At 35.4% G+C, this 72089-nt stretch overlaps 3 protein-coding genes, 1 long non-coding RNA gene and 2 pseudogenes across 6 annotated transcripts; 4 read left to right on the top strand and 2 right to left on the bottom strand.

The window, feature by feature from the left end:
• The first annotated feature begins 6309 nt into the window (after positions 1-6309).
• Positions 6310-11136, top strand: LOC143529125 (phosphatidylinositol 3,4,5-trisphosphate 3-phosphatase and protein-tyrosine-phosphatase PTEN2A-like). The gene is made up of 12 exons (XM_077024987.1): positions 6310-7099; positions 7901-8002; positions 8094-8150; positions 8237-8302; positions 8418-8594; positions 8664-8750; positions 8837-8901; positions 9022-9098; positions 9202-9248; positions 10232-10362; positions 10453-10522; positions 10615-11136. Exons 1-12 carry the CDS (start codon positions 6623-6625, stop codon positions 11056-11058), a joined length of 1800 nt encoding a protein of 599 aa, XP_076881102.1. The 5' UTR covers positions 6310-6622; the 3' UTR covers positions 11059-11136.
• Positions 11137-11212: 76 nt separating this feature from the next.
• On the top strand, positions 11213-12827 carry LOC143529115 (elicitor-responsive protein 3-like). The gene is made up of 5 exons (XM_077024981.1): positions 11213-11731; positions 11812-12043; positions 12115-12186; positions 12294-12562; positions 12730-12827. The coding sequence occupies exons 1-5, from the start codon at positions 11653-11655 to the stop codon at positions 12756-12758; spliced, it is 681 nt and encodes a 226-aa protein (XP_076881096.1). The 5' UTR covers positions 11213-11652; the 3' UTR covers positions 12759-12827.
• Positions 12828-31465: 18638 nt separating this feature from the next.
• On the top strand, positions 31466-33466 carry LOC143529116 (elicitor-responsive protein 3-like). The gene is made up of 5 exons (XM_077024982.1): positions 31466-32023; positions 32122-32226; positions 32594-32720; positions 32819-32890; positions 33000-33466. The coding sequence occupies exons 1-4, from the start codon at positions 31933-31935 to the stop codon at positions 32856-32858; spliced, it is 363 nt and encodes a 120-aa protein (XP_076881097.1). The 5' UTR covers positions 31466-31932; the 3' UTR covers positions 32859-32890; positions 33000-33466.
• On the top strand, positions 33085-40708 carry LOC143529122 (uroporphyrinogen decarboxylase pseudogene; annotated as a pseudogene).
• Positions 40709-57332: 16624 nt separating this feature from the next.
• On the bottom strand, positions 57333-61487 carry LOC143529121 (DNA-directed RNA polymerases II, IV and V subunit 3-like; annotated as a pseudogene). The gene is made up of 4 exons (XR_013134597.1): positions 61389-61487; positions 60033-60388; positions 58612-58849; positions 57333-57798 (listed from the first exon to the last, which is right to left on the bottom strand). The product of XR_013134597.1 is annotated as a DNA-directed RNA polymerases II, IV and V subunit 3-like (transcript).
• An 856-nt stretch (positions 61488-62343) lies between these two features.
• Positions 62344-66713, bottom strand: LOC143529114 (uncharacterized). Of its 2 annotated transcripts, XR_013134594.1 has the most exons (5): positions 64605-66713; positions 63400-63468; positions 63236-63304; positions 63082-63141; positions 62344-62990 (listed from the first exon to the last, which is right to left on the bottom strand). It is a non-coding gene; the product is annotated as an uncharacterized LOC143529114 (long non-coding RNA). The 2 variants fall into 2 exon arrangements; XR_013134595.1 differs by having other exon boundaries at positions 62895-62926; positions 63082-63155; positions 63236-63468.
• Between the last annotated feature and the right edge of the window lie 5376 nt (positions 66714-72089).

The following is a 72089-nucleotide window of genomic DNA, read 5'->3' as shown; positions in this document are numbered from 1 at the left end:
CATCCTACTTGGAGATAAATTTCGGGACGAAATTTCTTAAAGTAGGGGAGACTGTAACGTCTGCCCGAATCCGACCCGACCCAGATACCCGTTTTCTGATCCGATTCTTTTTATGATTTAAAAATTAATTATAATCTTTATAAATCTAACCTTTATGTATATATATATTTTTTTAAAATGTTCCTTCCGCCTCTCCTTCCTCTTCTTCTCTTTTCTTTCCGCCGTCCCGCCTCCTTTTCTCTTGCCATCCCCCCCCCCTTTTGTTTAACCCTTGAGCCTTGAACCCCTTTTTCTCTTAACTCCTTGCTTGTCTTTTGGCTCTTCCCGCCTAAGGATGTCTGCGCAGCCCCACGCGCTAAACTCCTTACAAGGAAGCCTGCGTGAAGATTGACTGTTCCGGCGCTACGCGCTAGGAACTATAGTTCTTCCCGCGGCGCGCTAAGAATGATACTTCTCCGCGCGACGCGCTAAGAATTATAGATCCCCCCGCGACACGCTGTAAATTTGTAGTTCTCGCAGCACGCTAAGAATTGTTGTTCGTTCCGTAACGCGCTAAGGATTTATGTTCTTCCCGCGACGCGCTAAGGATTTCAGTTCGTCCCGCGACGCGCTAAGGATTTGTGGTTCTTCCCGCGACGCGCTAAGGATTTCAGTTCGTTCCGCGACGCGCTAAGGATTTGTGGTTCTTCCCGCAGCACGCTAAGGTTTGTCCGTGACAGCCTTCTGTGTGTGCCTTCGCGCTCACGCACTCAGCTTTCTCGCGCTAAGTCTTGTGTCTTTTATCTTGATTTATCCAGCCGTTTACCTTTGGTGATATCGTATCTTTTGTGCTGTTGACCTAACTTGCTTTGTCTGAAAAGTTACTTTCGGCGCAGCATGCGCGTCAATCCTATTGGTTGACAGAAAAAGGTGACTGACAATATCTTTTGAGATCTTCTTTTCCTTACCTTGAACAGTGTTTGCCTGACATATCCCATGTGCTGTGAACAGTAACCTGACAGCTTTTTCCCCCTTTTCCTGCTGCCATATCTTTTGCTTAGATTTGGTGTGATATCTTCCCCTTTTTCCAGGATTGTGTTCCCTAGGGTTTGCCTATTTATACCCAGCCATTTTCTTTAACATTTCACACACAGACACTTAATCTCTTCTCCTTCTCCCTGCTGAAGACCTTCGCAGCGTAGCCATCAACATAACTCCAGCTCTCCTTGCCTCTGTTTTTCTCTCTTCTTTTCTGCCCAGATCTCGGTTAGTAAATGTTTATAATTTGTTTAAGTAACTCGATGCATATTACCTATGGTTAGTTATAATCTAGACACTAAAACCAATCGTTAAACCGATAATCTTTACTTATAGGTTAACTTGCTTGTTTGGTTCTTGCTTTATTTATCTTCATCGTACCGTTTATCATGTGAGTTATCTCGTACCTAATCCCTTTTTATTTTTAATGTTTTGGGATGTTCATGTGTTTATACATACTTAGTCTTAAACTGTTTATGAACTTTAGTCGCGCAGTGTCCCATGTGTTGAGGATGTTTACTTGGCTGTTATTTGTATGTGTGTATCATTAACCGCTTTGTTCGGCCTATTCCGAAGTTTTCATGGATCCATTGGATGAACACGGGAGACCAATCGTTTACGGTTTTCTTTGTTTACACTTGCACAGTATGTTTTCTCGTTTTTGTGCTCAATTGGGAGCACGGATTGAACTATGAGCTATGATCTATCTTAGGCTTGATCACAATCTGATTACACCCTTGTTAAACTCTAGACATACACGTGTTGCGCGCAGATTTACTGTATTGCATTAAACTTGATTTCTCACCAACACGCAAGTGTTTGACGTTTATTTTAACACATGTTCAGGTTTGCAGTAGCTGTTTTGGAGCTTGTGGACACGTAGGAAGTTTTCTTTTATTTTGGACCTAGATTAAAATGTATCAAGACAAGTTTATGTTGATCGAATACTTTGCTTTATTATATAATGATTTTTGTTGATTTATGTTATCTTGTGTTGCGTTGCGCGCGCGATAAATGTGTATTAATAAATATTGACACCCAATAGTGTCACGGGTAATGAAACAAAATGTGGCGCCCCGATGTATAATCCGCCTTTGGTCGGGGTGTGACACCGACCACCACTATTGGTTCATTGTTGACCACCAGGCTCTTCTGCAGTTGACCAATCCAGCCACCAATGGCGAAGCTTGGATATACACGTCTAGGGAGCCAGACTCAATTATGTATAAAAAAATTAACTAGAGGGGGGGGGGCGAGCTTAAAATTTCGTTTAGAAACGGGTAACTTTACACTATGTATACAAATTTTTGGCCGAAAAATGATACATTTATGCTACCGAGCGAAAAAACGGAGGGTCTGGGCTCAAAATTTCAGCCAGAAATGGGTAAATTTACACTATATATAAAAATTTTAGGCCGAAAAAGGATAAATTTACACTACCGAGCAAAAAACGGAGGGGGTCGGGCTCAAAATTTCGGTCGAAAACCGGTAAATTTACACTATGTATAAAGATTTTAGACCGAAAAAGGATAGATTTACACCACCGAGCGACAAAAGAAAGGGGGCCAGGGCCACCCCTGGACCAACTAAACTACGCCACTGCGAGCCACCAGGGACAAATCTATTTTTTTTTATCCAATGTTAGTAGAGTTTCACAAATCATTACTTATTACTGTATTTGGTTTTAATAATATATTATTCTATGTTTATTGTTATAACATTAAGCGTCATTTAAAAAAAATTAACTTATATAGTTCGTTGTTAAGGTATGGGCCTTTTTAGCTCGAGGTATATAAATCCTTGTAGACGGTCCTGCTCATAAGTGCGTCTAGATCTTTCCGCGTATAGACTCTAGGACATATCATCGTTCTTCCTTTATTGAGTTATGCGGGTGATCTATTTATTCCGCGGGTGGTATATGAGGTGTTGCCTTCTGACCCGCGGGTGATACTTAAGAGTATTTGGTTTTTTTGTTACTTAAGTACAACAAGACTTAAATTAAAGCATCATTTTATAAAGTTATGGTGCTTTTAATTAAAAATTTAAGAGAATATTCCAATTTGCCTCCTTGTGATATATCGGCGGGTGATAAATTAGCCCCTCAAAACTAATTTGCGCATGTTGTGCACCGGTGATATTTTGGCGCGTTAGTCTATGCCCTTCCTGTTAGTTGATTGACAAAAATGGTTGAAATGACCATTTTACCCCTGAGCCTATAATTAATTCTAAAACTAATATTTCAAAATCATGTAGTGGCCGGGGTTCGAACCCCCGACCTCCGGTTCAATAACAAACAAAACTTACCATTTGAATTAAACTAATATTTGTTAAATATATATAATATGAAATATATATTCCTTCTTTTCATTAAATATTTATCATCATCATCTCCCTATCTTCATTATTCCATTATTCCATATATTTATCATTATAATCATCATATCTTTATCATCATAATCATCATATTTTTAAACTTTTCACCCGAACCGAACCCGAAAACAACCAAAATGAACGTTTTTTAGTAAACTTTTAACCCGAAAACAACCAAACGAACCGTTTTTAGTAAACTTTTAACCCGAAAACAACCAAACGAACCGTTTTTGATAAACTTTTAACCCGAAAACAACCAAACGAACCGTTTTTGGTAAACTTTTAACCCGAAAACAACCAAACGAACCGTTTTTAGTAAACTTTTAACTCGAAAACAACTAAACGAACCGTTTTTTAGTAAACTTTTCACCCGAAAACAAAAAACGAACCGTTTTTTAATAAACTTTTAACCCGAAAACAATCAAAACTAACCGTTTTTTTAGTAATTTTTCACCCGAAAACAACCAAAACGAATCGTTTTTTAGTAAACTTTTAACCCGAAAACAATCAAAACTAACCGTTTTTTTAGTAATTTTTCATTCGAAAAAAACAAAACGAATCGTTTTTTTAGTAAACTTTTAACCCGAAAACAACCAAAATGAACCGTTTTTTAGTAAACTTTTCACCCGAAAACAACCAAAACAAACCGTTTTTTAGTAAACTTTTCACCCGAAAACAACCAAAACGAACCGTTTTTAGTAAACTTTTAACCCGAAAACAATCAAAACTAACCGTTTTTTTAGTAATTTTTCACCCGAAAACAACCAAAACGAACCGTTTTTTTAATAAACTTTTCACCCGAAAACAACCAAACGAACCGTTTTTTAGTAAACTTTTTACCTGAAAACAACCAAAACGAACCGTTTTTTAGTAAACTTTTCACCCGAAAACAACCAAAACGAACCGTTTTTCGTAAACTTTTCACCCGAAAACAACCAAACGAACCGTTTTTAGTAAACTTTTAACCCGAAAACAACCAAATGAACCGTTTTTTAGTAAATTTTTCAACCGAAAACAACCAAAACGAACCGTTTTTTAGTAAACTTTTCACCCGAAAACAACCAAACGAACCGTTTTTTTGTAAACTTTTAACTCGAAAACAACCAAAACTAACCGTTTTTTAGTAAACCTTTAACCCGAAAAAAACTAAACGAACTGTTTTTTAGTAAACTTTTCACCCGAAAACAACCAAAACGAACCGTTTTTTAGTAAATTTTTCACCCGAAAACAACCAAACGAACCGTTTGTTAGTAATCTTTTCACCCGAAAACAACCAAACGAACCGTTTTCAGTAAACTTTTAACCCGAAAACAACCAAACGAACCGTTTTTTAGTAAACTTTTTACCCGAAAACAACCAAAACGAACCGTTTTTTAGTAAACGTTTCACCCGAAAACAACCAAACGAACCGTTTTTTAGTAAACCTTTCACCCGAAAACAACCAAACGAACCGTTTTTAGTAAACTTTTAACCCGAAAACAACCAAAACGAGATGACCGGAAAAACAAGAAGGCCGGAAAAACGAGATGGCTAGAAAAACGAGATGGCCGGAATCCATGGCGGCGGTGGTTGCCGTGGCGGTGACGTGGTGTCGGAGGTTAGGGGTTTTGGTCGGAATGATTTATGGGTTGAGGATTTGAGATTACGATGATGAGATTAAGAGGGATTAATTGGTGGTGGGTTTGAGGATTTTAGGTTGATGATGATGAAGATGAGATGATGTTATGAAGATGAAGGATATGATTATTATGAAGATGAAGGTTATGAAGATGAAGGATGAAGATGATTTTACGATGATTATTATTATTATTATTATTATTTATTAGAAGATTACTAAAATACCCTTAATATGTTGGTATTATTACTAAAAAACCACCAGTCAACGGTAAGTCAACTGACGGCAGGAGTCAGAGGAACCCGTCGGAGAAATACAGGTGCACAACATGCGCAAATTAGTTTTCAAGGGCTAATCCATCTCCCGCCGATATATCACAGGGAGGCAAATTCTCAAAATTTAATAAACAAATAAAATTATACATGTGTAATATTTGTTGATTAGGGATGGAGATTTGGTGAATTGAGTTTTAGCATTTGTGTAACGATGCTACTCATATTAAAGCGTGATGTTGCACGAGTATGACGCTCTATAAAGTATTATTCACTACTACATAGTACATACCGTCTACGCCCTAAGATTCAAGTGTGTCTAAAAATGTAAAAAAAGGACTTTATAGCAAACACACAGATTTTATCAGACTCATCCATCCTCGTTCAATCATCACATATAAAACGCAAATTAAGAAGACGACTGTTACTGCCACCGTAACCGCCGTTAACTGGTCATCTTATTCATTCCGGTAAGATATGAGCTAATTGCTTAAACTACCACCCACTCGATCGATATATAACTGACTGTTATACAAGTAAAAATGTATTATCACAAGTATGCGTGTTTTATCATTGGTGATGCTTTCAGATCACAAGTAATTGATTTGTAGAATCTGCAAATTTAATATTGTGTTATGTTGCCCTAGTTTATGAATTAAATATATAACTTGCTCATTGTTCAAATTCATCTGCTCTATTTTATTATTTTGTAATCAATTTAGGGTTTAATCTGCAAATACATCCATATTTGATTATGTTCTATCATTTTCATATCAAGTAATGGTCAGTACTGATCAATCCATTTTTACATGTTCATTTTTATTTTTATAACTTGGCTGTTTAATTAGATGTGGTTTAATCATAGATGATTTCTAGGGTTGAAGATTGTTAGATTGTTTATTTCTAGACGCTAGTCGTCGGTGGGGTACTGACTAGCGATTAATCGGAATGGAATTTTTTATATCAAGTTTTCAGTTATATGCACACTGACAGTCATTTTTATATGTAATTTACAGTTTTATATATGTATATATGCACACATTCTTAAATGTTAAATTTTGAAGTAGACGGTTCTTAAACCCTACTCTGCCCGTTCGGGACTAAAATCGCCGGGATTAGGGTCGGTTAGGACCGGTTAGCATTTAATGTCACTGACTAATTACTGATTTTTTCTGATTTTTACAACCATGATTACTGATTCGTTGTCTGTTTAGGGTTTGTTAATCATATACCCTTACAATAATGTTTAATAGGACAATTGATGTTTTAAACAGCTTCTTATTACATGTGCCATCTTCTTGTTTTTATTTTTTTTGTAGATTTGTGTTAAAGAGATACAATACACAACATGGATCCAGAATCTGCTATGACAACATCGCCACCTGTAAAAGACTCAGACCCACAAACAGTTTCAGTGGATACTGTGCCTGAAAAAGACGCGAGCCCTCATACAGTTTTAGTGGATAGTGTGCCTGATTCTGCACAAGATTCACAACCAAAGTCATCAGCATTTGGCTTAACCACATGGGCCAAGAGTCTAAAACTTCCACAACCAATAGGAGGCACACAAGATGAATCTTCATCTGAAAATACAAGTGGTGCCAGGTCACCTTTTGCTCGGTTGACTAGTGGTCTCGGGTTGCGGTTGTCTCCAAAGGCTAACCAGCAAGATGATATTAATAGTCCTGATGGAGCTCCATCAATACCGACAGCTGGCATTATTGGAACACTCACTAAAGGTTTTGTAGACACGTCTAAAAATGCGGTCAAGGCTGTGCAGGTCAAGGCTCGTCATGTTGTATCACAAAATAAACGAAGATATCAGGTAGACTTGTTTGTTTATCTTTCACTGTATTGCCTTTAGAAATTTTGAATCTAGGTCTATAAACGAACCGACCGTTCAGTAAACCTTTCAGTGGGAAGGTCGTTTATGTTTGTTTTTCTAATAAACAAATGAACATGAACACAGTTATTTTATTCATTTAGTTAAAAGAATAAATATGAACACATGTTCCGTTCGTTCATTTAAATTTGTTTATGTTCGTCCGTTTGCATTCATTCATGTTCACGTTTGTTTAAGTTCATTATTTATTTAATATTCGGCCCATAAAATTATAGTTTAGTTTAATAACTTTTAGGCCCATTAAATTTTAGTCTAGTTTAATAACTTTTAGGCCCTAACACACTTTTGTTCACATTTACTATTAATTGGTTTTTACTTTTGACTATATTATGGCCGATTGGCCGTTCATGTATGTTCAATTATATTGTGAACAAACAAACATAAACTAACACAAGCACACTCATTTTCTTAATAAAAGATCACGAACAAGAAAACCCCATACCTTTAGTTGTTCGTGTTAGATCGGTTTTTCCACATCTTTTCTAGTTCCATATAGGGTTGAATAGTCAAACTAAGGAAAAAGAAAGAAATGCACATTGATTGGTAACATGTGCCTGACTAATAAATAATATTATTGTACATGTATAAATTTTTTTCTAAATGCTTCTTTTTTATGATTATTTTTATTTAATTTGATTTGTATTATAGGGTTGAATAGTCAAACTAAGGTTTGATTTGAATTTTTTTGATACATCATTTATTCTTACTTTATGCTGGTTTCAGGAAGGAGGATTTGATTTGGATATGACATATATAACTGAGAATATCATTGCAATGGGATTCCCTGCTGGTGATATGAGCTCTGGTTTCTTCGGATATGTTGAGGTCTAAAGCAGTAATTTTATCGTTCAGTTAACAGAATTCTTCTACCATATTTGATGAAAACAATTTAGTTGATAAATTTAAATACTTGTAGGGATTTTATCGTAACCACATGGAGGAAGTTATCAGGTTCTTTGAAACATATCACAAAGTAAAAAAACTTTCTATCTTTTGCACATCTAATCTAAAATCATGTTATTTATCTTCGATTTCATTTTTTATGTTTGTATATATCAGGATAAGTACAAGGTGTACAATCTTTGCTCTGAGAGGCTGTATGATGCATCATTGTTTGAAGGGAAGGTTTGTAAACAACTCAACCTACTTTCGATATTCATGACCTCATGCAACCTATATCTATTTATTAATTAGCTAAATTGATCTTTCGTCTCACTAAATACCTTTTAACTATATGCAGGTTGCTAGTTTCCCATTTGATGATCATAATTGTCCTCCAATTCGGCTCATAATATCATTTTGCCAAAGTGCATACGCATGGTTGAAAGAGGACATTGAGAATGTTGTGGTTGTGCATTGTAAGGCAGGAATGGCTAGAACGGGATTGATGATTTCGAGTCTTCTTTTATATCTGAAGGTGACATCAAGTGTTCATTTTACTTGAATAGAATTCAAATGTATATTAATATTCTATTTCTGCTTGCAGTTTTTCCCTACAGCTGAGGAGTCTATATCATACTATAACCAAAAAAGATGTGTTGATGGAAAAGGACTTGTTCTCCCAAGTCAAATAGTAAGTTGACCTTTATTTACATGTTATATCCGTTTTTAAGTTGACATATATATGATATGCTCGTCTGGTGTTTCTCATTATAATAGAGGTATGTCAAATATTTTGAACGTGTTCTGACATATTTTAACGGAGAAGATCAGCCGGGGCACAGGTACATGTTATTCTTCATTTATAATCTCTCTTGATACCATATGCTTACTTTTGAAGCTTGTAATGCTAATCATAATTCATATCTATCTTCTTTTTGAGCGGTTCGAATTTGATATTGCAGGTGTATGCTTAGAGGATTGCGCTTTCATAGGTGTCCATATTGGATCAGGCCCTCTATTACCATCTCAGATCATAACGGTAAACACTTAAAACATGTAAAATTTTAAATATATATAGTATTATTCTGTTTTTAAACTTCTCCATTGTGCCTTCTTTTTATATGATCTCTATTAATCTGCAGGTGTTCTCTTTTCAACCAAGAAGCACCCTAGAACCAAGGATCTATCGGTACATCTCTTTTACCAAGTTTCATGACACATCAGCAACTAGCCAGTAACAACTAACAAGTTAAACAATTAATTACTCTTGACTCAATAAAACATTTTTGTCCTTGGTGTCCTATTAATTGTTTTTGTTTCTTTCTCTCTCATTCCCTATTAACAAACTGGAGTTTATATATTTAGCTTGAGAGTTGAGATTAAAAGAAGCGAATGGAAAGAATTGGAGAATATGCAGTTAGTACTAATAGTTAATATAATAAAACTGTTGGAAGTGGATAATTGATAAATAAACAGTTTACAAAGGAAAATTTTATTTTACTTTTAGAAGTTAATTGTTAGAGAAAAAATTAAAATCAAAATATTAATGCAGCAATCTTTAGCACTGCTCGTCTTTAAAATCTAGAGAGTAAACTACAGATTTCTTCCTTTATGTAGATACTCCATTGCACGTTGGGTCCTTAATGTTTATGGACTACATTAGCCATCCTTAATGTAATCGGTCTGTTACAAATTTCGTCCTATACATCAACTGGCGTTAATATTGATTTAACTGAATATTTTAGCTTCGGACGTAATTTGTAACAGACAGATTAGATTAAGGATGTCTAGTGTGGTTAATAAACACTAAGACGACTGTAATTGACTAAATATAGGCTTTTTAAACCTTAAACGGGCTATAACAGGTCAACCCATTTTTTAAACAGGCATGCTTGGGTTAAAATGTTTAATAAACTGGTTGAATCTAGCCGACCCAAAACATGTTCTTTTTTGCTTTTTCGTGTCATGTCAGCAATCACCGCGAATGACAAATAAGTTTTGGATAAAAATCATGTTTTCTGGACAATCAAGATAATGTTTTAGAAGTAATAGATGCACAGGAGGTTGAAATCTATAGTCTTGTTGACTAATATACCTCTAAATAAGCATCCTAACAATGACAAAATGTTCAATGACCATTAGAGTTTATCAAGATTATGTTCTGCTTTGCAGCCTGAAGACTTTTGGTTCTCTGCGCCACGAAAGGGTATAATGGTCTTTGCGCTGCCTGGTGAGCCTGGTTTGGCCGAGTTATCTGGTGATTTCAAAATCCATTTTCATGACCGTCAAGGCGACTTTTACTGGTACACATCAAATCAATATGCTAATCCTTACATGGCATTTTCTTTATCTATAATGTTTTCTTTATAGTTTTCGTTTTTCTATATTTCTAGCTGGCTGAACACAACAATGATTGAAAATCGAAAGATTCTAACGACCAATGATCTTGATGGATTTGACAAGGTAACTTTCCAATTTTATAATGTTTTTTTTTTGTTAATTTTAATTTTTTTTAATTAAAATGTTCATGAAAATTACAAATTTATTATTTGCAGAGGAAATTACCATCCCCTGGGTTTCAAGTGGAGGTTGTGGTGGTGGACTATGACAGTGCTGTTCAACCCAAACCCGAAACCGAAAGTACAACCAAACCAGCAGAAGGTACAAGTGCAGATCCTCCACCACCTAGCGCATCTGAACCCACCGCCGCAAAACCTAAAGACTCCAAAAACAGTGAAAAAGAAGATGAGGTGTTTTCGGACACCGAGTCTGAAGCAAAAACCGACACTGCATCCGAAACCAGTTTGACTTCCGGGAAAATTGGGAATATGACTAACGACAGGAAGAATCTCTCTCTAGGAAGTTCGGGCCTGGCCCAGATAAGTTCTGCTAGTGTGCCCAAGAATGACTCGGTTGGAGAGGTGAGTGATTTTAAGGCGATGGCAGCTGATGCATCTGTGTTCACATTCGGAGATGACGAAGACTATGAAAGTGATTGAGCAAGTTGCAATAAATACATTTGTTGGTTGTACATATCAAAACAACTTAAAAACTTATTTGATTCATTCAGTAGTTTCGCTCTTCCCTGCTTATAGCTTTGCTGTTGGTGGGATTTTACTTGGTATGATTGATTGATTGATTGATTGATCAGTAATTTCGTTCTTGAGTGTTACATAACATCGGTCGTTGGGAAATTGTTGATGACGTGTTCTTGGGGCTCGAAATTTCTTTTAATTTATTTATTTTTATTTTTATTTTACCAGGAAATGATCAGGACAGTTTGGTGATAAAGTCGGTAAAATGGGTTTCCTAAATACAAGTATACAAGTTCAAATTATGTATTGTTTGACCTAAAAATAATATATAGTTTTTAATATGAATAATAATAAGATTTTTTTATATATAAACACAAAAGTTAACAACTTGGATATTGGTTTGACTATTCAACAAATGAGTTCTTTAAAGCGGCAACACGTCTCAAGTTTCTTTGCCATGAAGTTTCTGAACACGTTAAGTTGGGATGCTATAAATGTAGGACACACAATTGTGTTTTATCATCTTTATATTCAATTAATAATAATAATTGTATTCCCATGTATCATCAACAACCAGTTTCCATTTCATTAGTAACACCAACTTATCATAATCATAGCAGTGTTCTTGAAGTCACAGGTACCTGCATTGTGTTTTTTAATACATCGATATCCGCATGTTTACTCATTAATATCGGTTTTGTTTTCATGGAAATTTAGTGATAGGCTGCCATAAACTTGAAGACACCGAGTGGATTTCAAGACAAGATCCTTATGTTTGTCTTGAATACGGCAATACCAGAAACCGCACTCGTGTTTGTACAGATGGAGGCAAGAACCCTACATTCCAAGAGAAGTTCGTATACAATGTGGTTGAAGGATTAAGAGAGTTAAACATGAATGTTTGGAACAGCAATACCATCTCACGTGATGACTTTATTGGAAGTGGAAAGTGAGTGCATATAATCTTTGATCACATCGTTCGGTTTGATTATTATTTATTCTTCCATGGATGATTTTCAGGGTGCATTTAGGTAAGGTGCTTTCTCAAGGATATGATGATAGTTCATGGCCATTGCACACTAAACATGGCAGGTAATTAATTCATTTCATCACTTGTAAATTCGTCATCATTTTTATATATTTGAGTGTTTTTAAATTTTAGTAAGATATATAACTCGTTTTATAAACTATATATACAGGCATGGTGGCGAGGTACGATTGATAATGCACTATTCCGGTGCCAACGCAATCACTAATTATCATCATGTTACACCCCAAGTACCGTCTATGTACTATGCACCGCCACAGCCACCTTCCTCCATGGCTTATCCACCAGATGCCGCCACCGGAGCTTATCATATGCCTTCGTCCATATACCCACCTCAGCTGGCCACTAATTATCCGCCTCAGCCATACCCTCCTAATTCAGTTTATCCTCCTCAGCCATATGGCTCTCACTATACTCATGGTAACTCCTCTTAAATCCATATATTCCATCACATATTAGATGTGACATACTTAGTGTTATATATATATATATATATAAGGTTTGTTTATACAATTAATGTGAAAACAAGTATATACTATGCCTCCATACTTTACTAATCTAAGATGTTTGTGTCATTATATTAATAGGTTCTCCATATCCAGGATATAGTCTATAACTCTATATTGATCAGGCAGGCACGATTCCTACTAAAGCTGATTAGAAGGCCAATTTGGTTATGACAACTATTGGCATCTAATTTTAGTAATTTTACCAGTAAATACACTTGTATATAAGAAACATTGTTTTATTTGTTGGTTGGGTGATATTCATGTATATTTTAACTTCCAATTTTTTACATTTTTTATTGTGAATATATCTAAGGAGTATAAAAGAAATTCATATTATATTGTGTCGGATAAAACCATATATAAGTTTATCGTACATTGAGTGATCATAATTTCAACAAAATTAAAATGCCTGTGGTTAAAGTTGAGATAACTCCATTGTTGTGTAAATTGAAAATTAATTATGAACATGGGTGTGTGTTTGTTGTAGCTAGTAGGTAAAATCAGCACCTACGATTTTGACCTAGTGATGTCTGCCAAGATATTTCTATCACTTGCCAATGAGGCTAGTTATCGAATTAGCCGTTCTGTTTGTTATATGCTAGTGTTAATAAACTTGTTAGCTCCCCGGTTTATACGATGTAAACGGTAGAAAATCGAAGAACCTAGTCTTGTACTCTGTCATCTAAAGCATACGTAATATGACATGTTACAAGATGTGGACGTGCCTTTGTGAGATGGTTATGAAAACTACTCAAAACATGAAACCGTGATAAATTGTTGAATTGGAAAATATTGTGTAATAATGTACCATGTCAACTTATAAAATGAACTTGGCCTGTCATGTTAACAAGCATACAAAAACCATTGCATGCTATTTTAAAAGGATCAATATCAGAGTTGTCCAATTGTTGAGTATGCGGTGAATAATTCACCAGTCAGGATTGGTGAAGCCTTTGGGCTTTGGTTTATTTTAGATCGCATGAGAATTTATTGGGCATGGAAGTCATAATCCTAGTCTTTTTTATCCCGTATTGTAATTGTAATATTTGCACTTAATCAAATGAAATAATCTAGTCGCAGTCCGTGGATTAGGGATGAGCTTGGGAAGGTACCGGTACCGGTACCGATCCTAAAAATCTCGATCCCGGTATTTGGAAATATTTGGTACCGGTATTTCATGCAAAATTCGAGTAATATTGGTACCGTACCGGTACCGAAAACTCAAAACTTGATACCAATTCAGTAAGTACCTGTTTTGCTCATCCCACCGTGGATGTAAGCCCCCCGCTGGGACCGAACCACACAAACTTCTTGTGTCATTTATTGTTTATATTTTCTCTCACTGCATGATAATCATGTGTGCTCGTGTATGTGCTCTCATGCGCCGCTTTGTTCCTAACAATATCGTTACGCCGCTTTGTTACTAACAATATCGTTACAAGATAAACGGTAGAACACGTAATTTGGTCCTGACTTGCATGCCAATTAGTCCGAGTAATGTCATGCTTTGAAGCATTTTGACTAGTGGTTGAAGGGTCTGAAAGTTTTATAAAAACAACAATAGTAAACTACGGATTTTGTTCCTTGGGTTTGTTCAAATATACGGTTTTAGTCCAACAATTTTAAATTTGCGACTTTCGCCCCTGTGGTTTCATTTCACTTGCAATTAAACCCGAATTCATTAAACTCGTAAGTCTGGTCGTTAAACCCATCAGTGTACCCCTCACTTGTGGGCAGTTTTATCCTTTTTTTTTTTTTTTTTTCTGAAATACACACCAGTATTTCTTGTGAGAGGGCTTACGAATTAGGACTAATTGATAGGTTGATATAAGCAACCTTACATTTATCTATAAAAATCTTGATTTCAGGGAAACCCTCCACGCTATTCATACTTCTGACTAGATGATGAATATTAAATTGATCATAGAGAATACATTTAACCTTTTCCCATAAAAAAAACTACAATTATCATTGCATGACATACAAATATACGCATAATTGCATAAAAAGTATTTGACTAATACTAATAAAATGATGGTGCAACTATTAGTAAGAAAATAATTATCGGATAGCAAACTGACTTAAAGACTAGAAATATCAAATAGTAGCCAGATAAATAACTGCGTTAAAAAAGGGAAAATTCTCAAAATAAACGTTTATGAAAACGTTTATCAGGTTTTAGGCGCCATTTGAAATAAATTCCCACAATAGGTATTATAAACTAGTCGTGACGAGTAGTTTATGATTACACACGGATAGTTTGTAAAACCAGTTAAAACTTGGGGAAAATTCCCAAAATAAGCATATATAAAAATGTTTTTCAGGTTTTAGATGTCATTTTCAAGAAATTCCCAAAATAGGTATTATCATCTAGTCGTGACGAGTAGTTTGTATAATCAATTAAAACTTGACACGTGTCTTTAAACTAACTGTAACGAGCAGATTTACTAACCATTTACTCGTTACGGTTAAATAAGTTTTATGACTCGTAATCAACGCCCACGGATAATTCATAAGTTCTTTAGTCGTGACGAGTAGATTGTAATGTTAAACTAGTCGCGGCGATCTAACTACTAATAAACTACTCGTGTAGGGAATGTAAACCAGGTAAACTAGTCGTCGCGAGTTAACTACTAATACACTACTCGTGTAGGGAATGTAAACTAGGTAAACTAGTCGTCGCGACTAAAGAGCTTATGAATTACTCGTGGGCGTTTATTACGAGGCATGAAACTTATTTAGTTGTGACGAGTAAATGATTAGTGAATTTGCTATTTACTGTTAGTTTAAGGGCACGTGGCGAGTTTTAACTGGTTCTACAAACTACTCTTGTGTAATCATAAACTGCTCGTGACGACTAGTTTATAATACCTATTTTGGGAATTTCTTTTAAATGGCACCTAAAACCTGAAAAACGTTTTCATAAACACTTATTTTGGGAATTTTCCCTAAAATTTGCCACGTGCCTTTAAACTAACCGTAATGAACAAATCACTAATCATTTACTCGTTACGACTAAATAAGTTTCATGCATCGTAATCAATGCCCACGAGTAATTAATAAGTCATTTAGTCGCGACGACTAGTTTACCTGGTTTACCTTCCCTACACGAGTAGTTTATTAGTAGTTAGCCCGCCGCAACTAGTTTAACCTTACAATCTACTCGTCGCGACTAAAGAACTTATGAATTACTCGTAAGCGTTGATTACGAGGCATAAAACTTATTTAGTCATGACGGGTAAATGGTTAGTAAATCTCCTCGTTATGGTTAGTTTAAAGACACGTGTCAAATTTTAATTGGTTATACAAACTACTCGTCACGACTAGATTATAATACTTAGTTTAGAAATTTCATACAAATGACACTTAAAACCTGAAAAACGTTTTCATAAATGCTTATTATAAGAATTTCCCAATTAAAATATCATAAGATAATCATCTCCACTCAACTTTATCCTTAAACAAATACTTAATAATAACAAGTTCAACCGTAAAAAGGGACCTCAAAGAAATACATTACCCGAGACAATGTAACTCTCACTCACCAACACTATATCGAGCAGCCTCAATACTATAAACATTATATTTAGACATGTAAAAATTTCTTTTTAAAAATAGTAACATATGGGAATTGAATCTGGGACCTAACATTTACGTTTTGTAAAAATGACATGGGAAGAGATACGATACGTTTAGCAAAACTAGGCTTCCCACTTTAAAGTTATAACTTAATTTCAATATTTTATTCTTTTAATTAATTTTACCCCCATATATGGTGTTTGTTTTATAACTTTCGAAGTATGAAGTTTTACAGAATTGCAAATATATCTTTAAAATGCGTGTAGTTTTATTTACGGTCTGATATAAATTTTACTTAAAGTCGAGTCAGGTCAAATTTAAATTGAAACGTTTCATATAAATTTGACCTAACTCGGTTTAAAGTAAATTTGTGTCGGCTCGTTGATAAAAATACGTACGTCGCAATGGTATATTTGAAATTTTGTAAAACTTTTTATATATTTAAAGCTACAAATGAAAAAAAATAAATATTAGTTAAATAAAATTACAATAATAAAATATTAAATTAATTCTTCAAAGAAATAGGAACGCTGCTTTTGGAAAATAAAAGTGACGATAAAATTAACAGCAGATTATTAAGAGACGAATAATTTGAGATCCAAAACAAGACTTCACGCATAATTTGATTTCACATGTCAGTTTTTGAAAAGTTGTTGAATCTCATTGTCCACTCTTTGAATCTAAGTGACAATGAAATAGCGTCTCTACGAAATTTTTAATATGACTTTGGGGTCATGGGGCTAGATACACATAATGTAGGGTCCGCCCTTGCCCTCAAGGGGTATTGCTAGGGCCCGCGTTAAGTGTGTGCGAGTCGCATCCTCGGTCGAGACATATTTTTCTTGGGTGCCAAAATATTATATACATACATATATATATATATATATATATATATATATATATATATATATATATATATATATATATATATGATGAGTATCATTACAGAACTGTTAAATTATTTAAGTTTTTGAAGGAACCCTTGAAAACTAACGTTTTTTATAAAATATTTTGTATGTCAATGTTAATTGAGTGTAGTTTTATCATTTTTCTATATCTATATTTACAATTACAATTTTGAAAATTAGTTTTTATACATAGCTATTCTTTTTTTTACATCTATGTAAATTTGTTAGTTATAAATTTTACACATATGTAAACTTGTGATTAAACATATGTAATCAAAACTTTTTATATAAAATATGATAAAACTACTATTAAATAATGTTAATACATAAAAAATTTTTTAAAAACGTTTGGTTGTTTAGAGTTTCTAAGAGTTCTTAATTTTTTTAGAGTTCTTAAATGACACCAACCCATATATATATATATATATATATATATATATATATATATATATATATATATATATATATATAGTTTGGATCAAATACAAATGAAATTAACGTGAGAATCAAATAGAGTAATTATATACAAGTAGAGTAATTATGTAATTACATCATAGATTAATTACATAATTACTTGTATATATATATATATATATATATATATATTTAAAATAATAATTTTTATGTATTATAAATTAGATTTTCTCACTCTTAAAATTATCGGTTTAAATTTTTTTTATTCATAATCAATTAGATAAAATTTAGGTTATTGGGTCCAAACTAAAATAGTTGAGTCAGTAAAAACAAATAACAATAATTAGTTAAAAAAACAAAGAAAATGTCAATCAAAATAAAGCCCTCCGGGCTATCTGGTGACGCTTCGTCACCTCCTTCCTCATTTCTCTGCCACCATCTCCAGCGGTCTACCGCTGCAGACGCTGCCAAACAGAACACCGGTCACCTCTACATTAACTTAGAGACTCATCAACAGGGGCGTCTCCGAGAATATGAAAAAAAGAGTGGGCTTGGGACATACAAAACAAAATGCCCTAAAATACAAATTTAAACTATTATATAATTTAGACAAATGTGATAACAATACAAAAGTTTTTCCTTTTCCTTTTTATCAAAGTGATCTAACTAAAATATTTAAACGACTTGTGATGCTTTTCTAGTGTTTCAGAGGACATTGTCTAGATAGATGGCTTACGATAAAAATAAAATAGTTTGTAAACCACTTTTGAATACACTAGTCATGTTCAACCAGATAAATGTTTAGGCTTAGGAGACAAAATATAAAAATTGATTCAATAATTCGTTAACATAAAAATTGATTTATTCATACATCATTCAATCATTAATTAACTAATCAAATACAAAATTTCAGAATTTATTAATAAACTTTAAATGTCTAAATTCTAAAACATAAAAATAGTAATAAAAAAGTCATCAAAACAGAAACTGCATTTATATATATAATACTTATAGAAATTCATGGGTCTTTTAAATTGATTGAACAAAAACTGGATTAATTTATAATAAACTTAAAACATAAAAATAGTAAACCAAAAAGTCAAAACAGAAACTACATGGCTACATTAATATATAACATACTTATAGAAATTGGTGGGCCAAAAACTGGATTAATATATAAAAACTTTTAGAAGTCCATGGACTCTGAAGCGGGAGTAGGCCTGGGACTTGAGTCCTCCCTGCCCTCCCTCAAAGCCGGGCTTGCTCATCAAGGTATGACTTTAAGTTATAACTATTTGATATTTGAATAATTGCTTGAGTGATTGTAGGTTCCTAGCCGGATCTACACAGGAGTATCTCGTAGTATGAGGGTGCAGAATCCCCACGTATACGATACGAGTGTTGAGATGATTAATACGTTGAATATGTATGTAAACACACGAGATTATACTGTAAAACTTGATATATTGTAATAGCCAACACGTGATACTAAAGATCACCAAAACAACTCGTTCCCCAAAAAACAACTGAACAAAATACCCGAAGTTGAGGTATTTATAAACCTCGACAAGTTCGCCTAACATACTAGCGAAGTTGTCATAACTTCGCAAATCCCCAAGTTCGCCTATAACATCAGCGAACATACACTAGATAGTATTCAACACGAAACAAACAAACTAAATGATTACAGACACATACAAACATAAGATACTGAACTACTGACATCATGCACCAACAGACTCCCCCTTGGCAGTAGCTTCATATCTCTATCTTCTTTCTCGTGTCTTGTAATCCCAAAAATCTCGTACCACTCGTCTTCAAGCATGGACGCCCTTCCTTACACAGACAGAGACCACCCTCTGGTACTTCTTGGCTTCATCCTTCCACGCAGGAATGCAGAATATCTTCTTATCATTTAGTACCTGCAAATCAGCTTGAGACAAATTAACCAAGTGCATGGGATCATACACTCTCAGGATCTCCTGTTCGTCCTCATCTTCCATAACAGCTTCAGCAGTCTGGCAGTCAACATACCACCACTTGAGATCCTTTAATACGTCCTTGGGCATCATCTTCATCGGTACCTCTTTCAAACAACGAATCGGCTTATACTTCATCACCATCCAGGGCTTACCATCAGCCCTCATTCCTCTTTCATTGTCTTCAAATAACTTTCCTTTCTGTGGCTTTAGCAACTCAAACTTCTTCTCTTTCACACTTTCTTTCCACACAATCCTTCCAACCCATCTTGCAAAATTGTCATCACTTCGATTAATCAATCTCAAATGAGCTAAATCTTTCACCTCACACTCAGGCAAAGTGTTAAGCGATCTCAAGGCCTTCTTAAAATACTGAATCCCATCATAACGCTTAATCACAAACAATTTTAATTGCTCGTCATACAGCCAGCAAATGATACCTTTCTTTGACTCAGCGTACCCCTTGATGTTGTAACTCTTCTTAAACATTGTTGGTACCGCGGGCTTCTTTGTGTTGAAGAACCACTGAGCACAACCTTCTTTCCATCTCGGTTGTTCTTCCCACTCAGACTCATCTGACACATTTGCATCCTGACTCAAGTTCACCTTATCAACATTCGGAATATCATGCTCTACACCATCATCAACAATCTCCCCTTCTTCTAACTCACTATCAATCTCTATCTGTTCCCCAATCTTTTCAATCTCATCAATTGCTAACACATCATCGACTAACTCATCATCGTTTCCTAACACTTCCTCATCATCCACAACCACCACATTCTCACCACCTGTACTGCCTGACGGACCAACAGACTCCCCCTGAGATGTGGAAGTCCCAAGAGTTTGTTCAGTTCTTGTCAACTCACCACCTGCACCTTTCGATGCATTGGGATCATCGTCTCTGTCTTGCTTCTTCTTGGTTCTCAACTCATCACCCTTGCAACTCGTCTCCCCCTGAGATGCTAAGAACTGTTTAAGAGCATCAAAGAGTTTACCGTGTTCAACGATGAGGGACGATTGTATCTGATTCTCTGCCACAAGCCTCTGGATAGCTTGAGTCTGGATGAGATTGATTCTTGACCGTTCAGCAACTACCCGTTCAAGAGCCGCTATCCTTTCAGAGTCAGACAAAGTAGCATCAAAATCAAACTGCATGTGAGAAATATCTTAAGCATACGGTGGAGGAATTCCCAAACTAGCTGGTATGTCTGAGGTATGCTGAATAGTAACCGCGGGTGGTATTGAGACAGGTAACCCCGCAGTAGCAACCAACGTTGAGTCAACAAATCTAGCAACAACCTCCGATGGGGTAAGAGTGGGAGGTGGCAAGGAAACTATCTCCGGAGCAGTAAACTGAAACGTGGTTGGAGGAGTACCAAACCATGACGACGTGGTTACCAAAGAAACACTTGAGGATATCGGCAGTGTGACAGTTGAAGTAACATGTAACATAGTCATACCTGACAACGAAGGTGGGGTAAAACGAACAACCCTTGAACTTTCACCAACTTTAGAACTTTCACCAACCCTTTCCTTCTTTGATCGTCGTACCAGATGATATAAATCCTCCTCATAACCTGATTCACTGTCATCTGAGTCTCTCTTTCGCTTGCCATGAATCTTTTCTTGTCTGGAAAGAATTTGCTGTGCTTCAACTATATTGTCCGTAGAGGAGTCAGAGTCAGTTCTCTCAGAATCCGCCACAGATGTAGCGACCATGGAAACATTTACCCCAGACGCCTCAGCTACCGAGACTTGAACTTCAGCAGCTGGATGAATATGTTCCATGTCAAAGAACCCTTGCCCTCCAAAGGCAACTTCAAGGTCAATCTGTTCTTCCGGAGCAGCAACAGGATCAGCAGGCGGTGCTTGATGTACCACGGGTGGTGGTTGAACCACAGGAGGTGGTTGAGGAACATTGGCCTGTTGCGGTGCCGGGTCAAGATATTCATCCCCTGGAGGAGCAACATAATCCGGATTCACTAAGTAACCAAACAAGGCCGTGTGCCTCGGGCGTAATGCTTCTCTGCTACGTGCACTCGAAGATTTACATTGAGCAAAAATTCGCTTGGAAACACTTTCTACATAAGAAATGGGACGTCGTTGTGGCAAATTTGGAGCTACATGATTGAGTATCATCTGTAAGAATCTCGGATACATCAAAAACCTTTCCCGAGCAACTGCACGCCTCTAACGATCAATCTCATAAAATATCATCTGGCTGAAACTATAGGACTTATTGTAGGCTAACGCAGTCATAGCCGATTGCATCGTCACACCCATACCATCTGTACCAGCTTTACGACCAGACATGCACACTATCATTACGTGCATTAGAAACCTCCATTGGTCTACCAAAAATCCCTTCATTCTCTGAGAATCCGCCAAAGGTCCTGAATACCCCATACGAATGAACGCACCATTACGGAAAGTGGCCGAAAATTCAGTAGGATCGTTAGTAGTTTCAACCTCAAACTGTAAAGCTACCCTTATCTGTTCGGCTGAGAACTGTACCACTTGATTTTTAACTGTAGCGCGAATAACCGGAGGATCAACCCTATAGTCATATTCAATAGTTCTCCAAAAGTCTTCAATATTTGGTAGTGAAATCGGAAGAGTAGTCGTGATGGCGTGAAATATACGTGAGCGAACGAGAAATGAAATGATCTCACGATAGTCGTCAATACCACGAGCATCCGGATCCAAAGTGATATACATGTTGTGACCCGGAAAGAACTGTCTGTTATTATCTCCACCTTTATCACCACCATCGCCACCAGCACCTGCCACAGCAGCCATATCTGCAAAACAAACGATCCAAGTTAGATCAGTACCTCAACAGGTCATAACTTCGTTGTTACCAGGAGCAAAGTTATGATGTGGCGAAGTTGTATACTTAGCAAAATATTTAACTTCGCCGGATCAGGGGAAACCAGGTTCAGAAGGTAGTAAGATCATAGTTACACGGGCGAAGTTAAGTTCAACTTTGTTTAGTTCTAACTTCGCTTAGTGCTAACTTCGCCCTAACCTAAACTTCGCCTAACCCTAACTTCTCCTAATCCTAACTTCGCCTAACTTCGCCTCTGTTCATCACGTAAATCAACAATTCGATTTGACACCAAAAAGGAGCAATCAGAGGCTAGGCGAAGATGGGTATATAGGCGATTAAGGTAAAGAATGAATCTATTATACATAAAACAACCTTAATCGAACGAAACATGGATATATAGGGTTTGATTAAGAACAAGAGCAAAAACATACATTGTAGACCCGATTAGCAACCAGATAATAAGAATTATGGGACACTATGATACAACGAATCTTTAATCACTGACGAAAACTGATTATAATGAGGGTGATTTGAGTGTATAAGTTTGCCGAGGGTTAGAGGTTGAAAATAATTTGACTAGTTTGACCACCGAGTCCCTTTAAATAGTTTAGAGAAGCCCCAGAGGCGAAGTTGTGTTAACTTCGCCCAATATCAACTTCGCTCATTCAATGCGAGGTCAACTTCGCCTACTTGGATACCTTCTCCACAGAAAACATCGCTCACTAATTAACTTCGCCATTAAGTTAAATTTGCCCGTTGTAACTTAAAACCAGAAACACATTTTAAAATTCTCCGAAAAAGATTTAAACTTAACGATCAAAGAACCAAGTAACCTAGGTTTAGAAATTTAAACCATAATACGAAATACATAGTGAAAAATTGATTAATAGAATAAACGGGATCAAATTTCAGTCTTGACGAGAACCTGCATGTTTTAGAAAAGATCCGAACAGGAATCATACTAATTAAGTGGCTGTCACTCAGATCCATGTTCAGCGGTATTGTGACATAAAGAAGCAGTTTGTAGGCAGGTATAAAACTTAGTATGGTTTTCATCGCTTCTGTGATACGGATTAGGTTCAGTTGAGCTCAAAATTTAGATGGACATCACATAAGAGATTGTGATGCTTCCTATCTATTCTCAAAGCGTATTTGGCTTTCCCCAAGTCACCCCGAGTTGACTTCGACCCGTAGTGTCTGATTAATCAATAAGCACACGTCGATCTTCAGAGTCCCGTTCTTTCTCATACTTTGAAATATTCGTTCTTGCCTCTTATTAGATATTTATAATAAAATAAGCTTCAGAAGGCTTAATAGTAATAACTAGAGTTTTTTTTTTTGTTACAAATAAAGACATTAATACATCTTCAAATTGAAGACAACTGCAAGTCCCGAATCTGGATCACTGCAGGTACTTGACACTATCTTTGCGGGAATTAGAACACTCACGGGCTCGTGTATGACTGGGTAATCAGTTTTCTGCCTATCATTCGGAAAGATGTACATGGATACATGCACAACTCAGAATGAATCTCCACATTAAATCGAGAAGATTTAGTTTGTATCACTTCTACTTTTACGCACCATATAAAGCTACCATAACATACAATGACTGTTCTAGAGTCTTTTAGGCCTTATAACTTCACCAGTTAAGCACACAAAATCAGTTTATCTATCACTTTCCAAGGTTGGATCAATTTTCATTTAACACCGTATAGAAACTTCTTACGAAGTTATAGACTTGAAAAATTATATCATCTCAAAAAAAAAAATTTTTAAATTCCATCGCCCCGATCAAGTCAAAGTCTTTAGGTAAACGGTTATCCTGAAGATCCAATGGATCAGTTGGACCGACCCCATACGAGTATGTGTCATTCGAACTCAGTATGAGCGACTAATTTTAAGCGAAAGAATAAAACCCATCATAAACCGCCCCGGTCAATTTCAGTTATCTGGTTAATGGCTATCCTTATAATCTACACGTAGAAGTAAGGACCATACATATCCTAGGATAGGTCCTTCAAACTTGAGCAACCGACATAATTTTAAGCGATAGTGATGTTTTTTTTAACTGAAAACAAAGAAAACAGGGTTACTCGGGATTGATCATCCCATTAAGCTCAACAAGATTTTGAAAACGGGTTCGGTCAAAAGCTTTAGTAAAAAGATCGACAAAATTATCCAGTGAATCAACCTTTTCAAGCACAATTAATTTCTTCTCAGCACAATCCCGTATAAAATGATGACGAATGTCAATATGTTTAGTTTTACTATGTTTAACGGGATTGTTAGTTACTGAGATAGCAGCAGTGTTATCAATGCAAATAGGAGTATGAGTGAAATTCAGACCATAATCGCGAATTTGTTGTTGTATCCATAAAACCTGGGAGCAGCAGTTTGATGCTGCCATGTACTCTGCTTCGCAGGTGGAAATGGCTACAGAGGTCTGCTTTTTGCACTGCCACGACACCAATCTTCCTCCGAGAAACTGACATCCACCGGTGGTTGACTTCCTATTCTGATTACAACCTTCATAGTCCGAATCGGTGTAAGCTACCAAGTCCAGTTCTCCCCCTTTCATGTACCATAGTCCCAACTTAGGCTTTCCTTTGAGATATCGCAAGATTCGTTTCACTCCCTTCATGTGTGATTCCTTCGGATTTGCCTGAAAACGAGCACAAAGACAAACTGCAAACATAATGTCAGGTCTAGAAGCAGTTAGATACATTGAAGAACCTATGATTGCCCGATATTGAGTGGGATCCACATCTTCATCACTGTCGGAATCAGCACCCTGTTTGTGATTGACGCAGATTGGAGTGTCAAATGGGGTACTATCATCCATCTTGAAGCGTTTGAGCACATCATGGACATATTTCATTTGATGAATAAACATGCCATCTTTCTTCTAATTTACCTGCAATCCCAAAAAGAAAGTTAATTCTCCCATGGAGCTTATCTCAAACCTCTTCTTCATGACCGCTTCAAACTCCTAACACATAGTAACCCTTGATGCAGCAAAAATGATGTCGTCCACATAAACCTGAACGAGTAGAAAATCCCCCCCTTTTCTCTTGACGAACAACGTACTATCAATCTTTCCTCTCTCGAACCCATTCTCTAGCAAGTAATCTGACAGTGTTGCGTACCATGCACGAGGGGCCTGATGTAACTCATATAAAGCTTTGCTTAGTTTGTACACATGATCAGGAAAATTTGGGTCAGGGAAACCTGGAGGTTTTTCAACATACACCACCTCATCGACTTTACCATTAAGGAAGACACTTTTTACATCTAACTGAAACACCTTCATCTCTTTGTGTGCAGCAAATGCCAAAAACAGTCGGATTGCCTCCAATCTCGCCACAGGAGCAAATACTTCATTGTAGTCGATTCCTTCCTGCTGATTAAACCCTTTCACTACCAATCTTGCCTTGTTGCGTATGATTATTCCCTTTTCATCTCTCTTACATTTAAAAACCCACTTTGTACCGATTGCATTCACTTCTGGCGGTTTTTCAACCAATTGCCATACTTCCATCTTCTCAAACTGTGCCAGTTCTTCCTGCATGGCTTCAACCCACGAGCTATCCTTCAAGGCCATTTGATAATTCTTTGGTTCAATCTGGCTGATGAAGCAGGTGTACAGGCATTCATTTATAATACCCGTGTCTTTAATGCCTGCATAAACACACGTGTGTTCATCCAAACTTCTTCTAGTTCGTACACCATCAGAAGGATTACCGATCACATTCTCCAAAGGATGATTCTTGTGAATTTTGGTGGACTGTACCGGACCGACTTCTAGATCATTCTCAAGATTTGACGAAACTTCATCAGAGTGAGGCTGAGGTTGAGTGTAAAATGGATTGTAGAATTCGTCTTCATTCAAATCAGCTGGAGTTTCAACCGCACTTGACGAGGTTGGTTGATTTTCATTGTATTGTGGACGTTGCACAATAGTCTCCTCGTCATCATACAGTATCTGTGAGGCCATTTTCTCATCAATGTCTGCAAAATCCAAGTAGGGAACATTAAAAGATTTGAATAGCTTATCATAGTCGAAAGCCTCTGCCGGTCCCATGCTAGGCCTTGGTGATTTGTAACTAGTAATGTCAGTGTTATAGACCACCTCAACCTTGCTATTCGATAGATTAAAGACTCTCCTGTTGGGTGTCCCAACAACATAGCCAACTAAGATACCTTCGTCAGCTTTCTCACCAAATTTAGAGTTAGTCTTTAATATCGAACAAGGGGACCCGAAAGGTTCAAGACCCTTCAAGTTTGGCTTTCTACCATGCATAAGTTCATAACATGTTTTATTTAATCTTTTAACAGTTAAAACACGATTAAGGATATAACAAGCTGTAGCAACAGCCTCAGCCCAGAACACCACGGGAAGTTTAGCGTGTGCCAGCATGGTCCTGGCGCCTTCGATCAGCGTTCTATTCTTCCTCTTAGCTACTCCATTTTTTTGCGGAGTATATGGGGCGCTGTACAGATACTCTATCCCTTTCTGTAAGCAGAACATCTCCATCTGATAGTTCTTGAACTCTGTACCATTATCACTCCTGATGTACTTAACCTTTCTCCCAACAATATTTTCCACCTTGGTAATCAAGTTAAATACCAACTGAACTGTCTCATCTTTTGCCTTCAGAAAATAGACCCAAGAGTATCGAGAGTAATCATCGGTGACCACCAAAAAATATGAAGTTCCTCCTAGACTCTTTACATTCACAGGACCAAAAAGATCCATGTGAAGTAGGTCCAAGGTTTTGACAATTGAGTTAACCTTCTTGGAGTGATGAGGTTTCTTGTGCTGTTTTCCTTTCTTGCATGATACACATTGGTCTTCAAAATTGAAATTCTTCAAAGGAACCCCTAGTACCAACCCATTCTTAACTATGTAGTTCATTGTACGAAGATGTATATGACCCATTCTTCGGTGCCACAGTTCTGACTCAGATTCTGTTGCTTTTGACAGGAGACATGATTCTTCTGTTGCTATCTCGGTTGATCTCATATCCATCACATACGTGTTCTTCTCTCTTGGAGCTCTCATTACAACCCACGTCTCGGGTATCTTGAAACCAGGATAAAGTGCGAGTGCCTCATCTTTAGTAAAATGAACAGTGTATTCTTTATCACAAATCTGAGATACACTTAACAAGTTATGCCTCAACTCTTCCACAAAATTCACCTTTTCCAACTTTATTCTTCCATTCGTCACAGTCCCAATACCCCTAATTCTTCCTCCACTTTCCCCTGCGAAAATAACCCTTCCTCATTAAACAGATTTCCAGTCACGTAACATTTTCTTGTTACCAGTCATGTGCCGGGAACAGCCACTGTCAACAACCCACATATTGTTTACAGACCTGTTTGACTGTTCATAATTAAGGAAATAGATTAAAATATGGGGACCCAAGACCTTCTGGTCTTGGGTTGATTAAATCTGTTATCCGGCATCCAGTATCTTGGTTGCCCAAGGTTAGTTTGAGGAGAGTTTCTATAAGTTCTGTAAGAAAAACTTCTAGATGACTGGCTATGAGGCCACCCAAACCTTCGTGAGTTAATTAAACTATAATTATTGGTTTGGTAATTTACTGGGAAAAAACGAGACTGGTTTCTTTGAAATTTTGGATTTGACCAATGATTGTAATTTGGTGTGTTAGAGTTCTTACCAACATCATAATTAGTACTCATTTTATACTCAGTTTTAGTAGGCCTCATATTTCTAGGTTTTCTTTGTTTCAGAGGGCAATCAGCGACAAGATGTCCTATCCTGTTGCATCTAAAACAACTTATGTTCGAACTATTCTGGTTGTTTTGAACTTTCGTCTCAAAAGTTGTTGCAGATGTCGAGGTTGCATTACTATCCGTTTATCTCACATACGGTGGGACGAACGGATTTAGGGAAGATTTCTTTTCATCAAACTTATAGTCCTCCCCTCGTTTTAGTAACACAACCTCTTCTTTTATCTCATCCGATTCGGATGACTTGTCCGAATTTGACGAGACAGAGCTAGAGACAGAACTTGTGACATTAGAACTTGGCTTACTTGTTTCACTCTTATTAACTTTAGTTTCTTTAGCAGATATTTTGATTGGAACTGTCTGACTAATCTCAACATTTGCAGATTGCTGATTACTAGGATCATAGGTATAGTTATTGTTGTATGGTGGTGGAACTTCAGAAAATCCAATTCCCCCTTTGTTAACCGGGGAACGTTGAACACTTATGATGTGATCTAACATTGCCGAAGAATTTCTAAATTATTCAATTTTTCTGTTCAGTTCCACCACTTTTACCTGGTAATCAGCTATCTGTTTATCTTTTTCAGCTATTAGTTTGGTCTTTTCTTCTAACACTTCATAACTAAGATCAATCGCTTGTATTTTTTCAGCTAGAGTGGCTTTAAGACTTCTGATATCCTTTTCACTAACTTTTATTTTTACCGAGTAACTATTTTCTTTAGTTTTAGAATAATGATGTTCTTCTTTTAAGTTTTTAAATTGAGTATCCAAACTAACAAACTGATCAGTTAATGTTTTCAATTGATCAGACAGGTTATCACATTGTTCACAATGAAATTCAGAACTTACCTCAGAGAGCTGATCGTTCACTTCTGCCATGTATGCTTGATCTTCCCCCGTCTCTCTCTCACTTCCTCCAGTTTCAATGTTTACCAGATTTTCCTATTCGAACACCTCCTCAACTTGTATATTCCAGTTGTATCCACCGTTCTGTTGAGATACCATAGCCCTATTTTCACTACCACCCCCATTTTGTTGAGCAGGCCTGTTCTGACTTCGTTCGACTCTTTCATTTGTACATTCCTTAGCAAAGTGACCATTTTGTTGACAGTTATAACAGCGAACCTTTGATTTATCAAACCCTGGTCTTTCACCAACGAACTTTCTACCCGTTTTCTTCATGAATCTCTTTACCCTTCTTACTATCATAGCCATCTGCCACTGCAGATCCATCTCTTCCAAATCATCAGCATCGAATGGATCATAGTCTTCATCCAAAGTTGCAGGGTCGACTATTTTACCTTTGATGTAATTCTCATAAGATGCAATGAAGGATGCATAGAGAGCAAACTGCTGTTCAGCTGATTTTACACTCATGGGCATCTGTGAGTAGTTATTGCTTGGAGCATTGGATGAGAAATTTCCAGTTGTAGTTTGAGGTTTTGAGGAATTACTACCTCCTGCTACGAAACATACGTCTCCATCCATATTGAGTATCACATGACCATCTGGAATGGAGTTTGATTCCCCCTTTGAGTAGTAGGCAGTGGATTCTGATTTTGAACTTGAGTTTGGAGTAACTTTCGCACCATACATTCCTGGATCCTGAACCTGATCAGTCGGTGTCTCCTTTCGAACCATGTTGAGTTCAAAATTTCGTAACTTATTGACCACTGTTTCCAAATCAATCTTTTCAAAGTCCTTATCTTCTCTCATCAGAACAGTGTACATCTCCCATTTTGGTGGGAGAGCATCAAGAAGTTTCTCTACTATCTCTTCTTCATTGTATTCAATGGAGTAATTATTTAGTTCGGTCATCAAATGATAATATCGTGTGATGATATCATCAAGTGATTCGTTTTTCAGATACTTGAATACGGAGAATTGGGTTTTTAGCAGCTTTGTCTTGGAGGTACGTATCCCGACATTTCCATCATATATATTCTCTAGTGCTTCCCATAGCTCTCTAGCAGTTTTGTATTTTTTGAAGGTATGGAGAATCTTTTGTGGAAGTTCCATTGTAATAGCTGCATGCGCTTTACTCTCTGCCTCATACATTTTCTTTTCATCATCTTCCATCTTACTGTACTTCTTAATCTGTTCACGACCTTCAAACATGGACGTTGGTGGAATGTACCCGTCTTGAATGCAAACCCACATCTTCGCGTCTTGATACTTCACATATTGTTCAAATCTATCTTTCCATGCAACGAAATCGGTACCCTTAAGCAGTTTCGGAGCTTTAGTTGCTGAACCGGCTTCAACCTCCATCTTTACCAGTTCTGTGATGTTTATCAAAGTCATACTTGACTGAAACAAGACTCAAACCTTAAAAATAGACTTCTGTGAACTGTGTGCAATAGCGAAGTTAATACAACTTTGCTTGCTTCCTAAGTTCGCTGAACAACTACGCTGGCCTGGCAACTTCGCCTGCTTCTTAAGTTCGCTAGTAACACAACTTCGCCAAAACCTATATCTTCGCTTAAACCCTACTTTTTGTGACGGCAAGTTCGCCAGAAGAACAAAGATTTTTGCAGGTTTAGTTAGGTCGATTGCGAGGGACGCGAGGGTGATTTGAAGGTATATTTGATGAGGGAAGATGGGCAAAAGACAAAAACGAGGTAGTTCAACGTAAACTCGTTCCGCGAGTAGTCAAACGGAACGATCTTAACACCCGTGTGAGAATCCCGAACCACACAATCACGAGCAAATTGCTCTGATACCAATTGTAGGTTCCCAGCCGGATCTACACAGGAGTATCTCGTAGTACAAGGGTGCGGAATCCCCACTTATACGATACGAGTGTTGAGACGATTAATACATTGAATATGTATGTAAACACACGAGATTATACTGTAAAACTTGATATATTGCAATAGCCAACACGTGATACTAAAGATCACCAAAACAACTCGTTCCCAAAAAAACAACTGAACAAAATACCCGAAGTTGAGGTATTTATAAACCTCGACAAGTTCGCCTAACATACTAGCGAAGTTGTCATAACTTCGCTAATCCCCAAGTTCGCCTATAACATCAGCGAACATACACTAGACAGTATTCAACACGAAACAAACAAACTAAACGATTACAGACACAGACAAACATAAGATACTGAACTACTGACATCATGCACAAACAGTGATAACTATTCTTTATTAAGTCGAACAATTTTAACTATACAGAAGTTACGAATCATCGATTACCCATTAGCTATTATATTTGATTTGATTTTATTGCTATATTTTTGATATTTTTATTTTTATAGCGTTAATGCCGTTTAAAAAAACCGGTTTATATATTTCGTCACTCGTTAGTGCTTACGGACCTTTTTATTTCAACTCGAATGAGGTATATAAATTCGTGGAGACTGCCTGACACTGCTGCTTAATAACTTAAAAGTTTAACTGCTTTTAAACAAACTAATAGCGTACTCTTGTGTGAATTTAACTCTGTCAACATATCATGTCACTGGATAAACATTGTGGTATAAAAAGAAAAAAAAATATTTTCTAAGCAACACGGTAATATTTGTGATTTACCAAGAAAATTTCACTGAATGACATATATAGAATGAAGCTAGTTTTCAGCATCAAATATAAGACTTTTTATATAAAACGCGGCGACTTGTGCAACGTAGAACCAACCCATAGAATCTTCTCTACAAATTAACACCAAGATAGATTTATTCTTAACGCGTTAAACTTTACGACGAGATTCTGATGCTATAAATATAAGAAACACAATTGTATATGTTCGTTCTATCATCAATAACATTATACAATCGTCAAATATTATTATATCCTCCATGTATCATCATCATCAGCCTTCCATTCCATCTGTAACACCAAATCATCAACATCATCATCCCATGGCCAATCACCTTCTTGAAATCACTGGTACGTGCAACGTGTTTTCCATCAATATTAATTATTATCACTAAAAATTGTAATCTAATTAATGTCTTTATAAATAAGTATTCATGGCGGATATTTAGTGGTTGGCTGCAATAAACTGAAAGACACAGAATGGATTGCTAGACAAGATCCTTATGTTTGCCTTGAATACGGCAGTAGCAGAAATCGCACTCGTGTTTGTACAGGTCCTCTCTTTCACTCTATCGAGCTCTCTATATAGATTTACGTATATATATGCAGTGTTGTAAAAATCAATATTAATTAGTCAGAGATTAATCTAATCGGACCCAATAATTAGTAGTCGTCCAAACTCCAAAGCCAGCCCAAATTGTTCAAATTTTGGTCGAAGTCTTTGATCACTGTTGATTCAATCTGACTAATAAGTTGAAAAATTAATGATAAAAGTTTGAAAAATTATATAGCATTCAAATTCGATTAATCCATGTAAATTGCTAGCAAGTTGTACAACACTGCGTATATGTATATGAATATACATAAGTGTAAATGCAAGGTTGTGAACTAATTATTGGGATATATATATGTGTGTAACAGATGGAGGCAAGAATCCTACATTCCAAGAGAAATTCATGTACAACGTGGTTGAAGGTTTAAGAGAGTTAAACATTAATGTTTGGAACAGCAATACTATCTCGCGTGATGACTTCATTGGCAGTGGAAAGTAAGTATATTCAGTTTTTCTTTTTAATCAGAATGATTAATATTACTATATATATTAATATTAATGATGATTTGTTCATGTGGTCTTAATTTACTCAGGGTGCATTTAGGTAAGGTGCTTTCTCAAGGATATGATTAGAGTTCATGGCCATTGCACACTAAACATGGAAGGTAATTAATTAATTTAATTTCATCACTTGTGAATTAATTAATTTAATTTTAAAAAGATATATATATATATATATATATATATAACTCGTTTTATAAATTATATATACAGGCATGGTGGCGAGGTACGATTGATAATGCACTATTCCGGTGCCAATGCAAACACTAATTATCATGTTACACCCTAAGTACTGTCTATGTACTCTGCACCGCCCCAGCCACCTTCCTCCATGCTTTATCCACCAGCCACCGCTGGAGCTTACCCTATGCCGTCGTCTACATACCAGCCGCAGCTAGCCACTTATCCGCCTCAGCCATACCCTCCTCAACCATATGGCTCCCACTCTCATGGTATCTCCATCATATATTAGATGTGACATATATTAGCTATATTGGTTTGTTTATACAATATAATATAATATATACTATACCAGTTTTAGCTTTAAACTGTTTTTGTTTGTCTTAAACTAGTAATGTTGATATCTTTATTTAGGTTCTCCATATCCAGGAGGGTATAGTTTATATTGAGATACAATTCCTACTAAAGGTGATCAGAAGACCAATTTGCATGGTTATGGCGACTTTTATAGTGTGATGGATTAATACAATTGGCATTTGATTTTAGTATTTGTAGTAAATAAGAAACATTCTTTTATTTGTTGGTTGGGTGATATTCATGTAACATCCAAGTTTTTTTTTAATATTTTATTGGGATTGTCTATATCTATATTATATATAAAGGAAGAGTGATGGGCAATGAGGTAATTTCACAATTACATGACAATGACAAAATAGTTATTACATAATAAGGCAATAAAAGTAATTTGCCAACATATACATCAACTCTCAAAGCTTTTGGTACAACATCATGAAGCTTCATTTTTTGTGACATTACTTTTCAATCATTTAGAAAACAAAAGGTTATGGTTTAAATATTTTATTATTATTATTATGACTATTCATATTCTTAACTCTCATGTGTCATTATGTGTCTACTAACTTTGTTAGCCTATATATAGTGGCTTCTTGTGTATACATGCACACATACCAATGAAGAACAAACTCTCTTTTCTCTACTTTTTATGCTCTCTATACACTATTCAAAACGACAACCACAACTAACGTAAAGCAAGGTCCGGCTTTGGATTTAGAATGGTGGACTAATCATTGTTGGTTCTCATTTGGGGGAATGATGTGTAGAAATTAGAATGTTTTGATGTTTTTGTACGAAAAAATTATGTTGATGCTACTTGAAAAGAGCAACACATATATGCTTTTGGATAAGGAAGTTGTACCGGAGTCAAACTTTTTAACAAGTTTCTCTCATCTTTTTGTTATAATCGGTTTTGTGTGTTGTTTATATTTGTTGTGCATTGTAATGAAATTTGGTGCTTCTAAGTGCATGTTTGGTTGACAGTTAATAAAGAATAGAATATGGAATGGTAGGTTGAGGAATTTAATACCATTCTATAGTAAGCACAAAGCTAAATATTGGATGATTCCAACTTTTCATAAAAAAAATCTTATTTTAGAAAACTTTGTATAATATTTTTAAGTCAACTTATTAGGTCAAGTGTCATACCTTAACCAAATATGTTGGATTTGCATCTGTGCCTGCTTGAATTGCAGAAAGCATAACGAAGATTAATGTTGTATCCATCACGAAAATACTAAAGAACAGAGATAATAGCTGCGGTTTCATCAGAAAAACTAACAAAGTAAATAAAGAAAAAGATCAGTCAAATATAGAACAAAATATACACGATCACAATGTGGGCTATATAATGTTGATCAATAACCAAACGAACTGTTTGCATCTTTATGTGGATTTGAAGGAATATAAACAATTATTTTGTCTGTCTCTCAAACCACCTAAGGCACAAAAAAAAAACTCCATTAAACACACATAATAGAAAACCAAATTTTACTTGTATGCATAATTAAACTTTCACAATATCGATTGAGGTAGAAAATGAACTAAGCTGGACGAAACCCTAATTTGTTTGGGACTTCATGCCGGAGAAGATGTTGTGAAAGTTTAATTATGGGAATACTAAAAGGTTAATATTTTAACTTATTGTATTCTCTTTTCACCCGACCATCTCTCAACAATTACCTTCTTCGTCGTCATGAACAAATTTATGGATCTGTTACTGGGCATAAGGACAAAAATCAATTAAAAAATAAAATATAAATACGTTAGCTAAAGAATAGAGCTTGAAATCTGCTTAATGAATAAGCACGAAATTTTCAATTTACTATAAAAATGTAGGAGAGCATGAATTTAGATACGAAACTATCAAATTTTATTGAAAAACTAATATTTGAAAATAAAGGAAATCGAAGTAAGACAAATATAAAATTCTAAAGTAAGATTTGGTCAAAGTAATTGGTTAATTATTTATCATATATTTTATACACGAGCACTACTGAAAATTCTAAGATTGTTAAAAGGTTATATTAAAACATCTTCTTTGTAATAAACAAATAAAATAAAAACACAACGATTTGAATATAAGAGAATAGTTTTTCTTTTCAAAGTTTGTATATTACTCCTTCCAAATCCTGAATAGATTTTGTTTACATCGGATTTAACAAAGTATATGTTACTTTCCATCATTTTTTTACTTTTAAAAGGGAAAAAATTTATTTTCATTTTAATTTTAGACAAAACAACGTTGTTTGTTTAAAATACAAATCTTGTAGCAAATCATGAGCATTTGAGTACGGTTTTATTTAAATATATATAAGTTTTTAGTAACATATTAGGACAAGACCTTTTTTCCTTTAATTGGTGATAGCACATTTATCCACCGATGACTCGAAATGAGGTTGACCCATCTGACCTATGTGACCCGATAAGATGCCGATCTGTGACCCGTAAACAAACCGATTACATTTACCCCAAAATTATAACATTAAAAAAATTGGAAAACAAGTTATGTAACACTTTTTGTCCAAAAAATAAAAAATAAACAAATAATGCTTCAACTAATATTTTGTAATTTTATTTGTCAAAAAGTCAATAAACCTGGATTTTGTCACTACCAAGAGAAACACCATTTTTTTTGTTACACTTACAATAAATTTGTTTTTCCCTTAAACAGGTGATTGTAGGTCAATCATTTGTACATAGATGTAATGCAACTGTTCAATTTGGTTCAAAAGATGAACTGTTTTTCCCGGCCACCATAAACGGCTTGCATAAATTCTTCCAGAAAATTGCAGAAATATTTTCGGTACCAATAATGTTAAATAAATGTCACCATTAATGGCAGCAGATGATTCCAATTTTTAGTTGTTATTTTTTATTTTAAGTAATTTAAAAGAATTATATTAAAAATATGTAGCACAAATACTTTGGCATAAATGTATAATAATCAATTAGTTATCAATTAACAAAATGATCTAGGTGAACTTTACATTTTTGGGCCAACTTTCTTTTTTGTGGCCCAAAATTTTTGAATAGAAAAACCAATCTCGAATGGTTTTCAAAAATTCAAAAACCGAAGTATCGATATTTTGTTCGATTTTAGCAAAAAAATGAATAAAAGTAAATCATGCACACCTTTAATTCTTGGTATTAAGTTTGTATTGTCTTAACTAACCAATTCAAAATATACATCTGTTATAGGTATTTGAAACATTTGAGCTTTGAAGTTAAATATGTGCGAACAATGCTGCGCAACATGTAGATGACAAGGTACATGCTCAAAGTTTATAATATCAATCATCGAAACAAAAGAACAATGTTGCACAAAATGCTATGAATATGCAATATGTTTTAGGTAGACTTGCTTCACTTTTAACTTCTAATAATATGATTGTAAGCTATTCGCATGCATATTATTAAACAAGCTAACGAGCAACCACAAGATTCACCTTTAAACAAGCTAACGAACAACCACGAGTTTCTGATCATATGGATCAAACAAAGGATATGATACAAAAAGTGTCATGTTTTTAGTATTTAAAAAATGGATAATAAGATAATACATAATTCACACTTATTTTCTATTTGCTCTTAATGGAGGGTTTACGATTTTCAACTCTCAACTTCGTATGTATTTAAATTCATGCCTTAAAGTCATATTAAATTAAATAACTCATCATACTCAAATTCCAAACTCATGTTTTAGGGCTTTCGATCAGAATGATAATACAGGTTAATTGTTGTAAAACTTAGTTTGAAAGGTTCTTCCAAAATAACGATACAGTGCTTTAATTCGTGTTTAAACTTTCAATTAACAAAAATCAAGTCGTTTTGGATCACCTTTTCGAGATCAATTTTACATCAATTGACTCGTATCCTCCTTCCGATCAAAATCTCTAAAAAATAATTTTGAAATTCGGGAAAACGTATAACGTCGTTAAGTCATTTTTAACGGAGGACCATTGGGGGCCAACTTTTTAAATTTGGGACCGTAAGTAGTGATAAAATAAATGAGGGTTATTATCGGCCAATACTAGTCAATAGGGATTATTAAAATCCAATAAACCTAAATTAAATCATGAAAAGTTTGAACGGTATATAACAATGATAAAGAGAGCACATATTAAAACAATGAAACTTTGGTGGGGCTAATGTAAACATCTAGAAAATTTTGTGACAAAAATAAATAAATAAAACAAATTTTACATTGGCATTTAGTTGTGCTTTTATATATATAAATAAAATCACCACCTTCATGAAAACAATTTAAACTTTTTGAAATGATACAATTTAACCCAAATTCATTTTGTTAAAATGTGTTTTAACATAAACTTGTTTAACCAATCAAGCAATCTAACTCAACCTGAATGTTTTACCAGGCTTAGTTTAAACCCATCATGCAACCATCCAAATTATTAACATAACATAATAAAAGTATGGAAACTTGGAATTTAATAATCTTAAATTAATACAGTTGGTCAATATTAATCCCAAATTTGAAGATAGTTGCCACTGGTCTCAACTTTCACACTATTTGTTTTAACTGGATCGCCGTTTTGAGGTAAGGTTTGCATCAATCGACTCGTATTCTTATGCCAATCAAAAACCCTAAAATATCAGTTTGAAATTTGAAAAAAAACTTAGCCACTTATTTGCATTTGAAGCATCACAACACAACATTTAGATTCATAATAAGGTTTTAATTGATGAGATTAAATCAATGCATTGGTACGCAAGAATGAATGGTATTCTTATCTGATTGATGCAAACAACTTATTATATCCCTCTATCAATAATTTGCTTTCCCATCCAACCACTAACCATGACCACCAATATATTTGCACACTTGGATGACCTGCTATGTCATACGTTTCTACAAACCAATGAGTTGATTCTCTAGAACTCACAGCCATGGCATACAAACGTCTACCAACGAATGAATCTCATGGCCTTTATAACACTATAAGAAACCCTTCAGGATTATAGAATGACCCTTCCAATGACACGGAGTTTCGCATATTAAACGTATCACAGGTGTCCTTACAGGACACATTTATTTAACACAAACAACAACATGGACACAAATGCCCTTCAACAAAAATAGGGAACATGTAAGAACGACTTATGTGGGAAACGAAACTCCATGTCAACATGTGTTGCACTTCGTCGATTAAGAGGCTTGGTCTGTGTTTATGAATGTTGTTATTAAGTTTCAGACGAGAATGAAACAAGTTAAAGAGATGGTCTTCCCTCATGTTCCATCAAAATCAACTTTTATGGCCCATTTGGGAAACATTGACAACTCCATTCAGATACTCTGGGAAGGCACAAAATATCATACAACCTATGGTCCGTACTCCGAGATAAGTGGGCCCCCATATTCCCAACCCCCGCAATCGCATCTATATTCTTGCACTCGTGGATCCCCATTACCCATTACGTTACAAATAGAAACTGTTTGCTATGGTTGGCACAACAAAACTATATGAGATTACGATCGTCAACAAACTGTTAGGAAGACCTACTACATTAATTGGTTTACGGGCGAAAAGGAGGCAATCTTCACTGAGACCCTTGTCTCTCCCACTATAGAAGTTTGTTAATGTCATATCGTTTTCTTAATTCTCATCACATTCCTACTTGTCAGTTTGTGATGCCCCAAATAAAAAGTTTTGTTTCTAGAACTTAAGTACCCGGTAATTCATAATACCATTGATCCAATATATATATATGCATATGACAGTACGCATGTGCACAATAAAATCACGTATGCCCACCACTTTACCTTTTTTACAATTCGTTGACGATAACTTAGTGGTCTTAATTTGGCATTTATTTATCTGCCGATTAAATTTCAACTCCAACTATTCACCAATTAACACACATTTAATTCTTTATGTTGATTAAAATTCACAAAACCAATAAAAACCTACTTTATTAGCAAATATTTCACAAAACATGATGTATCCAATGCGTATGGATATGTTAAAATTTTTGTGCGCAACCCCTCCCAAAAAAATCCACCAAACCATACAAGTGGCAGCTCGCTCGCACGGATAGCCCATTACACACAACACCAAACACTGCAAACCAATACAAGAAGATAATTTGCGTGAACCCGCAGCAACGCGCGGGCACTTTTGCTAGTTATATATAAAGGAAGAGTGATGGGTATCCATGGTAATTTCACAATTAGAGTTCAAGGACAAAAATGACATTTCATAATAGGGCAAGAAAAGTAATTTGTCAATGTATCCATCAACTCTTAAGCTCTTAGTACAACATCATGAAGCTTCAATTTTTGAGACATTACTCTTCAATCCTTTAGAAAACAAAAAGTTATGGTTTACATGTGTTATTATTATAGATTATTATTATCATTATTATGGTGACTATCCACATTCTTAACTCCCATGTGTCATTATGTTTCTATTAACTTTGTTAGCCTATATATAGTGCATTCTTGTGCTTCTATTACATAAACATACATACATACATGCATACCAATGAATAACAACCTCATACCCTCTATACACTATTTCTTAAGGTTAGAAGGATGTAATAAGGAAAAGTTGAGGCGACTTGGGCTAAGGAAAAAGATGATAGTGTAAAGTTCAGACTAAACTAAGCACACTTTTGATAGTGTTGGAAATTTGTAAAAACACTTTTGGTAGTGTTGGTAATTTGTAGATTTCGTTGGTGCTCCTTTTACTCTAGCATCATATTGCGTCGAAGGCGGATCATCAAAGCACTTTTCCAAAATTAAGAGGGTTGCTTTCTCACAGTCAAAGGTGATTAATTTATTACATTATATTATTATTATTCAAAATTTCATATTTCATAAGTTAAATGTTAGTGACTCAGTCGGTTCACTATTGCAGGTCCTACACGCACTGCTTGAAAAATTCACAACCTCAATGGCTACATACATTCAATACCAAGCCGACAATGGTGCACAAGCAGTTCAAATCTTTGACTCATGGGCCACCGAGCTGAGCCCGACTGACTTTGAAGAATTCAGTTTGCCTTACTTGAAACTAATCGTGGACACGGTTAAACAAACTCACCCGGATCTTCCTTTAATTCTTTATGCAAGTGGGTTGTTGGAATGGCTACCTTTGACCGGGGTGGATGTGGTTAGTTTGGACTGGACCGTGGATATGGCTGAAGGCAGGAAATGGTTAGGTTCTGATATAGCAGTTCAAGGGAACATAGACCCGGGTGTGTTGTTCGAGTCAAAAGATTTCATCACCAATAGGATACATGATACTGTGAAGAAAGCAAGGAAAGGTAAACATATATTGAATCTTGGTCATGGGATTGTTGTAGGCACACCAGAAGAAAATGTTGCTCATTTTTTTTAAGTTGCTAAAAGTCTTAGGTACTAAAAGGAGTGCTTTTTGTAGACAAGACTTTAAATTATTTGTTACATGTTAGTATTGTTGCATTGCATTTTAGTTTAATATGTCACATGTTGTTCATTCTTCCATCTTACATTAACTATTTATGATTTGGGCCAATATATTTAAGTAACTTTGGGAATTGGCTTAATGGTTTTTTATTATAAAGTTGAAAATAAAAGCTAACCGTATCCATAACTCAATAATGAGACAACTTTCACCTTGCTCTACAAGTAACTCAACAACTAAAGAAGAGTTGCCTATAATGGTGTTTCTTGATGAAACGAGCTATAGTAGGACGGGTCGTACACAAGTTGAAAATCTATATCTATATTCTATATCTATATCTATATAAAGGAAGAGTGATGGACAATTGAGTAATTTCATAATTACATGACAAGGACAAAAATGGCAATTCATAATTGGGTAGGAAAAGTAATTTAACAATCACTCGATTCGTATTCAAAGCGTTTGATACAAGTTGATTAAGCTTCACATTTTGTAAAATTACTCTTGCATCCTTAGAAGATACAAAAGGTTTATGGTCTTTTAACTAATGATAATTATAATTTAATAACTACATTAAGTGCATATAATAATTATTAATTACATTATCACATTAAGTTCATATAAGATAAAAATACTCAAATATATCTATATAATCTATATTATCTATATCTATAGTTACTATATCTATACTATATTATAAAACATATAGCATGGGCATGTTAAGAATTTTTTTAAGAGCTTTTACATGTCTTCATTCCTATAGTACAACAAATACACGGGGCGTGAATCAAATAGATGGATATTATATAATTGTCTTGTGAGTTAAATTAACAACTTTAAAAAGGTGATATTAGCTAGAATAGAAGTTAAGGTTCAGGGTTATATAATTATCTTCGTGATTAGGAAATATAATTTGATAGGTTTATTTGATAATTACACACATACACAGCGTATGCTGTAATAGATTGAATGGACAATTATATTCATGATCTAGAATATACCATGTGTATTGAATTCGATGCATTTCTTGTGAACCATATAATAATAATAATAATAATAATAATAATAATAATAATAATAATAATAATAATAAACGGAAGTCGATTTTTTGGTGCGACTGTCGGGGAATTGAGACAGTTTCATTAGCTCCTTAGGTATTATAAGATGAGACCATGAATCAAACCAGATCGAAACATTTAGATATCGACGGACACACTTTGCCGGAATGTCGACTGCAAACGAAGGATAGCCTACACAAAACAATTAGTATCCCTGCCACGTAACACGACCAGTTTAAGAAAGTCATTTTAAAAGTGTGTTAATTCGAATACCATAAAACGGGTCATTTTATAAAGGTGTCAATTTAAATTTCGTTTGAAAGGTGTCATTTTAAAAGCATGTCAATTTGGTTGGCTCAAAACAAATCAATATAAAAATGTATCGATTTGGTTCGGGTGTTTACGGGTCTTTTTGAAATCGTAACGATTTGGTTTGGCTCAAAATTGGTTATTTTAAAAAGGTATCGATTTGGTTCAAGTCAAAGCGGGCCATCTTAAAAAGTTGTCAACCTGGTTCGGGTCAAAACGAGTTATTTTATAAGTGTGTTAATTTGTTTCGTTGATTTGAATTTTCCTCAATTTTGCACACATTAATATTTTAATCCATGAGCAACTGCTGAGATAATAGTAAAATAACATATAAAAATAAATACAAGTCGATAAATAGACTGAATTTTAGGGTGTTGATATTTGAAACATAATTGGCGGACCCAATGTGACTTGTATTAGCATAAACCCATCAGGTGTACGACGCCTTTCACACGCCGGTTGAAAATAATCTCTACAACAATATGTCACATAAGGCAGGTTGGATTACGTAAAGAATTGTTTTTGAGTTTGATACAATTGTCGCTTTGTTGCTCAATTATTTTTAAGGTTTTGTTAAATTTTATATTTATATGAGTTGAGATAATTTAATAGGTAATATTGGCCAACAATGAAAATAGTGTAGGGTCTTTCATTGTTGCATTTAACTCCTTAAATAGCTTCTCAAACTCTAAGGGCGCGTCAGTTTCAAGGAATGGAATGGAATGAAATTGGAATTTGCATAGGATTTGGAATTTAAAGGAATTGGATTTGGAATATAAAGGAATTGGATTTGGAATATGAACATTCCAATAGGAATTGGAATTGGGGGGAATTGAAATCCAAGTACATTATAGTGTGTTCGTTTGACAAATGAATAGAAATCAAGAAGGTTTTTTTAACAATGATAACAGCGAAAATATTTTAGTTTTTTAAGATTTTTTGTTTTTAATTTTATATTTTGCGTTATGATTTTTCTTAATTTTATTTGATTTTTTATGGGTTTTATATTAAGATCATAAACCCCTTAAAAATATTCAAAAATAATAATAAAAATTCATAACTCAAAATATAAATTAAAAACAAAAAAGTAAAAAGGCTAAAATGTTTTATTCGTTGTTCTCGTTAAAAAAAACTCGAGATAAGATTCCAATGAATTTCCTTGAATTCCTCCACATTTTGGAAGGATTTGAAATCCATGTATTTAAAGGAATTTGAAGGAATTGAATTTCAATTCCAATTCTTTGAACCGAACACACCAAAATGAAATTAAGATTCCAATTCCAACGAAAGAAACACGCCATGTCATGGGATTTTAATTTCAATTCCTTTGAATTCCCACGAATTATGTGAAACGAACACACCCTAAGTGGCATTTTAAACTAAAATGTGTAATGTTAATATACATTTTAACCGTGCAAAGTAATTAATATAATTTGACTATACATTAGACTTAATATATAATTTACGGGTATGGATAGAAAAATAGTTGTTATCAAACCAAGTAACATTGAAATTCATAATGGAAATAAACCGTTTTATGTCACGCTTGCTCAAAATAAAGAAGAGAGAATGACAAAAGTCCAGGTATATGTTGGTTTTTAAGTGTATGAAAACCATTTTCTTGGGTTTATCATTTGGTTGAAAATATTGAAACAAAATATTAAATGTAGCTTAATCATTCTGTTAAGGTATATTTAATTGATTATTGATTCATGTAACTAAAAATATTTGGGTAAGACGTTCATGCGTCCAACAATGGTAGATAATGTTATCAAGTTAGTTCATGATCAAAGAAGTCAAGATAATACTTCAGTTAGTTTTACTCTAAACAAAGTTTATGGTATTAAACAATTTAACGGTTCATCAATATTAATTTATATACTAAATTATATAAAATATATATATACTTATCTGGTTCTTGACTCCGGTTCGACTGATCCAACTGGTCCTACGGATATACCAACAAACACGTCATCGGCAACACCTTAATATGATCCCGCCGCAACACGCGGGCACCTATGCTAGTATTGAATAAAAGAAGTTCGTTTTTAGTTTATATTGTTGCATGAAATCATATATTTATTGTATATTGAGTGATCATAAATTTAACAAATTTTTAATGCTGGTGCTTAAAGTTGAATAACTGTTGTGTAAACGGTTTATTGGATAGAACATGGGATCGCTAAATAAAGAAATTAATTTGTGTGTTGCGACCAACATGGGCGAACCTACACGTGACCCAATATACACTACTAAGAGTAATGTTTCGTACGAAAATTTCCAACACATTTCCTACGATAGCTATTTCTAACACGTTTTCAACGAAATTCTTACGAAAAAAGGAAACCCAAAATTTGCAACAAAACTGTGACAATATAGTGACAAAAAACAATTGTGTAGCAAATGCCTAGCAAATATTCCAACGCATTTAAAAACAAAACTAGTTGCACGATTTTATTTAATATTTTCGTGAGATATGTGTAACAAAGAAACACAAAATAAATAATAAATTTCGTTGGAAATGCGTAGGAAGTATTCTAACAACATTAATCTTATTGATGTTTGATTTTAATATAATAATTGTTTATTTATAATTAAGTTATTTTTATTGTTACTAATAATAGTAATAGTATAACTTTTTTCTCAAACTTAGGCTTAGCTAATTTATTATTTATTAAATAATTTATATACAATTTGAATTATTTTTATGTATCTGGAGAAAATTTTTGGATGAGCCTAACATTGGCTCAAGCTCGTGCATACATTATTCATGTTTGAATCTCTAAAGCAAGTTTCGTTTTTTTTGCCATTTCTGTAAAAAAAAAAGATCTTGATTTTTTTGGTTTTTGCATTTTTTTTTTAAATTTTGTAATATTTTTTTATCAGATATACGTAAGGAAACGATAAATTAATAATACATTATTCATGTTTGAATTTCTAAAGCAAGTTTGATTTTTTTGCCATTTCTGTTAAAAAAAAAGATCATGAATTTTTTGGTTTTTGTATTTTTTTTAAAAATTTTGTAATATTTTTTTATCAGATATATGTAAGGAAACGATAAATTAATAATATGTTCTTGTTGAAAATGCGTTGGAAACTTGAAAAAAAAACAATTATTATATGTTAATAATTATCTTCTTAAAGACGGCACAAATATATATAAAAAGAGAAAAACAAAAGACCACGACTAGCAAGAAACTAGATGGGCCACAAACGAAATGATCGTTGAAACTACTTAAGGGGATCATCATATACTCGCTCTAAGTAACACAACATTGACTAGGTCTAAGGGGTGTGCTTTTTAACTATACCCGAATACGAACCCGACCAGAATCAACCTAATACCCGAGTAACCTGACCCAAATATACCCTACCTGATTAAACTAGATGGGCCACAAACGGAAAGACCGTTGCAACTACATAAGGGGATTCATCATATATACTCGCTCTAAGTAACACAACATTGGCTAGATCTAGGGGTGTGCTTTTTAACTATACCTGAATATGAACCCAACTAGAATCAAACTAATTTCCTAGTAACCTGACCCAAATTTACCCTACCTGATTAAACTCATATGACGAACCGGAGATCAAAAGTCCAGTCGGTTACCCAAATCGGGTAGACTTAAACAACCGGAAGTAGGAATGATGCATGTATCCGATGTATTAAATAATAATACATTAATATGTTTGTAACATGCTTATGTAAGCCGACGATTGGGTTATCTGAGAAGACTCCAATTCAAACATATATATATAGAGTTAAGTGTCATTTTCGTACCTGTGTTTTGTTTGATTACGTAACTTTAGTACATTTTTTGAATTTTTTGCAAATGACTACCTCACTTTTCTAAAGCTTGCAATTTTAGTACTTTTTTCTAACTCCGTCTATTTTTATCCGTTAAGTTAGGGGTAATCTTTATAATTTCTTTTTATTTTTTTCTAACTCCGTCTAATTTGGATATGAAGTAAGAAAAATACATCTATTTATGTTATTTTAAGAGTGCTCATAAGGTGTTTGATGAAATGCTTATAATTTATTTCAACATAATTAGGCAAAGCTTGACTTGAAGGAGTTGCTTTAGCGAACTTCACAAAGGCATTGTTTCTTTCATAGTATTTCCAAATTAATTGTTAACCCACACAATACCTATGCTTCAAGTAAAACTTAGGCATTGATAGTGGCTGTAAAATAAGTGAACTTAGGTGAGCTTTGGTACCTCATTTTGTGAGTTTAGTCGTTGTCATTTGGTACCACATTTTGTGGCTTACTGCCCACTCTTACTAAAGTCTATATCTGAGACATCTTTGTGAGCTTCTATTTGTTATTTGCTTAATAGAAGTTACATGAGTGGTTAGTGATGTTCCTTTTGGTGTATACTTAGTGGTGTAATTTTAGATTAGGTATTTGCTAAATCTCTATTAATAAGGCTTTTTGTTGTTGGGCATTAGAGAAAAACGTTTGCTAAAGTATGATTCAAGATATATATATATATATATATATATGATAGTAGTTAATGAGTCAATAGTAATAAGTAAGAATTTTGTTCGTATTGAATTTACTTAATAGAATCTCAATCTATCAGTTGATTAATATCATGGGCTAACTTATAATTTTTTGAATTTCTCTTTATTATAATTTATGTAGGTACCACAGCTTTCATTTGGGTCTTAATATTTTGACTAATTGCAGGTTAAAACAACTAGAGATTGAACTTTGCCGGCGATACAGTTCAGATTGTAATCCTGAGTATCTGGACACATTAAGGTTCTCACTTTATAAACAGATATTTTTGTTTCAAACTGTTACAGGTGTTGTTGGTACCGGCCATATATATTATGGTTTATTATTTTTGAGCCTATGATGATAAATAAAAATATTTAAACTTGAAATGATTTGCATCTCGGCCTGCTACCTAAAAGGCAATGTGAAATGTATAATGTTTGTTTGATATACTAAGTAGCCAAGTAGGTGTTCTCATTTGCGTCAATCACTGTTCATTCGTTTTTTTGCAAGCTCACCTACCATTTTACTACCCAAAGGCCACGACGGGTATGTTTTACTCAAGAAAAAGGATGGTGTAATCATATTTTCAGTTTATTTTTAGCAGGGCACAGTTTTTGGCCGATGCAGTTTGCTATTGAAAAGTTTATTGAGCTGTTTTGCAAGTACTTTTTAGCAAGTTTTCTAGATCCAAATCATCCAACAACATCGTATGCATGGGACTAGACACTGTATTATTTGGATCTTTTAACTTCGGGTTTGTGTCATATTTAGAAGCTATGATGATCTGACAAGGTTCGGTTAACTTTCAATCACCGATATCCGAGCTTCGGTTACGATTTCAACCCTACCCCCGCAACACGGGGGATAAAAATAAACAATCCAAGACTTATGGATTCCATCCTTAATGTTGTCAACTTAGATTCAAATTACAAAGCATATCAACTAGAAGCCGCATGTGTAAATTATAATTGAGTATCAGCATCGTTCTTTAATAAATTGTAATTGAAAAACGTATGGTTGTATGTTGTATTTTATTTGATTATGGTTGTAAGAAAGTTTAGAATATGGTTTTATTTATTTATGATCTTGTTAAAGGTGAATAATTTTTTACTTTAACTTGTTAAACCCTAAATCCGACCCGAATTTACCCGACCCATTCAACTCGAAACCTAAAAAACCCGAACTCATATGGGTTGGCTCTTGGGTCAATTTGCTTTGAGCTCAAACTCAAACAACCCGAAACACAAAAATAACCCGAAGAACACCCTTAAGTTGACCGACTATAATACAAAAAGAAATAAGTTATCGTCATAAAGACCCTCCTTGATTCCTTTCGATTGTAAGAAAGTGTCATTTCTCGTTTTCCAATTAATTCACCAAGTGATAAATAATTGATCCCGTTAAATCGTTTTTAGAAAGGAACTGGACGAAATGAACCGATCCAAGCTATAAAAGAGGAAGGAGCTCGATCCATCAGTAACACAATTCCAAACCAAACTGTAAGGCCCCGTTACCGGTAGCCCTACTTTGGTGTTGGATTTACTCATAAACACAGTTCTTAATATAAGAGTTAATTAAAACATTCGTGGAACATTAAAACTTCAACCATAATATGTTACATAACCTTCAAATCTTGTCTTATAAAACATTCATAGTCAATTAAATAAAACATAGTCTTTAAAACATCACAACATTTCTTCGAGATGCCAGTATCTTCGATTCCATGCCATGTGTCTTCAATCACGCGAGCTGCCTCAACCTATTAGCCTGCGTGCATACTAAAAGTCAGCTACGCTGAGTGAGTTCTAGTTAATCACATAACTTACTGTACATACACATATACGTGCATGAAGGTACGCATTACATACTTAACATGTCCATCATTCTTTCATATACATTCATAACTAACCTTACGTTATAAAGAGCATTCGCTCTACATACCTCGGATATTATTAGGGTCCGGTACCCCCCATCCTCGGATATTATTAGGGTCCGGTCACCCTTCATCCTCGGATATTATCAGGGTCCGGTACCCTCCATCCTCGGATATTATTAGGGTCCGGTCACCCTTCATTCTCGGATATTATTAGGGTCCGGTACCCTTTCTTCCTTACCTTTATAACATACTTTTCTATATACATAATAGTAAGTTTCATACATACATCATTCATTCATTCTTCATCTTACAACATACATATAACATCAACCATTTCCTGGCAGTACATGCAATTCCGAAGATCGTTCATGTACCGACAAGAAATCATTCATACATTTCACGTAATACATATATGGCATACACTTATCACTTAGGATAAATGTATTAACTAATCACATCGAGTATGCACACAGCCCCGAAAACATAACAAGGAATGGGGCTAGAAACTCACCTGAAGTCGGTTACGTTCACCGTTAATAGTTATTCCTTTCTTCAGTTGGGCACGGCTAACTGTATAATAATTACATGCATCAATTACTATCACTACTCATAACGCGTTTCTAGTCTACTTATAACCCTCAACGGACGGGGTTCCGGGGGCAGCGCCCCTGGCAGCAGGGTCTAAGGGCGGCAGCCCCTAGCAGGGTCCAAGGGGCAGAGCCCCTGGCTGGGGTCAAGCTGCCAGGTCAGCTTGGAAAAATTTTATTTCCATTAACTGTCGTAACACATTTTCCATTAGAATTCGTATCATTATTAAATTCGCTAACTCAAAGTTCAAGGGCCTATTTGTAATTAATTCATTCTTTTATAAGTCCAGGGATCAATCTGCCATTCTTTCAAAGTCTAGTTCGTTAATATGCTCTTTAATGAATTGGGGTTCGTTAGTTACTTCTGTCTTCCATAACGAATTGGCTAATTCGTTATTTCATAATGAATTGGCCTTTTTAGCGAATTGGTCCATATTCGTCTGGTCTGTCTAACGAGTTGAACTCCTTGGCGAATTGAACCCTTATGACGAACCAGTCCTCATAACAAATTAAACCTTATAGCGAACTGGTCATCAGACGAATTGGACTTCACGAACTGAAGCTATCAGTCTTTCCTTAACGAACTAGTACACGAATCAAAGCTAGTTCGTTAGACTTCCTTAAGCGAATTAGCTAAAGAATCACCCTCCGATTCGCTAAGTTCCCATAGCGAACTAGGGTTAGGTCAGGGAATGTCAGAACATTCCCTGACACATTCCTTAACTTCGTACCTACTTTTCCGGCGTCGCATTTCCGGCGCCGTCGCCGGAAAAACGCGTTTTCGCCGGAAAAACGAGATCCGGATCGTTTTTCCACCGTTTTTCACCATTTTTCGTCCCGTTCGATGCAGATCTGAGCTAGGATGAACCCTAAGCTCATCTTAGGTTCGGTTTATACCCGATTCTACCCAGATCTCATAACTTAATGGTTTAACGGTGTCGGCTCGTCGTTTCGTGACTAAATCTAACGGGTTTAAGTTCATAAACATCATACTATTATTACCTCGAGTCGGTGCTCGTTTCCTTGGTGATTTCGGCTTGAGAGAAAAGAGAGAACTAGAGAGAAGCTTAAGTGTGTGTTTTGGGTGGTGTATGGAATATGTGTGAAATGAAATTAAATGGTGATTAAGGGTTTATATATTTATGGATCATGGGCTTAAGCCCATGGTCTTTCCTTCTTTCTTTCCTAACCCAAGTCCATAACCCATATCCATTTACCCAACACTAGCTCAACTCGTAATCTATTTATCTAACCCGGTAACAACCCACTATAAAATAGACGAAATTTATTTTATTATTATAACCAAAAGTAGGATGTTACACAAACAACAACTTTACTCAATTTGCCAAGGATAAAAGAGCAACTACCAATAATGTGATTACTCGACTCATATCAAAGATTGAAATATGAATAAAGAACATAGGAACATCATAATTTCTATCAATGTCGGAACATGTAGGAAAACGATTCAGTAAAACCCTCCTAGCACAAATGTTTATCTTTCTTGGAATATGATTGTAACAGTTATCAAAATAGTGGCCACCGATAAAACATACCCCTATATCGACTTTCTCGTTTCCTTAGCCGAGAACCCCACCACCCCCATTAGATTCCCAACGCCAACAATCGTTAGCATCTTTGAGTGTGAGATTATAATTATAATACATATAAATGCAAAGGATGTAGACTAAAAAAAATACACAAGGCTTGGTAAGACTCAACAAGCCTAAAAAGCCTCCCATACAAGGCTCAAGCTTGGGCTCAATAACTAAACGAGCGTTATTTGAAGCTTGAGCTAAAATTGGTAAATTAATAATAATGACAATTGTATTTGATAGAGGTGACGATAATGTGATTGCTAGCATGAAGCTAAAATTGGTTAATCAATGATATCACCTATTATCAATTTGTTTCCATGATTTGAATGGGATAGCTTTTCATATGATTATAACATGTATTCTGTGAATGAATTTCGGTTTTGTTATATTTATTCTAATTTAATGTTATTATTATTATTATTATTATTTTGCCAAATCATGGCTTTCTTTATGTAGGTTTGCTAAAGTGGATAATCTATGGAGATGTAGTAAGCTGAAGCACATAGACCTTGCTTTATGTTAATTTAAAACAATTGCATCATTTATTAAGGTAATGCTAATTGGCATTTCTTGAAAGTTTTGCAATTTTTGAGTTGTATATTTGCATGAACTTCTTGTATATTGCTAGTGCTAGGTGTGTAAACCAAGAGCCCGGACAAGTTCATGCCCTTTACTTTCACTTGATAAACTACCTGAACAAATTGCAAGTCAGTAACTGAAACCAAAGTGTCAGCAGCGGTGTTGCCAAGCCACCCGACTACTGAAGCACCTTGTTGATGATGCTCAGAGCATCCTTATGAATCAAATGCTAAACATGTGCTGAAGAGATGCTCTCGACTTTTTTTTTTGTTGATTAAACATCTTGATTAGTTGATTATGTCTTAATTCGTATGTATTAGCAGGATGCTTTTTTCTTATCTATGAACAATTATGTAGGTTTATTGGTGGGTCCAATTGCTACTCTGATTCTTATTATAGGAATTAGGAAATGTATATCAATTTTAGCTTTCTTTCCTACACATGTTGCATGGACCATCTACGCCCCTCTCAAGTATGTTGTTATTTCCATAATCTTTTATAAAATTATGTTGTTTTTTTGTTATGAAATGGATGAACATGTTCATAGATATACAAAGATCATAGCTATATGAGCAGAGGGAGAACATCACTTTGCCCTTAGATTCATTCAGACGATTTGCATCAAATCATTCAAATTGGTGTTCATGAGTTTGTTTGTATATGGTAGCTATGTTCAAATTTTGACTCAAACTGCGTTAACCCGTTCCATATGTCATCACTACTTTACACCCAAAGCAGCGCGTGGTTAGTACCAACTAATTTACGTTAAATAAAGTATATTTGTTATCAAATTATGTATACAGATACAATTTTTATTGAAATTGTGTGCGTATATATAATTATGCCATCATGTCATCCGGTTTAATGTTCGATTTGGTTCAGAAAACATTGGGTATGATTAATAATCATATATATATATATATTGTTTTATTAATTATTATGTTTTAACAAATTTTTAGGTACAAGTAGTTCAATCCCAAATATGGAAGAACATTTGAAAAAAAGAACGGACGGCATGAGAAGACTTGGAACAAGGAATGAAAGAAATGGAAAACTAGTGTATGGAAAATGAGGAAAGGATTCAAAAATTAAGATTAGTGTGAACCCTTTATATTTAAGTTATTGTATTTGTGGTTGATTTGTAAAACATGTCTTGTATTATATATAAGTTTTTCTGCATTTTTAGCATAAGTGATCTTGATTTTTATTTTTTTTTTCATTTTGAAATTTATTTTTGAAATACGCAAGAAGAGAAATTAATACTAAAACATTATTAGACGCGCTGGAAATAAGTAGGAAGATAAAAATAATAAATATTTGATGCGTCGGAAATGTGTAGGTAAATCTAGAAAAATAAAACAAGAAAATAGTTAGATTGCATTAGAGTAAGAAAGTATATTAATATGCATAGGAAATGCGTAAGAAAGTGAAAACACATGTTTTAATGATTTGTGTTGGAAATGCGTTGGAATTTTTTTTTTTTTTTTTTTTTTGTAATGTGTTAGAAAATATGTTGGAAATGCGTAGGCCTTTTTCTAGTAATGATATAATGTTAGCGCGACTCGTGATAAATTGAAATATGGTGTAGTGGTAAAAGCCTTTGTTTACAAGGCCATAGTTTGAGTTCATTTTTGGTAGTGAATATTTAAAAAGAATAATAATTAAAGCCTTTACGCCTTCAAAGTTCGACCCCCGCTACTCGTCAATGATAGACACGAATTTCAGCCGTCGTCTTCAACCCCTCTAATGATATTTTGTATGTTACTTAATTTCATAATACTTCATATATTGTATTTTAGGCTTCTAATTGATTTGGTCATTTATGGTTTTAGATTTGATTGGTCCCTTAAATAAGAAGAATCATTGTTTATAACCATCAAAATTAACATGAAAAAATGGGTGCGCTAGAGTGACGAGGAATAGACCGAAATATGTTATCCATCATACCAATGGTGCATCACCTTCTGGTCAACTCAAGGGTTCCACCAAGCGCCATGGGTCGCATAATCTCAAGTTTTACCTTTATTGTAAATAGTCAAGGAAAACCCGGTAAAAGAAACCTATAACCACATTTGGTCAAGTTTTACCTTTATTGTAAATAGTCAAGGAAAACCCGGTAAAAGAAACCTATATCCACAACATTTTAAACCTCCGATTTGGTCGGAGTGGTTTAGTAACAAAACATGCAGACCCACAGCACCCTCACACACCCTAATGATAATAGATTAACTCTTTAGGTTTCTTATTTACCCACCTTAATACATCACATTAGCCGATGTGGGATAGCTGTAAAAAGGTAAAATGTTTTTTTTTTTTGTGTATTTTTGAGGTGTGAGTCAGGTTGATGAATCAGCATAATATTTATGATTAATGGAGATTTGTTATTTGAATTAGAGATGTTTATATCAGAGAATCATCGTTGCATCTGTCTCTCATAGCTATTTGTTTGGGTTTGACCCGCTGCAGCATTTACCTATAGTTTTCGTCATAATCAGAATGGTTAATATTATTAATTATACCAAATATATATTAATGATGACTTGTTCATGTGGTCTCGATGATATATAGTTCATGGCCATTTCACACTAAACATGGCAGGTATTTGATTTATTTCATCACTCATCATCATTTATATATATATATGAGTGTTTTTATATTTTAATAAGATATATAACTCGTTTTATAAACTATATATATATACAGGCATGGTGGCGAGGTACGATTGATAATGCACTATTCCGGTGCCAGTGGAAACACTAATTGTCATGTTACACCCCAAGTACTGTCTATGTACTCTGCACCGCCCCAGCCACCTTCCTCCATGGTTTATCCACCGCTGGAGCCTATCCTACGCCGTCGTCCACATACCAGCCTTCTGGCATGCTTTATAGTATAAGCAGCCACGGATACTTGAAAACTGGTCAGTTTTGACTTTTGAAAGTTACATATAACAAAAACAAAACGCCAAACTTAGTTGACAGTTGCTAACTTTGTTAAAAATGAAAACCCGATATGGTCAGTCTCCAAGTAACAAACTGGTACACGAACCGCTTGGTTGGGTCGGTTTGGGCAAACCAAGTTTTGGTAACGACCACTCACGTCTGCAGACCAATATACAGCTGAGACAAATCTGAGCTTTTTGACGTACCTTTTAAATTTTAGCTTTTCATTTGTTTCAATTTTCTACTTTTAAAGAAAGTTATCTAAAAATAAAGACCGGGTTCCAAATATGTGATTTTCTGCTTTACAAAGCGGTTTTAAACCTGAACCGGTTTTTCCCAAACCAGTTTTGACCTTTGTTGACTGAAGCCAGTTTGAGAAAATAAAAAAATAAATGTGCACTTGTGCAACATCCTGTAAAAAAGAAAATTAACTGGCAAAAGATATATTTTACTAGAGTTTATACTTTTCTTTATGAAATAAAAGAATTCCAATATGCTCGCCCTTGAATCACATTTATATACAATCTGTTCTTCTTTGATATTAAAAGTCAACTACAATTTTGACTTACAATCGAATGCAAAGATTTGCGCGTCAAAATTTTAATAAAATGCCAAAACGAAACAAGAATGAGTCAATGAGCAGTTTTTGGCAAAAAAAAAAATAATAACAAATGGGATGGTTCCAACTGAAGTGCTGTTCATTGTACATTTAAGTGGTCTATGGGTCAACATCATTATATGTTTTGTGTTTTTAGTATTTTGTTGTGTTTGGTGTGGTTTCTTAAGTGTTCTATGTGTACATTTTCTCATATGTGTGAGTTTTGGTTGAATATTATTTTAACAATCTGGTGATCAATTTGTGTGAGTTTCAAGAGTTGTATGAATTGTATAGAAAAATAAGGCTTTATTAGTTTTGTTTGATTTTTTATTGCAGGTTGGAACTGTTATTAACAGAAACTTATACAACATACACTATTTAGTTAGATATGACGAAAAGTGTCAAACAGATTGATTGGACACTTTTAGTTTATTTATGTGAGAGGTTTTTAACCATCGTTAAGGTACACGAATCCAAACACGTTTGTACGTTTCTGCTACAGTTTGGATCTAGAAGTAATGTTGGCAGCTTGATGTTATATTGCAGGGTCCAACTATCTTAAACAGTTGACTTTAAAGTCAACAAAGTCATCTGTCATTTTAGTATCACCCGCTATATACTGATAATGAAGCTGAAATTCAGTTTCTTTTTCCTTCTCAACTATGAAATAAATAAATGAAAAATAGGAAACTTTCTTCTTTTTTTTGTATACTTTATTTGATAAGAATTTCCGGTTATATATTAGATGAAGTTGACTTCAAAAGTCAAAACTCTGAGTTCCATGACCATTTCCATTCAGATTTTGTTTTCATGGGTGGTTTTGAATTTCAAATGGGTTTAACTGGTCAAACGGGCAGAAAACAGCCAAACGTATGTTTTAAATGCATACAGCCTTCTAAAATCCTCTTGTTTAGATGACTTGGATAATGCTTGTAAAGGTACCGAACGAACACGAACGGGGCATATTCTTGTTCGTTTGTTTAACTTTGACCAACAAATGATCAAACAAGAAAACGAACAAGGTTTCCCTGTTCGCGTTTTTTTTCCTTACAAAAATGAGCATGTTCGTGTTCTTTTGTTAACAATATAAATGAATGTTTCACGAACATAAACAAGCGAACTTAGCTGACCATGGAAGAACTAAATGAGCTAAGACCAATTAAAAGTAATATGAAGAACAATTTGTTGTGCCTAATAATTTATTAAAAGTAGACTACGTTGTAATGGGCCAAAAAGTTTTAAATGAATATATAAACGAACTTGAACTAATGTAAACTAACGGACATAATTGAACGTAAAAAAATGGCCATGAACGAGTTTAAACAGACGAATGAGACATGTGTACATGTTTGCTAGAAACAACTAAATGAAGAACCTTTTTTTCATATTCCTTTATGTATAAATAAACTGACTTAAACGAACTTCTCACATTCATTTACAAGTCTAATTAAGATTATTATGTAATAATATTGTTTTTGTAATCACATGTAACGCAGTACAAAAATTTGTTTGATGGTCCGCTTTACAAGCCTAATTCGTTTATTTTAACCTGCATACAAAATGGCCTGTTTTTAGCCGAACCAGTTTTGACCCATTATTCGGCCTGGGCATCTTGTTCAGTTTTTAACATTTTGATGTTTTCTAATTGAGCCTAAGACAATTAAGATTAACCAACCAGACCAGTCAGCAGGAGGTTTAGAAGGTGGTCAAAAATCTGCACTGTGATATAAAACTTGAGTAGCATTGAAAGGGTCATTATGAGTTATGACACCGTCAAAGTTTTCTTGTACTTTTCTCGTTGCTTTAAAATTTGGCTTACAAAGTTGTGCTTTTGAAGTTGTTCATGTTGTGGGAAATTATTTTATGTATCTTTCTTGTTTTGAAGTTTATAATCAATGTGTTAACGTGCGAATCTTGACCGTTTGGTCAAAGTTATAACTAACAGTGGTCAATAACTTTGAAATAATATAAAAGCATGACCTTTGTAATTGTTTTCAAAAGCAATTTGTAAGTTGAATTTTACTAATGTAACATATCGCATAGATACATAAAAACGTATTGCTAATCTGGTTTAAAGTTAAGGTCATGAATTTTCATTATAAGTTTCAAATATCTAACAAGTTTAAAGAAGCTCACAAGCTTTTTTTCTCACGTGCCTTATTTGGGGATGTCAAACTGTAGCACAACTCATGAATGGCTTATTCTCACGCATTATATATTCACCATGTACAATTATATTTATGTTTTGAGATAACCTTTTGCGATATATAAAAATTTAGCATTTCGTTAGCCTTTTAAATAAAACGAGTGTCATGTCGTAGATTGTCACCTCCGCAGCATTGCATTGTTTTCTACTACTTGTCCTTATTTATCAATAAATAGAATCAATGCTTTCGTTGCACTCGTAGGTACCCATACAAAACTAAGATGGCGCTATTCTTAATGAATTTAAAATCGATGTGTGAAAAAAAATCAGAGACTAGTTCACGAGACATGTTTTATCAGCTAACTAGCCTCGGTCCCGGTTCACAGCCCATGAACAGGCATAGTTGCAACACGAATAGATTGATGATATTGTTACCACAGGATCATTCTTAGTTTATCAATCTAACAGAAGTGAAATAAAGTCATCCTACAATCTAATTAAAGCAACATAAAAAAAAAGATCCAGGTTTCCACACCAGAGAAACTAACAGTAGATTGACATTCAGAGATGATGAAGACGAAGTTAAAGTCAACGTGTCAACCTCCTCGCATATGAGCACCTAACTCCCCAAACTGGTCATCAGCTTCAACAGTATCCTCCAACAGACGAACTGCATCCAGCTTCTGTTTCAGTACTTCAATGGCATTAATCACCAACTGAGAAGCTTTGATTGCGCCAGTTGATTCAACCGTGAAAATAAAGCTGTCTTCTTTTGCATAGATTTCAATGAGCCCTGGTTTCCCCATGGCTTCCACTTTCTTCAGCACTTCATCGTCATACGTGTATGCCTCGGGATCCACTACTTCCACCTGATCACATCACAACCACCACAAACCGACCCATTAACATTTAACATGGCATGACTTTACACGAAATTAGAAGGGTTAGTGTTTGGGGTAAACTGGTTCAGGTCATAAACGAGTCGACACATTAATGGCAAGATTAAATACGTGTCTAAACGAGTACAACCCGCTTAACCCATTTATAGCATGTATAACACATTAGCACGTTTAACTTATCATGTTGAATAGGTTAACAGGTCGACACGACATATTTTGAACCGTTTATCAAAAGCGGGTTTATAGTTTTAATAAATAATTAAATATATTATACCTAAATACGAACTGTAACTTTTGTAACTGTATCTTACTAATTTGTATCCTTGTTTAGTTAACTGTGTTACACGCGACGTATCAGTCGTGTTATTGAACTGCTTATATTTAATCGTTTTCAACATGTCGTGTAAATTGTGTTATTAAACTGCTTATATTTAATCATATTAAATGTGTCATGTAAGACGTGCTATTGAACTGCTTATATTTAATAGTGTTAAAATGTGCAATGTCAGTCATGTTTAAACAGGTTACCTTTAATCGTGTAAAGTGTGGCGTGTCATGTAACTCGTTTATTAAACATGTCTCTGTTAGTGTTACAGAAAATGACACGTTTAGTTAAATGTGTTACACGTCACGCGTCATGTCATGTTCGACCCGTTTAACATAACACGACACGCTTTTGTCAGCTCTATCAAATGAGGTTTCTCAAAACGGGTCAGTTCCCTTTTATGTAATTCAATGTTCATGAAAGTAGACATTAAAAAAAGTAGTAAATAATGAAGAAACCTGTTGAGTTTGGGGATTTAAGGCAAAGACTTTAGTAGGGCTACTCTCAACAACACTTGTTTTCTCGTCAAGTGATAAAGTCTCCATCATTTCTTCATTGATGTGAATCTCGGGCTCATACATGAAAGTGACAGTTGCAGCAGGTGACCATTTTGCATGATCTTTTCCGATACCCTTTCTCGCTATTGCTCTTAGCCTCAGCTCTTGCCCTTTGCGAAGCTTCACAATTGTTATGCCCCTAATCACAACAACAACAAAAAATATCATCTTACATGGTAACTCAAAGCAGGCTCTACACATTTTTCAAGTTTATAAATAGCAATAATAACGGAAAGAATAACATGGGATTTAGAATAGCATACAACTATGATAAATGCTTTTACTTCAAATAAGAAGAATGTAGCAGATATTTGGTCGTATACAATATAAACTATAGGGGTGTTCATGGTTCGGTTTGAAACCGTGAAACCACCCAAGCCGGTCATCAGTTTGGTTTCACGGTCGAGTTTTCTATTTAACTTTCTGTTGGTCGGTTTCAAAATTTTCAAACCGTAATGAACGGTTTGGTTTACAGTTTTAAAAGTTTCAAACCGTATAAAACCGGACCATAAGATTTGAACAAATTTAACTTTTTAAAATATTTGTTAACATATATTTGATATTTATAACTTGTCTTAGTTTTAATAAAAACAAAACCTTGCTAGCTCTGTTTCTATAAAAACAAATTAAATCTCAAAATGACTGTTTTTATACATATTTTTTTTGCCTAACTATAAGTTTACAAATTCATAAGATACTTGACACAAGGTAAGCTTCCACACAGAGAATTAGGAAATAGATTGGGTTGTAAGTTTCATAATATTCCACCATGCTTATTTTTTGTAGTTTTAATTTGCAGATTTTCTAGAAACAAATTAATGCAAATCAAGGTTGACATGCAGATATACGGCGGTTGGTCAACTTGCAAATGCGCCGGTCCAATAAGCATAAACCGTGAAACCAAACTGTTAGTAACGGTTCGATTTGGTTCAGTTTTATTTTTTAACGGTTCATTTTCAGTTTTCAATGATAAAAACCTTTACAGTTTGGCTCACGGTTTGTCGTAAAAACCATCAAAACCGGACCGTGAACACCCCTAAAATAAACCAACAAGTCTTTTAAAGTTTTAATAACCGTGAAGAAATTGCTTTCGCATACCCCTCTAGAGAGTTTACAAATCAAAATTTATGGCAGCTTCACATAAATTGCCTTTTATTTTACATGACGACAGAAAACTTGGCACATTTTTTTTATCAAAAATTATTTTCTAATGCTTGAAAATTGGTATAAAGCACCAAAATTCACTAGGCAGTGCTTCCTAATTGTTGTTTGAAGCAACTCACAGACCCTAACCTATCAAAAAGTTATAAAAAGAAAGGAACCTTTGATCTTCTGGATTGTCAAAGCCGGAATCGGAGAACTCAACGGTATGATCGGAGCTATACAAATCCTTACTGGTGACATCGAGCGTCTGGTCACCAACACACTTGGCTCTCAAATGAAACTCCACGGAGCAGAACTCACACTGCCCATCGCCATCACACGCGTCACAGTCTCTGGAGAACCGCACGCTCACTCGTCAGCGGAATCAGACCCAGCCTGTGCGCGATAAACTCGTCGTTCAGAACAGACGAGTTCACCTCGATTTCCACCAGGTCGATGGCGATTGTCGGAGTGCGTTGGCCATGCTGGCGTCGGTTTCACGAAGCTCGAACTTGGCGTAGTCGTCCTTCAGCTCCTAAATTGAGAAAGTAGGCGTGCATGACTAGTTATGCTTTCACAATGTACAGAGCTGTTGTCGTTCGTTTGATGAGTCTGAGCAAGACGAAACCAACAGACCTTGATTATAAGCAAGCAAATTGGCTGGTATTTGAACGTCACACCGCACACAGAGTCTAAAAAATTGCTCGGTAACATCAAGCTCCACTCAAGCTCGTCTACTATTTTTTTACTTAATTTGTATATATTTATAATTAGTTTTTTTCCAATAACACTTTTATATATAATATAATACATATTAATGTATTATTATTATTATTATAAAAGTTATATAAATTTCAGGCTCGTTTAGGCTTGCAAGCCGGTTCCGGCTCGTTTATAAACCAACTTACTTTTAAACTCGAGCTCGAGCTCATTTAAGCTCGACTAGAACGAGCTGTTTCACGAGCCGACACTAGTACAAAATGAGTTACTTAGGAGCAGTTTTTTTTTTGTTGTGTGAGAAGCGTTATAAATTGTTGTTTATGGCCTCGCTGTTTTTGAAACAAATTGATACTTAAACAACGGTTTCCAGATTTTCTTTTGTAGTGGTTTTAGATTTCTAGCATAAACAATCCAGCTATATGGCTAGAAATATTCAATTTTATACCTAAAATTAAAAATTATCCAGCAACATCAAAATACAACTTCTCCAACATCAAAAATCCAAATTTTGTATCAAAATACAAAATTTACAGATTTAAATATACTAAGTACTAACATCATCAATATACGTAAATCCAAGATAAACTTGTATGAGATTCACTGGGCCCTCAAAAAATCTATCAAAAAGTTATCATAATCAAATGTCATTGAGTGTAGCCACCGTCGAGTTTTGCTAAATCTAAAAAAGAAATGAATACAAGTTAAAATAACCCGAACAAACCAAGACCCAGGCCGAACTAACACAAACAAAAACCAAACAAACCAACGCAAACTAACCCAAATGTATTTTATTCACATAATCCACATGTAATTACCATAAGTGGAAGCAAAATTCTATAAGCGTTGGTCAACTCAAACAAAAGCAGAACCGAGCAAACCAAAGCCAACTTGTAGGCATTCCAGTTTCTGGCCATCTCATAGTAATCCAACAACAACTTTAACCCCTGTTTATATTCACAATTAGCATCTCATGCGAAAGAAACCAAAGACGATGGGTAAATAAGTAAATTCACTTCATACATTCCAACCGACTGATTTGGCATGCTACATAGATGCAAAAGGACCACATGCATACATATAGTTTCGGCTAAAATCATCTACAGGCTATGCTAACATAACATAATCCCAAAAAAAATTGCATCATTGAGTTTGCATCCCTATCCTCTGATGCAAGAGGACGACAGGGAGGTTAGGGTACCGGTCCCGGGGACGGCGTGGGGATGGAAACGCGTTTGAAACGTTTCCTGAACAAACCAGTTAAATGGGGACGATCAACAAACGATTCGGGACGTATCCGATGAATTCCAGCGCCACATACAGTATTCCGGCGAAGAATTCCGGCGCCGGAAAACGGATGAAGAATATGGAAGAAGAAGAAGAAGAAGAAGAAGAAGAAGAAGGGTGGCTGGAATTTTTAAAATGTTTTTGGTGATAATATAAGTTTAGGTTTAAAGAATAAACCCCTTGATCTTTCAATTGTTTGCATCTAGTCCTTAAACTTTGTTAACATTTACATAAATAGTATTAAATTAGGTTATGCATTTTAACATTTAACCCTCACTATCTAGACTAGCTTACATTTGGTTCTCAACTTGTAATTTTATACATAAAATGTTTAAATGACATTATATATAAATAAAAATTATATATTTATTTATATATTTGTTATTAATAACTAATTACCTATGTAATATATATACACACACTAGCAGAAGTACCCACGTGTTGCGGCGGGGTCGCAACGGGGTCTTTAGAGGCTTGGTTTGTTATGGAAAGTTATTATTGTATATAAGATTATGATAATGAAAAATAATATGTTACGTTATATATATTAATTATCGAGCTGAGGTCGCAAGTTAAACATAGAGTTGCGCAAAAAAACCAGAAAAACACAAAAATTGAACTTAAAAAACCAAACCAAATGTTGAATTTGTTTATGAGATCGATTCCTAATCATATCCAAATTATGAATTCGGTTCAGTTTAATGAATGATTCCACAATTCTTTGTGCCCAGTTTAATCAAATAACCAAATTATAACTGGTTTAAGTGGAAAACGAACCGAATAAATCTAATCAAATGAAAAAAAATGCCGAATAAACCGATATCTCATTTATAGAATTCGTTATTTGCTAACACTTTGTTCCTGATAAAGACATAGTCATTTGATCTCGGACATGTGGTGATGACCCTGACAAAAAGATGAAAACTTCAAAAGAATTAATGTACATACATACTCAAAGTGACAACAAATAATATTTTATATTACATTTGTTTCTTCATCCATGGCCTCATTAAGTACTTTCCTTTTAATAAAAAGCAAAAGAATCTTTTGTTCCAATTTCATATGCGAACTTTCATAATAATGTTGAATATCAACGTACTTGTAGAAAGACAAACGAGATAGAATATATTTATCTGCAAAATAACATGTTTTGTTAAATCATTAATCATATATAATTATCCGACTTTAAGAGTCGAAAGTTAACCAATTAGAAACCTGAATTACCTTCAAGAACTTGACAAATTGTATCTCCTTTGTATGCCTAATAGCATGCTTCTTTTATTCCTACAGTTGCATACCTGTTCAAAGTCGTCAACATAAAAGTTAGGCACTTCTTTTTAGTTATAAGTAATCATTTAAGAAATGTTATATTGCTTACATGTTTGGACTCGTTTTTTGGTTTTCAGTGCAATTCTTCCATGCTTGGACTTGGATCAATCCATACACTCTGTCACAAAAATAATTAAAAGATAACTTCTTACCAAAAAAACATCAAATAATTTAGTTTAAAAATAGAATAGATGTCATCTAAATATTTAATACCCTTGTGTTAGTCTCAATTACACCAACAAGATTTTCAACATTAGATTCATAGAACCTTTCTTCGTCAGCCTTAAATTACGCTATCCTCCCAAACCTGTATTCGACAAAGTTGGTTAGCAGTAATCGATGCCAATGAATTAATGGTCTTTTTAATACTTACATGATGAAGTGATGCTTTTGTATGAAGCAATGAACATAGATTGTGTTTTTGACCCTGTTTGAAGTGAATCTGACGTGTAACGACTATAAGGGTAAAATCGTAATTTTGTTTAGAAAACATATACTAATTTTGTTCATATCAAATTTGAAGTATTATAGAGATACCTGAAGAATGTCTCAAATGAAATGAGAAAGGATGAGCAATGCTTTAGTAAAATTATCTGCAAGTCAAAAGTTAAAGTGAAATAAGTTACTCTTTAGCTTCAAAATCAATATGATTTATAAACTGGTTGATCTAAATGTTTATCTATTGTAAGGTATTTGGAAAAGCCATACATGTTGAGTAAGTTTAGGTATAGATATGCAGCTATGGGTGTAAACGAGCCTAGGTGAGCCCAAATTATCCTAAGTTCAAGTCTGCTCGTTAATGATTTACAAGCTTTTGCTCAGCTAGTGATAAATGGATTATTAATTATCAACTATCAAGTACTTAGTTATTGTAATCATACACATAAATATTTATTCAGTGATCTTGTTTTCAAGGAGCAATCTTTATCAATAATTCAATAAAAATTACCTGCATAGTTATCAATAATCAGTTCATGATCAACATTCAACTTCGTGCCAGTTGGGGTTTTGCATGTGATTCACATTTGATCAGCACTTACAACCACTGCATTTTACAATCTCACATTTATTGTACCCGCAACGTATATGTGTTTTGTGTTCTAAGATGAAAACCATAGCATGATCTGAAACCTCTTGATGATACCAAACAATCTAAGAAAGCATCAACACAAAACTATTCAACAACTTTGGCAAAATCCATATTAGCATGTACTAAAAATGGCATAATTCAACCCGGCCCGTCCGACCCATCCATCTTGCCCCTAGTCCGAGTTTGTCCACAACATCAAACCACTTGAATATGTCAAATCATCAGTTACAAGTTAATAATTTGGGAGTTCAACAAATGTATAGCTAAAACATATTGAAGTGATACCTCCTTGACTTGTGGGCAAATCATATATAGGGTTAATATCAACAACGTGCTTTAAATATGCTATAAATAAGAAAACAGTAATGTGAAATTGCTTTTTAAGAACCTCTTGACTGTTATAGGTCAAACTAATATTAAATAAGTAAAGCCTTCTTGTCAAAAGCTTCTTGTAACCATATATAACAAACAATAGATCAATTAGTGTGCATCAACCAAAAATAATTAAATTCCATATCAATATAACAAATATTTTCAAGTGAAGAAGTAATAGAGAGGGTTGCATAGGCTACATATTATTTCTTGAATTTGAAATGCGTGTCAGGGGTAGCACAGGAAATAAAACAAACACTTGAATTAACACAACGAAGGTCTTAACAGTAGCATAGGAATTTAAACCCGTATATTTCTTTGTTACAACCAAATCAATCGTTAAGGTCACTGACACAATATCAAAATACTCACAAGCCACAATCTAAAAATTACAAAACTATTTCAAACCACAACATCAAAATACTACCAAACAAAAATCTCAACAGCCCGTAAAAGCCACGTATCCACACACTACAAACAAATGACCCCAAATTGAATTTGACTTATAACTGAAGGTGACCTGTATGCTTTCTATGAAACAAAACTAATTGCAGTCCGAAAAAAAATTTGGATGCTCCTAAACATAAAAAACCCAAAATTTAATTATAACTTCTAACCGTAACTGGCCCGTTAACAGCCAAAAGAGAGATCTGACCTGCTAGTTGTGCCCTTTGACTAAGCGGCTCATTCTCATCTTATCTCACGAAAAAGTAACGTCTGTGACCTGTTTGCAAATCAGTGTGCCGAGCCCATAATCATATCCGTAATAGTAAATCCTTGGATCGGTCGAACCGGACCAAAATAAATTAATGTAGAATATATTAAATATGCTAGCTCTAATTATTTTATAAAAATAAGTCATATCTAGGTTCACCCTAAACTAATAGGGTGAACCACGCCATTCATCTATAAAACAAATAGCAGATCTTACAATAATCAAACAAATAATAACAAAAAAGATAACTAAATGTTCGTATTACATGAAGAAACAAACCTTACAAATTAGCAGGTTGGTAAGATTATTCCTAGAACACATTAGCTCCATTCTTCAACAAAAACTACTAAAAAAACAAAATAAACATAAGATAAATACATTTCTTTCATGATGGGAAGATAAAACACAAATGACACATAATAAATAGAAGAAAATTGAATAAAAAAACAGAAGTTAACTAACATGTAGTTGAGTTTGATGAGGTTAGTTTGACACAATTCTCCAACTGGTGAATGTTGGAGGTAGCTGTGGACTGTGGTAATACTTTTACAATCCAAATCTGTTGTCTTCATCAAATTTTAAAAGTATCCTACTTCCTATTGATACATATATATCTTCATCAATGACCAAAAAAATATAATTTCATAATATATTATCGAAAGGGTTATGTGTAGAGTTGCAAGCAACTTGAATAACCACAAACTTCATAGGCGCCCTGTGAGGACAATTACAATTACTGTGATTAATGTTTAGGGCACCATAGCATACGAAGAACAACTTTTATTGCTTAACGAATCATGTGTTCAGGTATATTAACGAAAAGCTCCAGCAAAGATAGATATTTATATGATCGATCACACATAGTGAATAATACAAACTACGTGAAATTCAGTAACCAAATGAACTGTAAATCAACTTTCCAAAGATATATATAATGAATGTTGTACCCATTTGTTCTATAATATGAAGAACACAACGAATTTCGACTGGGATAATTAAAACAATTTTCAGATCTGATTAGTACCTTAGTTTCTTCAATTCCAAATTTAAAAAGATGAATTTGATTATGATTAGCCTAAAAAACTCCATCTAGATGAACCGATGGAAGAGTAGTCAGCAAAGATAGAGGTTGGCGTTTTAATCCAGATTCCAATGTGCGATGATTCAAAACACTAACCGTCAATTGACATGTTACATAAATCGCAATTATGAGAATTTAATGGAGGGCCGGCGAGATTTGAAACGATAGTCCCCGGAGGTCAGTTAAGAATTGCTGGCACATTAAATTTATCGGCGTCTCCTCTTGAATGGTATAATGACTATTTTGTCCACTCAATATGTATTATAGGTAATATATATATATACATATATCTATATAAATTATATATGTATTTATTGCCGCATCCGTTTCTTGATTTTTTGAGTTTTGCCGTTTCCCCTTCCCGTACCAGTTCCCGTGCAACATAGTCCCTTTCAATTGCAAAAATAACAAACATTATATAAGCTTTTAACCCGATCCGTTTCAATCTGAACCTGACCCGAAAAAGAATAGAACTTACCAGTGCTAAGGGTGGACAATATCAAGTTCTATCACAGAACGATCCTTATTCATGAATTGCCACTATTTTTTTTAGGAACACAAGAATTCATCAACAATGTTTACAATCTAAACAATATTAAAAACTATTTAGCATCAAATTTTGTAGATAATAGTATTACCTTGCCTTTTTTTAACTCCCTCTCTAACCAGTGACAATAGTGCCTGAAAATGCTTATATGGAACTCTAGTCTCATCAAACTTCTGAACCAGATTACAAAGAATCAAAGACACAATGACTTTACAACATTAGAAACAAATGTTAACAAGATATATCACATTGCACGTGTCGGTGCACTCCATCTTACAAGAAGTGATGTTAGAGAACTACTCCATTGCGGTCATATTCACCTGATTAAAGACATCCCTGCAACATTAAAATGACAAAAAAATGATTAAAGAAAAATATAAAATAACGGATTAACTAACACAAGCGCTTAACTATAGCAAAAACATATCTGAACAGACTTCTTGAGCAACAACTTCCATTCCTTTTTATTTCATATCTTTGAATCCTTAGATCCACTGCTCGATGTTAGCTTTATGGACGACTTATATCAGTAACATATTATTGTAATCCCACTTGGTTCCAATCAGCTTCTTCAACAGCTTCTTTCTCATCCCTAGAATCTCATAAAACCGACCAAACTTTAGTAATAATATAGTTTTTGTAAGAATATTTCACTTATTATCTATATATGATGAAGTGATAGTAATACCTCAAAGAGATCATTTGATGCATGTACAACAAAATAGTAGTGAAGAAGCGTGTATCGACTTACTTGTATACGATCAACGTTCCTCGGGTACGAGTGTGCTATATCACCGATGGTTTTCCGGGATACGAGTTCTTCCACCTACAAAACAAACAGCACCGTGAGCTTACCCCTCAGAAAGGGACAGAGGGGTCCTCTTCGGGGTAACCCTCCGGTGTGAGAATCAGATATTATAGGAGAAGATAATAAGGATCTGAAAATGAGTAAAGGACTTAGAATATATACTTTCCTCTTTTCTTTTTCTTCCAACTGTTGAGGTGGTGTGGTATTTATAGTATTAGGGTTTCCAATGATTGGGCTCAGACCCAATTAGGGCCTTTTTGGCCTCCTCCTATTGCTTCGCGCCACGTGTACTTAGGACACCTGGTGCTTTTTCATTGATTATTCTCTGACCAAGGTATTTCACCTGACCCATGTGCCATCACGTGGTGGCACATGGGCTTTGCTGAGTTGTCCACCTTTCATTGGCAGCTGTCAACATCAGCACATTCTTTATTCCTTAAAAGATACCTTCTGGAAGGTTGTCTGATGAGTACAATCATGGTTGTCCTTATCCTGATTTGGATTAGACTATTGTCTCATTTGTTGTGTGTCGCTTACGCGCGGCCTTTATGCGCCTATCCCGGGGATGCGCAAGGTCTTCTCTTTATTCTCACACTAAATGTGTGTGTTGTGTGCATATGTGATATGCGCCACGCGCAGATGTTTCATGCGCTTGCGCATAGGTTTTGGCTTTGTGTCTTCATGACATCCTGATTTCAAGCCTCTTGTCTATATCTTGTGGGTTGACCCGCCCCGCTCGATGTTAAGGTGGGTGCATACCCCTTCAAGCCCCCCAGTCTAATGTGTGTCTTGTCTCGCGCGAGCGAGGTAAGATAGATATTAGACTTAATAGTTTGCTTTTTCAATAGGGCTTGTTTTTTCTTTTTCTTTTCTTGTACGCGCGTTGCGCGAAATTCCATCCCTTTGGTTAAAACGAATCGTCAATGCACGTGGTTGGTTGGTGTTGACATGCATCAGAGATGGAGACGTTATGTGTCAGACCTTTCGTGTGCTCGAGGTGCTACAGTGGCTTTTCACGTCTCTTCATACAGTGTCAAGAACACGTGTCGCGCTTATGTTGACCTACGCCTGCGAGTGGGGGTGCGTGAGCGTAGATCTGATTATTACTTGTTTCTCTCTCTCTCTCTCCTGGGCCTATAAAACCAAACCTTTTGAACGGTTTTTTCTTCATCTCCACTGTCATTTTCAGAGCTTTTGCCTATCATTTACATTCCGATTAAGAGCTTTCGTCTTTGTCCCTGAATTCCGTGCTTAAAGTAACCATATTGTTCGATTCGCAATTGTATGTCTGATAACCCAGACACCACAATTTCCCCTAGTAAAGGCCGTGTAAAATCAGTGGTTATGTCTACTTTGAAGAAAACCGGCAAGGGTACTCGGGTTGCCGAGGCCTCGTCGGAGGAGGGAGGGAAGAACAAGGCGGTGAAGAGATGGGATGAGATTCCCTGCAAGTTGAAACAACCTGATTTTGATAATCTCGTCGCCTCTCAGGGTTTTCTCCCTGAGTATGGTTGTCTGCTCCCGGCGACCGGGCAAACGGCGGCGGATCCTCCCGCCGGCTATATCTCTTTATATTCTCACTTTTTCACCCACTGTAATCTTCGTCTTCCGATGACGAGGTTTATAGGTGCGCTCCTCCAATTTTACGGGATTCATATATCTCAAGTCCATCCCTGTGGATTAGTGCGCATGACTCATTTTGAGTTCATGTGCAAAGATCAGCGCGAGGAGCCCACCCCTCGGCGCTTTCAATATTTTTATAAGCCGAAAATCCAAGATTCTTGGTTCTCATTCACACCACGCAGTCAGAAGGTTAAGTGCTGCACTGTTACCTTCAAAAGCCTTCATGACTGGGCTGAAAAATTCTTTTATATCAAGGCTGGTGTTATTCCCATTCGTATGACCATGCGCGCGATTACTTCCGCGCCCGCGGATGATGACGTTCTTAAGAATCCATCTGGCGCGTGGGTTAAAAAATTAACTGCTGAACCATCCCCCGCCAAGAATATTTGCGAGGAAGCGTTGGTGGGGGTTGGTATGAGCAAGAGGTGGACTGACAGAGAGACTGAGCCTGTCATCCATGTTGATGGCTCAGGTGGGTTGTTTGTTCATTGCATTAATTTTGCGCGAGTATAATTCGTTTTGCTGATATCACTTGTCTTGTTTTATGCAGAAAGCAAGGAATACATCCACGCCGCCTATGACGAGCATACAGAAGGTGGCTCTGTCGCCCTGAACGCTGGGGAAGTTGCTTTCCCTGATCGCTTCGATGATATGTTCATCCCTGTCGACTTAGAATTTTGCTTTGACAGCGATGCGCCTGGTAAGCCCTTGTATTTGTGTTTAGGCCCTTAGAATACCAAATTTGGTTTTAACATTTCTGTTGCGCGTATTGTAGATGCGCTCGCTAATTATGAGTTGGAGCCTGTGGAAGAGGAAGGGGAGGAGGAAGAAGCTGAAGCGCAAAAACTCAAGCGCAAGGCTAAAGGCAAAACTGGCGCAGGGGCCAGTAAAAAACAGAAAAAAGATGATGCCTCTGTTGCCCAGAATCTTCCTCCTACTCAAGTGAAGGAACCTAAGAAAACCAAGGGTTTTACTTCCAAGTTTTCCTTGTCTTCTTTGCCTCAAGGTGTGGGCAATCCTCCAGTCCACACGAGGTATGGTGCTGCTACCTCATCTCTGCGCGCGGCGGACAAGGGAAGCGGTGCTGCGCCTGCTGTTTCGTCTTCTCCAACAGGTATACTTTGTTTATATTTTGTGGTTTTATGAGTGTGATTCCAATGGAGTTATTAATGAAGCTTTGTTCACTCAAATGTTTGTAGAGCCGGCAACATTGGTGGCTCAACCTCAGGCGCAGCAAGGTGCTAAGGCTATGCCGAAAATTGTTTTGAAGTCCTCTGTTTTGCCCTCAAAAAGGGGAAAAATGGACTTCATGGCGATGCTTAATTCGCGGACTGCGGTGCGCCAAGCTATATATTGCGCTTTGATTGTCTGATTTTTTCCTTTAGTTCAAGTCATGAATCATTTCTCCTTGTTGGTTTTTTCATAGGAATTATAGCTGGCACACAAGCTGCTGGTGGTACTGCTAGCGCTGGCGCCGTTAGTTCTGCTCCTGCTCCAACAAGTACTGAATCTCCCCTCATTGGGATCACTAAGGAGCAGGAGACTATTTTTCGCGCTGCTCTAACGGCGTCAAGACCTCCCTCACCTCCTCCTGTGCGCAGCCCTCCTCGTGAGACTATTTTTGATTCTTCCAAGTCGCAGGAGAAGAGACCTGTTATAGAGGATGATGAGGAGGTTGATTTTGAAAATTCTGATGGTGGCCGCGTAAGCCCTATAGCGCCGCGCGATTTCGTGGCGCAGCCTTTTTCTCATGGGGCGGGCAGGAGCTCATCAGCTGGCGCTAATCTTTCTGCCAGTTCTCCTCAGGTATAACTTTATTTTGCTCCGCTACGCAGACTTCCAAATTAGTGTTTAGATAACTAAAACGTTTCTTTGCGTTGCTTTGTGCTTGTAGGGAGCCGATCACATATACCGCCCGAACTGGAGTATCACTGAAGAGAGCTCATTCCAATCCTTGGGCGTATGTGAAGACTTTTGGGCTCACTCTGTTCCTCCAGTTGAAAGGAGGTTTCAAAAGGACCGCGCTCGCGTGGATTTGCTTAATGACCACCTTTTTGCTGGGTCTGCGTTTTTTTGCTGCCTCCCAAGAGCTTCGCAATGATTATATAAAGGTACGTGATGCCCTTGTGAAGGCCAAGCAAGAGGCTAAGATTTCTGCTTGGAATCTTTCTGATGCCCGAGAGAAAGCAGAGAAACTCCAAGCAGTCTTTAGCGAGAACCTGGCAAGTTCCAACGCTGCTTTTGTGAAGCGTGGGCTTGAGCTGCAAGCTTCGCGGGAGAAACTGCAAGTGGCAGAGGCAGATGCGGCAAAGCACGCGCGTCAAGTGCGTGACCTGGAGTTGGCAGTGGAGGCGCGTGACCGAACTATTGCGCAGGTTAATACTGAAAAATCTTTGTTGGAAAGTGAGGTTGCGCGCCTGAAAGAAGAGCTTATTGCTGCGCAAGCAGAGAAGAAAGAGGCCTTAGCGGCGGCGGCATCCGAAAAGGAAGAGCTGAAGCAAGCCAAAGAAACTGTTGAGTTGTTAAACTCTCAGATTCCTGCTTTTGAGACGTCTGTCTCTTCTCTTGCGCAGGATCGTCATTGGCTGATTTCACAGGGTGTGACTCGTTGCGCTTATGCCATGAAATATTCAGACGAGTTCCAGACCCTTGTGATGGACTGTAATG

This window comes from Bidens hawaiensis, unplaced genomic scaffold (genome assembly GCF_021521415.1).
Source record: "Bidens hawaiensis isolate Kalapana, Puna unplaced genomic scaffold, B.hawaiensis_p1.1 tig00008481_1, whole genome shotgun sequence".
Taxonomy (NCBI): domain Eukaryota; kingdom Viridiplantae; phylum Streptophyta; class Magnoliopsida; order Asterales; family Asteraceae; genus Bidens; species Bidens hawaiensis.
This window is presented reverse-complemented; position numbering and strand designations above follow the sequence as displayed.

Bases quoted from the DNA above. Each gene is read 5' to 3' on its own strand.
- LOC143529125 (XM_077024987.1), top strand. From the start codon at position 6,623: ATGGATCCAGAATCTGCTATGACAACATCGCCACCTGTAAAAGACTCA. The intron at 8,003-8,093 runs GTCTAAAGCAGT...AAATACTTGTAG, and splicing joins GTTTCTTCGGATATGTTGAG to GGATTTTATCGTAACCACAT. The intron at 8,751-8,836 runs GTAAGTTGACCT...TCATTATAATAG, and splicing joins TTGTTCTCCCAAGTCAAATA to AGGTATGTCAAATATTTTGA.
- LOC143529115 (XM_077024981.1), top strand. From the start codon at position 11,653: ATGTATCATCAACAACCAGTTTCCATTTCATTAGTAACACCAACTTAT. The intron at 11,732-11,811 runs GTACCTGCATTG...ATGGAAATTTAG, and splicing joins CAGTGTTCTTGAAGTCACAG to TGATAGGCTGCCATAAACTT. The intron at 12,187-12,293 runs GTAATTAATTCA...CTATATATACAG, and splicing joins TTGCACACTAAACATGGCAG to GCATGGTGGCGAGGTACGAT.
- LOC143529116 (XM_077024982.1), top strand. From the start codon at position 31,933: ATGTATCATCATCATCAGCCTTCCATTCCATCTGTAACACCAAATCAT. The intron at 32,227-32,593 runs GTCCTCTCTTTC...TGTGTGTAACAG, and splicing joins TCGCACTCGTGTTTGTACAG to ATGGAGGCAAGAATCCTACA. The intron at 32,721-32,818 runs GTAAGTATATTC...TAATTTACTCAG, and splicing joins GACTTCATTGGCAGTGGAAA to GGTGCATTTAGGTAAGGTGC.